The following is a 72,089-nucleotide window of genomic DNA, read 5'->3' as shown; positions in this document are numbered from 1 at the left end:
TTTTATATTATATTATATATTATGTTATATTATATATATAATACAGTTTATACACTATATAATTTATGTGTATGCTGCATATCTTATTGTCTGCGTAAAATATTTTGTGTATTTTAGCATTAAAAATGCCTTCAGGAATGGAACATTTCATTTAAACAGTGTTCCTATGGGAAAACGTGTTTCGCTATCCAACGCCATTTTGAGTAACGTATTGTGTCGGATAACCGAGGACTGCCTGTATTAAGCCTGGTAGCTTCTAAATTGTTGAAATGTCATTCTACAGTGCACCAAAGTGCATTCAGTTTTATAATCCCGTCTATAGCATTTTGTAATCTCATAGCACAAAATATATAACTTTTTAAGTGATTCCCCAAAACCTAACAATTAAAAGCACAATGACAGATTCTATGCACTGTACAAAACATACTGCTTTTGTTAGGCGCTTATCAAAGGACTGTACTTAAATAAGGAAATGATGTTGCAGTGATATGAGCAATTGCTTTGAAAATTAACAATGGCTGCCATATTTAATACACCCCCATAAAGAATATTATACATTAATATTTATATTCAATTGAAACTAAGAAAACGCTATATTTGATACCGTGTTGTGGGATGACAGAGTAAACCTAATAGGACAAAGATTCATAACACGAAATAAAACACAGAGGCAAAACTAAATTTGAAATGCCAACAATATGTGGATTTTTACATCATATTGACCTAATCTTTTCAAATTTGAGTTAAAAATGGTAAGGTCCGGCCAATTTAATTCTCCGCCTGTAGGGTATTATACGAGCCTATAAATAAGCCCATTTTCCACTGACAGTCAAGGCACCGGCAGAGAAGTTGTTCAGAAAGGCGGCTATTGTCTGTCACGATGATCCAGCAATGTCTTGAAGTCAAACAGAAATGTAAATACTGAATCTCACTTCAAATCTCACATTATTGCGACTTGAAAAGGAATATGTTTAATATAATATCTCAATCTGCAAAATGCTTCCCTGTTACAATGACGATCTCACTCGCAACAACCGGCCTGAAAGCTGAAAAACATAACACACACCAGCTCATTATTCTCAAGAAGGCTGTGTTGTAGAAACAGTTATTCCGACATCGTGGGTACCGTGGAAAACCCATCCAATGATCACTGCTACCTAGATGTCAAACTAAATCTCCAGATTATTGTTGTATGGCGTTTGTTACCATGGTTACCCATTTATTTTAATTTTGAATATATCATTTCTCGCAAACAGTTCAAGCAAATGATCTGAAAATGGAGTACAAGTTGCAAAATAACACGCTTCGTGTTTTGTATCAAGAATCTGATCGATGAAATGTACCGTTTATGGTTTTTTGAAGAGATAAAAAAACAATAAATTCATTACAGGAGGGGGGCTGCACTGATTTGGCTGCAACTTCAGGCAGAAGTAAGTTAGGATGACTGAAAGGTACCCTAAAAATAAACATGCGTGTCCCATGGGACTGGCTGTGCATGCTCAACCTACCCCTGATCTCAGCAGGTGCCCGAGATCGTACTCGTAATGCTGTGAGCAGGCCATGTAGGGAAGGCAGAACAATGAGGTACATATGGTAACCCACCTTACGTGTCACCCATTGCGCCCCCCACCCATCCCATATGTCACCCCTTGTCAGAGGGTGGGCTGGTAGTTTGTTTGTACTTAATCAGCAAGGCTAGAATAATGGCTGGTTTAGGTGTGACTTAAATTCCATAATGTTATTTCCCAGCGTTAACAAAACTGAGAATATTGCATGCTTTATATGTCTGACTCATTTGTAGGCTATTTTCACAAACCGCAATTATTTCTAGCGCTTTGCTTTTAATGGGAGTCAAACTGGGTTGATGTTACGTTAAATTTGGTGGTTACTGCATTACCGTTAACATCACGGTATAAAGTCTTATGGAGTTTATTAAATCTGGGTATAAGAAGTCGAATTTATGGGGACATGCACATTATTTTATTTGCCTCATAAATATATTGCAATCATTTTTTAACAAGGATATTTCAGACCAATAATGATTTGAGGGCATTTTGTTCCAACTATTAAAATAAAACCACACAGAATACTACTGTGATTAAATTTTCATCTAGCAAAGCGAGAAAGGAATATTCCGTTATAACCCGTAAACAAATAGACACGCAACATTTCGTTTGTTTAATAAAAAAAATCCTGCAGTTTATTACAACCAATATTAAACCAGAAACAAATTCTAGTTAAAACTCAGGTCAAAGTCAGGATTTTAATCTAAAACCAAAGACAACGTTCTCATAATTAAGCAAAAGAAGAAAAATCTTTTGCCAGAATACATCTGTAGCCTCAGTTTGAAAGGGTACATAGTTTATATATAAGTGTGCAAGTATTCAGTGGCTTTTGGAGCTATATAATAATAGATGCAAATAGAAGTGTTCTCCTTTACATGACGTAAGAGGCATTTTGAATATACCTCGAGGTATAGACCTTCCAAATCTTCCAATGTGGAATTAGCTGGTTAATTTGAAGGGGGAGGGGAGAGGGAGGGGAGGTTGGGGAAGAAGAGGGGAGGAGAGGTTGGGGAAGAGGGGGAGAGGAGAAGGGGAAGGCAGGGTGTTAGAGAAGTCAATGAGAGCAGCATTAGGATTATGGGGTTTGCTCATTAAACTGCTATACTGCTAAACAGGCTAAATCTCACGGAAACGACCAGTGACTTCAATAGACATTTGTGAGCGATAGCGCTCTGATCGCCATTATCACAGTTTAATATGGAACCCACTGTATGAAATTTAGCATTCATTTTTTTCTTCTTCAGTTTCACAAACTCTGACAATTCTGAGCCAGACTCTGTTAATTGTTAAAAATGTTGTTTTATTTTGGAAATAAATTCTTCCTTTATATTGCAAATTCATTAAAAAAAAAAAGCCATATTGACATCTACAAAATATACACTTTAATAGTCTAACTGTTCAATAATTCTCTTATTTAGACATTAAACTACTTGAGAACGTAAAGTGGCTGTACGTCTTGTTTTAGGTGGGAAGCAAGGGCTGAACCGTATTGATTTAATCTAATGGGACCCCTTGCTTCCTGAGGTCCAACAAAGTATCCGGCCGCACCTCCTTCTCTTACCGTGCACCCCACACCTGGAACATTCTACCTCAGAATCTCAGTTCTTTGAAAACTAAAGCTGTCTCACATTTTAATCTGGTCTGTAACTGTGTCATACGCCTAAAAGATAAAATATGTTAAACTGTGTATGCCATGTCTTTATACATATTGTATAATAACAGTGTTCACATAATGTAACCATGTCCTGTATTTGCCATCATAACTCTGTACCCAGGACATACTTGAAAATGAAAGGTAACTCCCAATGTTTTCTCCTAATTACTTCCTGGTAAAACATTTTATAAAGATATAAATCTGAAGGGGGTGTTGATATTCACTGTGCCCAACCGCAGCTGCTGTCTGTTTAAAGGTCCCCCGAGCCAATAGGAAGCTTCAATGTCATCTCTTGTGGCTTTCTATTGGCCAGCAGGACATTTTAAACAAGACAGATACCAGTATCGCCTGTATATGTAAGTATCTCTGGGAGAATGGGGGTCCCCAGAGCTGAAATTAACGTGGCTCAGCTCCAAAGACTCGGTGCTTCCTGGTCCAAAACACAGATTTATCAAAGATTTTCCCATACTTTTGCAGACAGAAGATAGCCCCCAATGTATTCAAATACTCTGGGAGCATGTTGTCTTTTAAGATTGCCTGTAACACATGTTCAAGAACATGAGGGAGAGGGAACCCTGTATTTTTGGCAGCTGTAAAAACAAATCTTTTAGAAGCCCTTCTAAAACTTGTTTGTCCTTCTATATACAGGGGCAGAGATGAAATCCGCTGTTCCAACTTTCGCTTGGCTTATTTCAAGGAGAACATAAACGCTGTGCCTACTCTGACTAAAAAGACTGACGAACTCCGCTCCTCTGGAATAAATGCAGTTACATTGACATGTAGCAAACTTCATTGTTCCTTCTGGTGCGTTAGCTTGCGATATTCTGCACCAGCATTGCCATTGAATCCCATGCAAACTGTGCTATTCTGAGCTACCCTAAAGATGTCTTGTTATCTGGGGGAACAATGTCATGCACTACATCTATAATTACAAATAGTAATGTGATGTTACAGAAATAGTATTTCACGGATCACCGACAAGCTGAATGCTGGTGAACAATTAAAGGTGCATTTAGGACAGGAGTGGGCAACTCCAATCCTCACAAGGACCCACCAACAGGTCAAGTTTTCAGGATATCCCTGCATCAGCACAGGTGGCTTTGATGAATCCACCTGTACTGAAGCAGGGATATCCGGAAAACTTGACCTTTTGGTGGCCCTTGATGACTGGATTTGGCCACCCCTGATTTAGGACCATTGTTGGAGATTCTTATCCAGCTTCTTGATCAGTCTCCACATGTGTATGGCTGGGGTAACACCTGTAAGAAAGAATTGGAGAGATTGAGATCATAGTGTCATGATCATAGTTATACATCTTAAAAAGTTACATCTTTGGTGAAATGTTGCCCTATACAGTATGTTGAAAAATACACATTCACATGAGCTATGTAGAATGACATTGAGATACCAGTGTTTAATTCTCAGGATTCAGAAACACCTTTGCTTATGATTTCACTTCTGATGCTGGATGTTTTGATGTGTACTGTACACCATCCTGGTTATTCCCTCCGGCTCCTGCTTCCTCAGGAACAGTCCACACTTGCCAGCTCATTCAAGATCAACAGTGTGAGAATGATCCAGTCCTGGTTTTGTATTCGCATTGGCTGTTGTGCTAGCAACTTTGTAGAAATTAGTTAACTCCTGCAGACTGGCCTAGATCATTATAACACTGCTTAATTGGCAAGTGCACACAGTACATTCCACCTGGCTCACTTTGTGTTTTATACCAGGGGTGTGCAAACTGGGGGGCGACGCAGCGGTTGCAGAGGCCCCGCGCTCCTCCCCAAGGCATTTAAATTAAATGCCGGGGACCGAGCGAGGCGTCCCTCTGCAACTCCACTTACCGAGATTCAGCTGGCTTCGGGACGCGTCTCCATGGCGGCACGTCACATGACCCTGGGGCGTCACACCGCACTAAGGTAAGGGGGGAGGAGGCACCCTTGTTTTAGACCACAGCAGTAAATAAAATTACTATATTTCTTAAAATAGTGCTATTCAAGAAGACAAATTCTGGAGCTGGAAAACACACACACACACACATATATATATATATATATATATATATATATATATATATATATATATATATAGCCCCCTTCCCCCCATGTTCAGGGTGACTACGTGCAATGCTTTACCTGATGGCTCACAGGAGGCCTGATCCTCTGCTGCAGGGAGCCTGGGGTGTACGTAACGTATATGCTAACAGCGCTTCCACTGGAGAAAGATCCTCACAAAGTGGGATAGCCCCTCCCAAGACAATATACCCAGTAATACACACCAGTATGATATAACAATATTTACTGGACACGTACTTATAACACCGAGAATGCAATACAACCACACCACACATATATGTACATAGACCCGCCGTATATCTCCACAGTACTTAGGTGCAGGGGCACCAGTGTCCCAGTGTCCAGCCCACAATTGTCACTCCCACCCTGTGTGTGTGACAGCGCTGCCCACAGTAAGTGTGTTATCGTTGGTGCACTTGTTGGAGTGTGATACCTGCCAGGTGCTCCAGCACCCAGTAGCACCAACTGACGAAAGGGGCCTGCCTGGTCCCATGCCGTCGGCGATGGTGTCCGCCTCTACGTGGGGTGGCCTCCCGCTGGAGTGTCCCACCATGAAGATAGTCTCTTTGTCTTGCGGTGGGGGTCTGGTCCCAGACCACAGGCCGCAATTACTGCGCGGCATCTTGCTGTTTCCCTGACACTATACAACTACAGGGGCAGTGTCTGATGGTTCGGTCCCTGTAGCACCCACAAACGTATGGGAGAGCCACAGGCTCCTGAGACACTACCTTACCTCTCTGTCTCCCAGCTCTGACAGTGCGCGGTCTCAGCCCACCAAATGTTCTTTGGGGGGTTGCTGCAGCCCTATTGGCTGTTTCGCGCCATGTGCCCATTCTTCCAGAGCATTCTGGGAGGTGTAGTTCCCTCACGGAGCATGGCATGAGATGAGATGGCCGCCGCTGCGCATGCGCGAAAAACAAGATAGCCGCGCCTGTATCCCTTGACTGTCCCGGAGCTCCGGCAGCACCCGACGGCCCTACAACCTCCCTGCATACCGGGCATTGGCACGTCTTGGCTGCGGCACCCGCTCGTCTCCGCTGTGAGGTAAAAGGACCAGGGACAGATATAGAGATGTATATCTTTATTACACATACATGTGCTCAAAAAAAACCTTAAATAAAAAAAAATGTGAATTAGAAAATAGCATAGAATCTCCCTGCACTGTTAGCCAGCTGAGGGTAAACCTCCATCTAGCCAATAGTGCAGAGAAGTGGCAGCAGAGTAGGTAAATGGCTCCAGGGCAATGGAACATTACAGCGTCCGTGTGGTGGAAGCACCTCTGTGTTGTGATATTATGAGGTACAGATGCAGCCACCAGAATTAGATAACTTGCCTTGAAAAATCTGGGGCAATCTCACAGTAAATGCCTAAACATTTCTGTGAGATTCCTAAAGGCCCATCAGATTAACACAGCGGGGGGTCCCTGCAGTCCCATTCAAACTGAATGGGACTGCAGGGACCCCTTCTGTGTTAATCTGATGGGCCATTAGGAATCTCACAGAAAAGTTGAAGCATGTTAAGGCATTTACTGTGAGATACCTTAGTTTTTACCCATGCAAGTGATCTAATACTGGTGGCTGCATTTGTATTATGTATTTTAATCAATCTGGGGCTTCAGGGGGTAATGTAGCTATAGTTTGGGTTTAAAAATACAATATATTGGGTTTATGACAGGACAAGAATTTTCCTGGGTCTGTGCTGGTCGTCAAAGAGGACTTAATTGGGGGGTCTATCACGATGGCCCACTAAAAGTGACGTGTTGTTTAGAAAGTCATAAAAGATAACCAGAGACTACTTGTCAGCCTCAAAGAAAACTAAACGCTGGTGCATTCCAGAGAGGTGACACACAGATTATGCCCTCATTCGAGGACTTTATTAAAAATGAGAATATCATGTGACATCTACTGCACATACTAAGAGTTACATATCTGTAATCATGACAAAGAGTGGCATGCAATGAGGCCAGACACGAGGTCTAGCAGGTAATAAGGGACAGATATCAATTTGTCAAAATTAGGGGCAAGACGATCATACTTAGTCTCCTTGCGTCCGTCATGACCGTCTGAATCTATTGATGTGACTCACGTGTATCTAGGTACTAGAGAAGGGAAGTTATTAGTGTGTTTATATATTGAGGCAAAAAGCTTAAACGTCGTTTGGTAGAAGTCTTTTTTAATCGAAACACTATATTTTTATATATATTAAAACATTTAATAAGTGATGCTTCCGAGCTCTGAATAAACTGTTGCACTCTCTGGAGAGAGTATTTACATTGTTGGACACATTTTGCTATGTACAACAGATATTTGTATATTAAGTGCATAGTTTTTTCTATAATAACAGGAACTGGAGACCCTGGCAGATAAATTACATATTTTTCATATTTCTTGGGTGGTGACAGTGGATAGATCTGATTACAATTGAGTAAGGGGTTAATATTAACTCATTGAAAGTACCTTGCGCAGGAGGAAGGTGAGCTGGCCAGAGTAGCCATGTATATTAACCCTGGTTGCATATCTAATTCACGTGCCCACATGTGTGCTGTTCATGACAGATGATATATGGGGACACAGAGAGAGGGGGATATTGTTCATTTGAGGGACCTTTGCGAATGTGAAAAGTGGGACAGCTTGCAAGCTGTGTATTAACCCTCGTCCTGTATGCATGTCACATGCTCACAGGTGTGCCATACGTGACACTCTGTATAAAAAGAGAGAACCCACAACGGGAAGACGCAGTGCACCACGCAGCCAAACATAGTTAAAAATGATTTATTTGATGGGTGACATAAGAGACATCAAAAATAGATGGGCTAGGGAAAAGAACTCGGACGCGTTTCGGGCTTGACTTGCCCTTTGTTAAACAGAATATAGAATACTCTTTGACAAAGGGCAAGCCAAGCCCGAAACGCATCAGAGTTCTTTTCCCTAGCCCATCTATTTTTGATGTCTCCCATGTCACCCATCCAATAAATCGTTTTTAACTATTTTTGGCTGTGCTGAACTCCATTTTCTTCCCCTGCATGCTGTGCACCGCGTCTTCCCACTGTGGATTATACTGCTATCATTTAAATACGTTAGATACATGCCCTGGAGCTGACAACTATAATCAGTGAGTACTATCCAATTTTGGAGGCATGCTTTCAAGTCACTTGTTTTGATCCTTTACTTCTGTTACACTCTAAGTAGTATCTCTAATAAGTGTGGTGAACAGGTTAAATTGGCTTTACTGGCTATGTTTCTCCTTATTAACCATAAATCCCACTTAGAGTCAAGCCAATTGTGTGGCATCTACAAAATTTTGAGTGATTATATAAGGCAGCGGTGCGCAAACTGGGGGGCGCGGTGATCACAGAGGGCCCGCGCCGTTCCCCAAGGCATTTAAATTAAATGCTTGGGGAAGCGTGAGGCCTTTGCAACGTCCCTTACCTGCTGCCAGCTCCTCTTCGGCAACGCATCGCCATGGCAACGCGGCATCAAATGACGCAGTGAGGTCATGTGCTGTGACACGTTGCCATAACAATGCGCATCAAATGATGCTGCGGGGTCATGTGACATGACGTCACGACCCGCGACGTCATTTGACGCCGGGTTCTAAGTGAGGGGGGGGGGGTGCGAACGCTGGGACTCCCAGGCAGGGGGGCGTACACAAAAAAACTTTGCGCACTCATGGTATAAGGGATCATTGACTCAAGAAGTTATGCATATTTACAAACTGATTTGAACTCCAATCAACATGTTATATTTCTTTGGCTCTATTTTGGGGGACTTATAGATATCTACTTATCTCCTGTTCAAATACACTGATCATAGGACTGTTCACAACTGGCTAGCACTGCAGAGAAATGGCAGCAGAGTGGGTGGTCCCAATGCGATGGAGAGTCAGCGTATTGGGGGAAAGGCGACAAGAACAGCTTGCACATCTTCACTGCATTTCCCCCCTCATATATTTGAGTGTACAACTCTCTCTCAAGTATAAATACGACCCAATGGCGTTTGTGCTCTCTTTATATTTAGATGAAAAGTACTTCACAGCCTATTAACTTCAATGGGCCATAAGGTGTCTTGTACGGTAGCAGCGAAAGGTGTCTTATGGAAAAGAACCACTTGGGCCACCATGTTTGTACTGGTGCAAAAGAAGCAGGAGCCAGAGTGATTCAACGTGCCTCGTTCCATTTGAAGTAGCTTTTATAGAAGGGAGAAAAAATGGCTAGAGATATCCATTTTAAATACGCAAATGTATTGTTCCACATGTTACCATTCTAATTTAAAAAGAGCAGTTTACCATTAACCCTATTACTTCCATATTGGCCATTGTAGAAGCAAATATGTCAAGAAATAATTTCATGTGGTTGACAAAGGAGTTAAAAGCACTGGTCGCCTATCAAATACTGTGATCCTCGGAGCTAGAAAGGAACTGAACAGTGAATCACAGTGATGATCTCAAACTCGTAACACAAGCAAAGGCGTTAACAAAACCAGTTCAAATGCTCCGCATTTAACATGTATCTAATGAATAATGCAATGGTATGAACGACTTGGGCTTTAATTATCCAACAGATATTTCCATAACCAGTGACATTTGTAGTTGCTATAAAGGGCAATAATACTTGCTCAACACTAATTAGACTGTTGAGACCATACATTGAAGCAGCTAAAATGAGCCTACATTTATTGGTTTTATACCTAGAATTTTCACTTTTACACAAAACTTCAATTGACAATTTTAAATTCAGAGGTGGTGGCATCAAATGGGTTATAAAGCACCTTAGTTTACAAATAAATCAGACACACACACACACACACACACACACACACACACACACACACACACACACACACACACACACACACACACACACACACACACACACACACACACACACACACACACACACACACACACACACACACACACACACACACACTTCCCCTCACCCTCCCAACCTGATTTAAACACATTTAATCCATAAATGAATACTGTGGGTCATTTCTACAACCTAAGGAAGATTAAAAAACATCTGTCCAGGTCACATCCAAGTAATGAAATGCCCTCCCCATGGAATATCCTCTCTCCCCTACCAAGGAAGTAGATTTAAAGTCCCCACCAGGCTTTAATACTAGTGGACAATTCTATAATTGAGTGGCATAGTGGTGCAGGAGGCCACACTGGATAGGTTTAAAATGCAAATCCATTGATTTAACCCATTCACTTCCATTGGGGCCTATAATGCATTGCACACTCCTTTGGACAGAGGAAATCTCATTTTAATCTACATACGCTATCACTTGTAAGACAAGTACAGAAACAGTTTAAATAATCATTCCTTAAAAGAAAATTGCTGCATAATATTTAGTTGCCGCATGGATTGTCAGCTATCCATGGTTTTAATCACAAAAACCCAATTACTCAGAGAATGTGCCTGGGAGAAAAGCACTGATAACCTGATCTAACAGAGCAAATGGAAAAAGGAATTATTATGATTATATTCCTGTTGCCAATTCTTTCCAAATGAATATTAAGGAGTGTCAGATAGATGTGCTTAACTGAATATAATTTCCCAGCATTTCACAAAATGACCATATGCATCTACTATCTGTTAAACAAAATGGAACATATTTGTGTGTAATTATATATATATATATATATATATATATATATATATATATATATATATATATAAAAGACAGAAATACAATGAGCGCAACCACACTGAAATTAGTAAATACAATAATTACCACATGTAATGGAGGGTATACACCCTTACAGTCTAACTTTCCCTGACTCAGTCTGCAGCCAAAAGGTCTACCGCTCCACGGGCTGGTAACGAAAATTTCCAAAGAGAATGACCTAGGCGCAAATGGAGACAAGAAAAAACAAACATAGGGTAGTATGTTCTAACAAATAAACCGCCAGAAGGTATGATATGCACTTACAGCGTATAGGATATTATCAAGCCTTGTATCCACTCTGGGATCTGGAACAATTAAATGATGAATCTGGAACAGCTGGTTATCCACAGCAATTGCAATCTCGAGCAAAGATACCCATGCAGGAAGAGAGATAGAACACAAATAGCGTAACACAGTTTATTAAAATTATTAATAAAAAGACTATAAGTAAAAGACTCACACTCTGTGAGATATCATAAAACTTTTGAGAATTCTGAGCATCTCACACTCATATGAAAAGGGTAGTAACACTATGCAGATTTCTTCAACAGTCCTTAGTCTGTAGATTTGTAACCAATAGGGAAATGAGTCCAGGTTATAAATAGCACACACACTAAGTGTCTCTACTGTTTCACACAGTCTCCTTGTGTGAGCTGCCTCTTTCTGTGGTTATCAACCTACATATGTCTCTTTCACTGCACCTGCTGTGCATATAGTACTCACGGTACTTAGAGGTAGGTGCTGTCCGGTTTCACAAATAGAGAGTTCTTTCTGTTTTCCCACGAAGAGTTCTCAATCTTCCTCCGGTCACCCACGTCTCCTGGGGACGCTCCGTGCCACGTGACGACGCGGTGACGTCACTCCCTCTCGCGAGAGTTCGTCCGGTGGGCTGTGGGAGCGGGGCCTCAATCCTCTGCGCTGCTAATCTTCCTGCAGGCAAATAATGGGACAAACGGCCACCAGGCACCTCTTGGCTGCTGTCTGCTGTTACTCCTGCTGAATACACTGTGTTCACTGTCTGTAAACCACGCCCTACGCGTTTCTCCGTTAGGCTTCGTCAGGGGCCAGGAGACGTCCCCAGGAGACGTGGGTGACCGGAGGAAGATTGAGAACTCTTCGTGGGAAAACAGAAAGAACTCTCTATTTGTGAAACCGGACAGCACCTACCTCTAAGTACCGTGAGTACTATATGCACAGCAGGTGCAGTGAAAGAGACATATGTAGGTTGATAACCACAGAAAGAGGCAGCTCACACAAGGAGACTGTGTGAAACAGTAGAGACACTTAGTGTGTGTGCTATTTATAACCTGGACTCATTTCCCTATTGGTTACAAATCTACAGACTAAGGACTGTTGAAGAAATCTGCATAGTGTTACTACCCTTTTCATATGAGTGTGAGATGCTCAGAATTCTCAAAAGTTTTATGATACTGTATCTCACAGAGTGTGAGTCTTTTACTTATAGTCTTTTTATTAATAATTTTAATAAACTGTGTTACGCTATTTGTGTTCTATCTCTCTTCCTGCATGGGTATCTTTGCTCGAGATTGCAATTGCTGTGGATAACCAGCTGTTCCAGATTCATCATTTAATTGTTCCAGATCCCAGAGTGGATACAAGGCTTGATAATATCCTATACGCTGTAAGTGCATATCATACCTTCTGGCGGTTTATTTGTTAGAACATACTACCCTATGTTTGTTTTTTCTTGTCTCCATTTGCGCCTAGGTCATTCTCTTTGGATATATATATATATATATATATATATATATATATATATATATATACAAAAAAGGAAAAGAAAGTAGCGCCAAAAGGTATACAAATATAAATGCAAATAACAATAAATGATACTAAACATTAAACATTAAAACACCCTAATATAAAATAATTAATTATCTATTAACAATAATATACTAAAATGAACATAACATAACAAAATCAAAGTCCAATGTCCAAACCCTAAAATGAGTCCTGACAGGTAGCACCAGGACGATGTACAGAATCCAGGGGCCCACGGCAGCTCTCACATGGAATAACCAGTTCCACAGCAAAATCTATAAGAAAAACAAAACAAAGAGCGCACGCCCCATAGTGTGACACTGTAACATTTAATGTAGGGAAGAATGGGTGGGGAGATTAAAAACACTCACAATGTGTAAGTTAAAATTAAGCAGTATGTGATTAATAATCACCACCAGGCAGGTCCAAACCACAGCAAATAAGGAGTCCAAGAACAGCTGGAATCAGTCTCCCAAACAGCACGTCTCTCCGGTTCAATCGAAATCCTCCAAATCAATCTGGTATCAGAGCTCGCCTTACTATAACTCCATGTGCTCCTCGGCCGTAAAGGATACACACAACGTGATGGCGTAATGTCGCAAGGTACGTCCCTGACGCGTTTCGTCGCAACAAATGCAACTTTATCAAAGGGAATGTCCCTACACAAGAATGGCAATGTATAAATACTGGAGGGTCTCAATCTTGATTGGTAGATGAACTAAGAGCAGTGGGATTTTTAATCTCTCAACCTTTCAATTATCAATATATCAATCACTGCTTCTGGAAAAGGGACTCTCCTTTGCACCAAATACGGGCCCTAATGCCTTCCAATTATTTGTGGATCTGAACAGCTTTATCTGTAAACTTACGCTTAAACGCCATTTTAACATACAGGATAATAATAAAAAGATAGCAAGATCCACTTTTGGTATTAGTACTCAGGAGGAGGTCTGTCTAGATGCTCTCACTGACCTGTTGATTGAGTCAGAGGGGACATAGGGTTCCTTCAGCAATGCTTTTGACAAATTTGACACTATTGTACATTCAACGCAACCATTAGATATTGAATTGGATGATGGGGCAACTATCATGCATTCCCCATTTAGGCCAAAGTCACTGTTCTTTCCCTACCAATCAAAGGGAAGGTACATTGATGCTTTTTACAACTTGGTACTTAAAGATTTTGAGACACTGTGCAGTAAACCATTTAGATTTAATAAAAACCTATCTAAAGGTGAACTAGAGGCACTATGTGATTTGAAGGAAAACAGGGACATTGTTATCAGACAGGCTGACAAGGGTGGGGGCATAGTCATCCAGGATAGATCGGCCTATTTATTGGAGGCCGGACGACTATTGGGTGACTCTGCCTCCTATATTCCCCTGCCAGATGATCCCACATCACAGTATCAGGTGTTGCTGAAACAACATTTGCTTTCAGCCTTGGAGGAGGGTATTCTCACTAAATTTGAATTCAAATTTCTATATTCTGATCACCCCCACACCCCCATATTTTATCATTTGCCCAAGGTCCACAAGTCTCTGGTGGACCCCCCTGGGAGACCTATCATCTCGGGGATCAAGTCGATGACGTCCGGCCTATCCCAGTATGTTGATCAGTATGGAGACTGATTCCAGCTGTTCTTGGACTCCTTATTTGCTGTGGTTTGGACCTGCCTTGGTGGTGATTATTAATCACATACTGCTTAATTTTAACTTACACATTGTGAGTGTTTTTAATCTCCCCACCCATTCTTCCCTACATTAAATGTTACAGTGTTACACTATGGGGCGTGCGCTCTCTGTTTTGTTTTTCTTATATATATAGTGACAGAAACCAGGGGATGGTAATAAATTCCATATATAGGGCTCCCAGGATACTGAACAGTTTCTATCCTGTTCAGTGTTGGTCACACCTGACTTCTCTAAAGAGTTTTTAGTCCAAACCGACGCATCTGAGGTAGGGCTGGGGGCTGTACTCTCCCAGGAGTCTCAAGGTGAGGAGCACCCCATCCTTTATTTAAGTAGGAAACTAAATCCCCAGGAGAAAAATTACTCCATAGTCGAGAAAGAGTGTCTCGCAATAAAGTGGTCTGTAGAGACGCTCAAATACTATCTGTTGGGGAGAAAATTCCGGTTGGTCACAGATCATGCACCCCTCACCTGCATGTGTCAAAACAGAGAGAAGAATGCTAGAGTGACCAGGTGGTTCCTAAACCTACAACCCTTTACATTTACTGTGGAACACAGGTCAGGGCACAAACATGGCAATGCTGATGGGTTGTCAAGGATGCACTCCCTAATATCCATGGTCGCTCATCCCTCGAGGTCTGAGCTGGGGGGGGGGGATATGTGACAGAAACCAGGGCATGGTAATAAATTCCATATATAGGGCTACCAGGATACTGAACAGTTTCTATCCTGTTTAGGCTGGAAGTGCAGCCTCATAATACATGCACTCCATCCCACAATTTGGCAAGTGCTGGAACTGAGGGATGAGGGATCCAAACCAGAGTTTGTCTGCTGCCTGATTTCTGTCACCTGTCCTGCTAATTAGAAATCAGTAATTTAAGACTGATTTCCTGGTTCCTCTTCACTCTCCCCCAAGAGCCTGGAGGCAGGAAGTCTGCTGGAAGCAGAGAGGGGAAAAGCCTCTCCCCAAACAGGTTAAATCATTCTGCTCTTTTTTGTCTAAAACTGCAAAGTACCTTATTTTGTTGTTGGAAGTGGAAAAGCCACTTCTACCCTGAGTCAGGGAAAACCTAAGTTAAGTTATTGCTCAGGTGAGCAGGTTTTTGTTTTGCTTGTGTTTCTGTTGTATGCACTGTGGCAGTCTCAGTGCCCGGGACTGAATAAACCAGGCATAGCCTGCTTAAAGGAACAGCACGTGACGCCTCGTCATTTAACCTACCCTAAAAGACCGTGTTCTAACAGTCCCGGACAGACAGCGCGGCTCCCATAGCATAATACTGTATTTTAATAATAAACATGTACGTGCAGATAGATCACGGACACTTACATTTAGCAAGATAAAAATAAGACAGTGTTATCAAGTCTTTACAATCACCGGATGGAGCGTCCGTACATGGATATCGTCGGCGAGATCTATCACACTCCTGCCGTGGAAACCAGGAAGATGCGCGCACACCCAGTTTCCTCCTGGCAGTGAGATCCCGCGAGACCGCTCCATTTTTCAATGTTAGATTTGTGGCATACTATAGTGTTGAATGAATATGTGGTTTTGGCATATGTATATATGCATACATGTATGTATACATTTTTTATGGATGCTTCTATATATATATATATATATGTGTGTGTTCTCTACAACTGCTAGGTCGCATCTCATATTTTAAGTTGTTATTATTTTATATCGCATATTTAATAGTATGTACCATATATTAGCATTAGCATCATTATTACTTTTGGTTGGCAGCATTACTATATAATGTAACACATATTATACATATATCTTTTATTCTCTATTTTGATATACATTTTCTGTTTTGGTTGTTTATGTTTCATGTTTCATGTATTCACTTTGCATTTCCCTCATGTTTTATTCCTCATCCCTCCCCTATCCAGCCCTTAAGAAGTTAACTATTGTAGCAATCAATTAACATTCAGGTGTTTTTAATGTTTTTCATCTAACACTGGCTTATATATGGCTCTTTGTCAGCAAAGCTCTATCCCCTGAGGAAGTCGCATATCGCGACGAAACACGTAGGGAAGGAGCTAGCATTGGACATTATTATTATCTCCATCTATTTCTGAACTTTATATTGATCTGCCCGGTTTGGAGCGAGTCCAGTTATACTTTGCATGTAGCATCGGTGCAGGGAGCTCGACTGCCCTGTCAGCATCCTGTGGTGCGGTGGTTACTTACTCTCGCGGGATCTCACTGCCAGGGGGAGACTGGCTGCGCGCGCATCTTCCTGGTTTCCACGGCAGGAGTGTGATCGATCTCACCGACAACATCCATCTACGGAGGCTCCATCGGGTGATTGTAAAGACTTGACAACAATGTCTTATTTTTATCTTGATAAATGTAAGTGTCTGTGATCTATCAGCACATATTATTATTATTAAAATACAGTATTATGCTATGGGAGCCGCGCTGTCTTCTTTTTGTTCTATAGATCCAGAGGAAGGTGGTTTTTCCTGAGGACCGGCAGCGACACCCAGCAGTTGACTACGGACACTTTCACAATTCATCATATTTTATCATTTTTATTCTCTTTTTTGGGGCTTGATTCAATTTTCTTTTCCCCTCCCTCTCCCTCCCCCCCTTTTCCATCCCTATTCCCTCTCCCCCTCCTCATTTCCCTTCCCTTTCCTTTCCCTCCCCATATTCCCTTCCCCTGTTTATGGTACTTGTATATTGTTGTTTTGTCTTTTATAGTAGGTTCTTTATTTAGGAATTAGGGTATCCCTCTGCTAAATTAACAGTGTTCATTTGTTGTTGTCTGGTATTCCAGCTAGCGCAGCAGTTTTTTCTATTTTTATATATATATATATATATACATATACACACACACATATTCCCCATTTCATTTGATGGTACCTTTTTTTGTTGTATTTTATTTAAAATTTTGCACATTTGCTAGGGAGTACAGGATAAGAAAAATGGGGTATATCTATACATTTAGGGCAGGTCAAAGGCAGGGGAGGGGGTAGAGCATTAGTACATAGATATTGCGAAATGTATCACATCCAACATATTAAAAATCATAGCATCCAAACTATCGTTTAGTCCAAGTATGGGGATATTCCAGCATGTAGGAACCAAGGCGCCCCGGTCTTTGAGAATCATGAAGTGGAATCATTGAGGTAGGCAGTGAGATTTTCCATACACTATATACAGTACCTCATTTTGTTATTTACCTGATGGAGGAAGGGGGAAAATGGTCTGCTTCCAGTTCTTGGCAATAGTCTATCTGGTGGCATTGAGATTTTGTGAGATGATTTTGAATTTGTTTGTATTCCAGTTGTTACCCTAGTAGTATATATATAATGGGTCATGAGGAATGTTGACCTGCAGGATACCATTTATTAGCGCGCCCACTGCTTTCCATATTCGATGAATTTTAGGACATAACCACAATATACAGTATGCAGTACAGTGCCCGTATTGCCACAGTGGAGAGACACCTGGGAGAAAGGAGTGCAACCGAGTGGGGGTCAGGTACCATCTATATATTAGTTTATAGAGGTTTTCTTTGATCACAACACAGGATGAGTTTTTGGAGAGAGTTCTAGATTGGTATTTAGGTCTTTCTCCCAAGCAGTCATATATTTATCAGTGCAAGATTAGTTTTAGTAGGGGCCAGGGTGTTAATGGTGCCTTTTATACAACATAATAAAAATTATGTACCTTTTTTTTAAAGAATCAGCAAATCCAAACTTTTTGGGAACTTCAAAAAGCTCAACAGGACGTTAGAGCTGAATGAAGAAACACATGTAAGAATACGAGCAAAATTTTAGCCAAAACCTGAGGGGATCATCCTCTGATTAGTTTTATTTTTGTCTTTTGTTTATAAACTGGGTAAGCTGGAGTTTGGGAATGAAAGACAAAAAGTTTAAAAAAAAGTTTGCCCAAATTAAGTTCCTGCTTAGCTTTCTCCATTGTCTTTTACAAATCTAAAACACATTCTTTTGGAACCAAAAACAACACTAGAGAAAGTGTCCACCCTTATCTTTACTATTGTATTAAAACAGCAATTCTCTCCTACTCATTTTATTACTCAGCTTTGGCTTCCCATTGGATGGCCATTTAAAGCACCTGATAACATTGGTCAGTAATACTGGCAACGCCACCGGTAAGTATCTCGAGAACTACTGCCTATAGTTGAATACTGCTTCAGAGAACCTTCTATTCACATATCCATCAAGCGTTGGCCTAATTTTTACAGGGTGTGCCGTTCTCTTGGGGGATTCCTTTGCTACTGCATTAAACTTGTGTGGAACATCTACAGTACAAATGTGTTATGTGACTCAGAACCCAGATATCAGTTTTACTAAAAGGGGATTATTCATTAAACTGCTAAAGTGCCGATAAGTGCACCATCCAATGGTTGTTGGTAGACCACATGCATATTGTCCCTGATCATACCTTAAGATCTCAGGGCGGTCATGAGCACAGAGAAAGATCTAAGGGCCATTATAGCTTGATCAGGCATTAACTGCCATACAAGACAATATCAGGACTGAGCTCTGATGCCCACTTAGTGAATGTGTTCATGTGTTATGACAGATGTTAACTCACCACACATTGGGAAAGATCTATTAACTGGTGGTCCAGACTGCACCATGTCTTGTGGCACCACAGCATGCCTTTCGCCTACTGCTGTATACACGGAGTGTCCAAAAGGGGTCTTACAGTTGCTGGTAAATGCAGTACAAATCTGGATGACACCATCAGACGACGTGGTGTGGAGAAGGCGCAAGGTATTTTAATAGAAGTCGTTATTATTCACCAATCTTGCCCAGAATGCTTCTACCGGACAGTCTGCCTTATGAAATATAAAAAGAGGTCAAGATATTTGATTGCAGGCTTTATGCAGAGTGTTCAATAGAAAATAGAGATAAGAAATGGGCAATTGTCTTTGAACTTCTTTATTTGAGCAGCATTGATTGTAAGAAAGCTAGAGATCCGGGGAGAGATGCATTGGCATCTCTTACTTTTGCCCTTGTAGTCCCATCCCAACTCCTATAGAAACTAGGTTTGATATTATGTATTGTGTGACTTCACCAAACTGGATGATTCAGAGTCTGATCATTTATGATATTTTAATCTGGAAAGGCTAAATTTAAAAAGTACCATACTTTTGTTGTACTGTACATGAAACACAAAATCAGGTACAACAATTTTTTACAATTATTTTTAAAATGTGATATTTGTTTAAATTACCATATTAAATATAATATAAAATCAACCCAGACACCTTAATAAATTATTCGACATACATTTCCCTTGTTTTTACATTAATCAAATGGTAATAATGCAACGTTAAAGCAACAGTTCCCCCTCAAATATAACCTGATAGGAACATGACAGATGAACTTGTAAATTTGAATTTTTTTCAAATATTTTTGGGCTAGGTATTCACCTGCAACGTCCTGTCATAGAGCAGGAGTCTCATTTACCCCATATTCCCCAGCTTAGGCACAGGTGTCTCAGAGTCTCAGTTAATGACTGAGCTATCTGTGCTGAAGCTGGGATATCCCAAAAAACCTGATCTGTTGGGGGGGCTTGAGGACCCCTGTTATAGAGAAGTACATTTTCAGCAATTGCCAACTCTAGAAGTCAACTGCAGAATTTAAAAAGTGGGATTACTAAAAACAGCATCATACAGTTTAAAGGTAAAAATAAATGAGAATTAAAAAAAAAAAAAAATTATATATATATAATATAGTGAGAAGAGGGAATTGCTGCTTAAGGCTGGTTCCATAAAGGTTTCGCCCTAGTGGAGGCGTGCGCCTGTGTGACGTCACCCATGTGAAGCAGGTGCGTTTTTTAGCCATGCTAGATGCGCCGTGGGGGGGGGGGGGCAGGGGTCACAGAGCTGGTTCGCTCACATGACCTACCCTTAGCGCCGATAAATCAGTTTCAACTGATTTCGCGTGCAACGCACGACCCCTCCTGCTGTCGCGCGTGGTCTATGGGCATGATGAATGTCTGCGGCAGCATGGACAGCCCAAGGCAGGGGTGTTCAACTCCAGTACTCAAGACCCCACCCCCTCCCGTTCGACTAAGCCTTTGATTAAGCCACGTGCTGACGCTGGAATATCCTGAAAACCTGACCTGTTGGGGGGGCTTGAAGACTGGAGTTGAGCCCTCCCTGCCATTGGATCCTACTTTAAATCAAATCTGGGATATTGTGCTTATGGATGACATGACCTTCATGTATGGAAAAAATAGTGATATTCAGACATCAAGACTTTTTTTCTGTTGTAATAAATTAAGGAATACAAAAACACCTTTATGGTTACAATTTTGCAAGGGTTAACATCTGAAGTCCTGCTTAAGGGTTGCTCATGTAATATGAGCTTGAGACAAATGGTGGCACTGTGTGCTCATTTGCATGTCATTTCCCAGAATCCCTTGCTGCAGTGGAAGTGCTGTGTGCTGGGCGATAATGGTGAAAGACAGGGTTGCAGACCTGTCTAAGACATGCAAATGAACATACAGTAATATTTCCATTTGCTATATGCTTTACTGTGGAGGGTTTTTGTCCCTTTTTTAACCACCATAACCTTAATAAGTGTGGTATTATTAATAACCACACTTATTAAGGTTATGGTGGTTAAAAAAGGGACAAAAACCCTCCACAGTAAAGCATATAGCAAATGGAAATATTACTGTATGTTCATTTGCATGTCTTAGACAGGTCTGCAACCCTGTCTTTCACCATTATCGCCCAGCACACATCACTTCCACTGCAGCAAGGGATTCTGGGAAATGACATATATATATATTCTTTATTCACAGCAACACAGAAAAGAACCAATACCTCTTTTAAATCTCACAACCTTCATGGATTTCAGCACGGGTTTGTAGTATAGGATTGAATGACCTTGGGTCTATTAAATTTGCCCCTTCAGTCTCACTGCCAAGTGTACCTAGGTTCATGGACATTGGTAGTCTAAACTTTTGACGCACTGAAAGCTTGGTCACTTTCTGCAAACAGACACATTCAGTGGGAGTTTCCCTATAACAGTGCCCCAATTTGCACTATCTGAGTTTAATAAATAACCCCCCCAACAAAAATTGAGAGAGAATGTTTGAATATGACCACATCAAAATGGTTGACAGGGGTAGATATTGCATTACATGGTAATTATACAGATTTTGTACTAATTTATTAGAAATATTTCTCTATCAGAAATAACCCTGTGATTTAGAGGTAGGAAGTAATGTAATTTTCCATATGACTTTAGAGACGCCACTAACTAGCATTAAAAATTGGTACAATGGTGTTCATTCTTTCTTTAAATGAACGCCACTCCTGGTCATCCTGGATCCAGAGACATAAAAAGTGCATGTTCTAGCGATTTTATACTCCGCTCGAAACATCATAGATCTATTAAGTCCAATACTCCACATCGCACCTTCATCGCACCAATATCTCCTTCATCGCACCTTTATATACCCAGTATATATTATTGTAAAGTAAAAAAGTCACAGTACTGCCCTGGAGATGTAGTAAAAATCATGCAGGAAGACATCACATCCTATTTGACAAGAGGTAGATAGTTATGTGCAAAGAACATTTACCTACTGGAAAACAGATGTGTGCTAAAACGATTTTCACCTATACATCCCATGTCCCTTATTGCTTTTCTCGGAGATGAAATATTTAACGGTATACACAAACATTTATAAGAAAGGCCTTGTATGCGAGACAAACATCCACTGCTTGTACGTACATTATGCATAATTCTTTCTTTTTTGCATGTAAAACAAAATTCACATTCAAATCAATGTTTGCTCTTCTATTCCATGTGCAATATTGTGAAGTAAAAAAAATAAAAAAAATAAAATAATATGCACATGGAGGTGTAGGTCCATAGAGGACAATCTCATGTTTGATTACCTCGGAGTTGCAACCTGTGGCAGAATAACAGGCGCACATGCTATTCCAGCAAATGACTCGGGAAAGTGCAAGTCTCTTTCCCACTCATCACTTTCGACATTGTACACTTGGACAAGACTAGTCACATTGTTTAAATGCCAGTTGTAGCCACCTACAATATAAATCTTCTTATCTAGTAGACAGCAGCCTGCTTCAGACTGCCCAGCTCTCATTGGGCTCACTGTTGTCCATACGTCAGTCTCTGGTACATAATACTCAACAGCCAACACATCAAAACAACGGTCGACATGGTCCATCCGCCCACCGAGTGCATACATTCTGTTATTTGCCCCAACCATTGCATGGAGGACTCTTGGTTCATTCATTGAAGTTTTGAACTCCCACTGGTCTAGAGAAGAATCATAACAATGTAGGGCTTTTTTATCTTCGACAGATACTCCGTAACCACCAGATATATAGAGTTTACCTCCAAATGTAGCACCAGCATGCCCCCATGTCCTGCGCTTAAGAGAACAAACATGGGTCCATTCATTTTTGTGGGGACAATATCTTTCCACAGATGCTAAACTGCCTGATCTATTTCGTCCTCCGGTAGCATACAACATGCCATACAAGACATTCAGCTGGAACTGAATTCTGCTCTCTTGCATGGCTTGGATACGAAGCCACTTATTTAAATGGGGATCATAGCGGAAACAGACATCTACAGCTCCTTCACCACTTCTGTACTGCAAATGCTGCCCTCCTACTATGTAAACAAAATTATCCAGCACTGCGACACAAGCGTGGCTGCAGCCAACCTCAATTGCATGGAGTTCCTTGAACTGACGAGCACTTATGTCTGGTAAGTAATATACTTTGCTGCTTACGGTTCTGTCGTTATCTGTGTAAGGTGTACCACCAAATGTTATAAGAGAGGAGACATCAGACCTAATTATAGTCCTAGGAGATTGCATTTCGTGCTGCCGGAATGGCAGAATTTGGTAATTAAAAGCCTCGAGAAGAAACTGTCGGCATAAAACATCCTCTACCATTATATCTACAGTCTGAACACTGTCCACCAATTCCGATGACTCCATCAGTGGAAAGCGAATATGGCAAAGAACTTGACTAGCAATGGCCCGACGTGAATGATCAAATTGTAGCCAACGAATTGCTGCATGAAATAAATTTATTTCACTACAGTTTTTCAGCCTGCTGCTTTGAAGGAAGAAAACAAGTCTCTCCAAAGGTAAATGAAGGAAGTCGTCTTCTTCAGAAATTTTAAGGAAGTGTTTGAATGTGAATAAATCCACCGACTCCTTCAAAGATGCCAGGTTAAAGGTTGTAGCCATTTGTCCAATATTCAAACAGGTTTCAACACTCATGGCAGATTTTAGGAACTCCTCACAGAGCTCCACAACGGGTACCATTTGAAGAAAAACTGCAGCTCCCAAGACATCATGAATGCAGTCCAGGTCAAGAGTGACTTCCGCACTATAAGCAAAGTCAATAATGTGTCCAAGTCCTTTTGAAGATAAACCCTTTAATTCAATAATATCTTGACTGGCTTCCCTCATCCCGCCTGTAAACATTGCCCTGAAGATGAAAAACAGAGTGAGTTTACAAATGTTACACATTCTGAGGAGAATTACAAAAAAGTGTACTTTGCATTTAACGGTAATGTTACAATGTACAAAATAATAAATATGGCATGTTTTAAAGCAGCAATCCTTGTATTTGTTTGTTTTAACAGAACCTAAGATGGGGGCACCCAGAGTTGGACTACCAAACCGCTATTCTTAGCTCTGTGGACCCAGTATTTCTGACATATTTGCCTGTGTGCGCCAGTAAAAAATGAAAAAGTCCATCAGGATCATTTAATAGTAATCTGCAGTGTCCTGCTTTGCTGACATGGCGGCTTCCTACTTGCCCGTGGAAGTGTGGCATAGATAGCAGCCTATCACACACGGCCCCTGTAAGCTCAGAACCCAAGGGCCTTTTGCGAGTGCTGTCGTGTTAGGACTTGCAAAAGAGGGGATACCGTGGTGCGGTTTGCAAGCTTAAAATGTTTTGGCCAAAGAATTGAACTAAATGCCCTCACTTATGAAAAGAAAAACAGATAAGTACAGTATTTAACTGTATTATTTATCATATTGGATGTAGCACCAAGGTTTTCTGTCTATCGTAGTACAGCTCAACCCCCTTATAACACTGCGCTTGGGGTCCAAAGAATCCCATCGCGCTATAAGCGGATTGTGTTAGAAATAATGTACAATTGTATGCATTGTACAATAAAGTATTTAAGATACTAATAATCGTGTAGTAAAGTATTCATAAATACGAAAATTGGGAGCCATGCTTGCATCACGTTATAAGCGGATTCGCGTTGTAATGGATCGCGTTATAACGGGGTTGAGCTGTACTAGATGGCAGCCATATTGAATTTTACCAAAAGTGACAAGAAGCATGGCACATCAAAAAGGTAAATATTTTGGGAACTGAGGTGTCCCTGGAGTTAAAAATAGTGAAATCCAACTCAGGGGGACCCATCCCCCTCCCCCAGTTCCAATTTTAGAAAAACTAAAATATTAGAGTATTAGGTATTGCTGCACATTTCTTTGTAAAGGTCTTTCATTCTTGGAGTTCTAGCACCATTCCTCCCCCCCCCCCCCCCCCCTTGAGATCAACAAACTACATACCACAATTATTACATTATTAGCATTCAGATTGTAATATTTTTATTAGGAGTGGATACATGCTTTTTGTTTTTCTTACCACATTTCTTTATTGAAAGCTACATTTATTGCAGTTTAGATCTTAAAAACATAATAATAAAAAATAAAAAGAAGGTCCTTGCTTTGGGATCTGGCTCCTTCTCCACTAAAAACGTGTGTGTGATGTGTGTGTGATGTGTGTATGTATCTATCGAGAAACACACACACACACACACACTTTTATTTGGAAGGAAGTTTTAGGCATTCATTTAGCTTGGGCAAATGGAAAATGAAAGGGTACAACATTTGTATTGGCATCGAATAGAGTATATTGCACGCCCAACATACACAGTACTACATGATGATGTCAACCCTTCTTTTAGGCCAGCTGTAGTGGTTAACTTAATTACCCATTAAATGATTGTTCTACCTCCCAGTGAATCTTATTTTACTGGTACTTTACTTTGCCACAGTGTTTTTGGCTCCATAGTCATGTGATACTTTTACTGCAATTTAACCTCTTCAGTGCCACTTGACCTGGTGGCACTTCCGTGTCATGTGATCGCACAGGAAAGCGATCATACTCCAGGTACAAGAAACTGAAGTGCAGAGAGCTTCACTGTTATGGAGTAATTAGTCCTTTAAAAAAAAAATCCCCAAAAAACAGGTGTATTTGGTACATCATAGGGCATTGAAAATGTTAATTGAACGTCAAGCAGTGTTAAGTAGATTTGCAAATGTGGGGCCTTAAGCCGATCTGTGAAAAACCCAACAAAAATATCCCAGAATACACACATGTACAGTAGTATCTATTGCTTTAATTAGAGGCAAGCGAGGAACTCATAACTATCTGAGAAATGAATGCACAGCAACTTTCAAAGCTGCACGGATGAGTTTTAAGTTCTAAAGCAGTTTTTAGGAAACCATATTTTTTTTAACCATGTGACTGCTGGAATATCTGCAACACTAGAGTGTCAAAAGTTTATACAAATTACTTCTGCACACGTGACCAAATAAATGTGCTATTGGGTGCTGTGTTTCCCCTTAAGCTCCCCATCCAGCTTTAGAGGGGTACACACCACAGGTAACGCACCACACACACAGTAGCCACCATATCTCCCATGAGGTGGGGGAAACTATGCTACATTATACACATACACAGCTGTACCCCGTTATAACGCGGTGCTCGGGGTCCACATAATGAGACCGCGATATAACCAGGATCGCAGGGGAAAATGGCCACCGCGAGCTGTTCCAGATCACCCACACTGCCCCCATTAGGCCCTGCTCTCTCCTGCCCCTATACTGCCCTCGCCAACCCCATGTCTCCCTGCTAGAGCCTGCGGGCCGAGACCTCACCCGAGCCGGCGTCCCAGCCTTGTCTCACATAGCGGCCCAACCTGGGCTATCCGGGGGGAGGGAGGGGGAGTTAGCAGGATGAGGCACCGGTGGGAGAGAGAGACAGGAAGTGCTGAGACAGAAAGTGACGGGTAGGGTGTATGCTGTTTTCCCCCTGCTATTCTTCTCTCTTCAGCTTACAGACTTTGGTAATTCTGTCAAGGTACATCCTGTAATTAGCAAACTGCATTCCCCACTGAGAAAAGACCCTTGAAAACAGCTATGCTAAATGACCTGTTGTCAAGTATATGAAATTGCCATTAGGCATTGGGACCACTGTTTGCCACATATGTTACTGGCTAAATACAGCATTAACCACCGGCTCTAGGTGACACTCCGTTATAATAGGCCACTTCCTTAGGAATTGGTACTATGGCTTTGGAAGGACATTGCTGTTGTGCCACGCTTGGGAGAATTACCCTTCAGATGTTCAGCTGTAGCTTGGTTTTCATCATCATCCTGTAATCATCCGCTTGCCAACCGTTTGATCCTTGAGAGATTATTTACTAAATAAACCCATTTGCCCAATGCTTTTATTAGTGTCTCTCCGTGTGTGTCTCTCCCAGTGTGTGTCTGTTAGCAATAAAGCATTGAATATTTGTATTTAAAAAAAAAAATGCAGCGTAGCTTTTTAAAAACGGGAGCCACGCTCAGACTGCGTTATAAGCGGTTCGGTGTTGTAACGGATCATATTATAACGAGGTTGAGCTGTATATATAAAATAAAAACAAATAGACGATACCGTTCTGTGGCTAACTAAATGCTTTTATTTGTGCGAGCTTTTGATATCCACTGATCTCTTCTTCCGGCGGTGTTACTATGGATAAAGCAAGAGAGGTTTTTACTTAAAAATGGTGCTTCTTGGAATGTGCAAGAATGTGCAAGAAGGGTAAACAAAGCAGAGCACTGCCAAAAAAGCAAAGGAGGCTCACGTATGAAAAATAAAGATATTTATTTGAATAACTGGATCATAACTGACCCCTCAGTAGGCAACAACGCAAACGCACCTACGCGTTTCGGGCGACACGCCCTTTATCAAGGTGGAATGTACCCGACTTAAGCTATCCCTCCCCATCTGCAGTATGCAATTTATGACTTAAGGTGTTAAATGGCCCCTGAATGTTAGTGATGTAAGAGTATGTATGCATGCATGAGAAAAAAGGGTGATGTAGAGTAGCGCTAATGATGTGGTAATGAACAGTAAACTCTATATAAGAGTAGCCCCCTATGGGGTCTGAGGCAGCCTGGTGGAACACTGATAGTACAATCAGAGATGAAACAGAGACAAAAAGAGAGATACCGGCGCCTAATAAGTCCAATTAGGTATTAGTCCTGGATATCCAGATGGAATAGTTCAAGTCCCAATGATGACAGCTTAAGCAATCTTGTAATCAAGGGGTGACCAGATGTAACTTCATCCGTGTAGTATGGAACATGGAATGAAAAGAACACAGAATTTAGTGCAACACAGCTAACAAAAAATCACAGACATAACCTCACAAACCAGCACAAACAAGACACACAAACGCAAAGCTGAAAATAAAAAGTTAGTTTAATACAACTATAAAATAATAAAATGTGGGACAATGAGAAACTGAATAAGCCGGTCCGGGAAGAGTAAAACTGAAACGCTACTCACAGGACGGCTCTAGAACACTAGCAATGAGCGCCGAATAGGCAGATGTAATCTGTCCTCCCTGGGCTGAGAAGTTGAAATGACCGCAACTTTCCTCCATACACCGGGCTCCTCGAGACCGGAAGTGACGTCACCGGATACCGGAAACTCCGTCACAGGTAGGCGGGACTCTCGGCGGAATTTTCGAGCGGAGATTCTTCTTAATTCTGCTCCAGGGGATCAGCACTCAGCTCTCTTCACATCAAATCGTCCAACAGAGCGAAAGAAGCCCTACGCGTTTCGTGCGCTTGCGCACACTTCCTCAGGGAATATGAGTCATGTCAGTGGTGCCCTGGTATATATCCGTATAAAACTGGTCTGATTGGCCAGTCAATAAAGACATTTCTTAAAGCAATACCTACTTGACACTTGGTGTAAAGAACACTGACATTTTAACAGCTTCGCATAAACAAGGAACAATAAACAATACACAACGAATATCTACACATGACTAAACATAAAACAACCATAGAAGATATAATACATACATAATGGTATCAGAACAAATGCTTGCATGCACCTTGACGCAATGACGTCATAAATTTATAAAAAAGCCCCTAAATCAAAGTCAATATTAAGACCTCTCGGAGAGAGTGTCTGTAATTCATAGATCCAGTATGCCTCACGCATACTGCATCTCTGCAGCCTATTCCCACCTCTTGTACTAGCTTGAATGGTCTCAATGGCCTGACAGATTAACCCTTTAGGGTTTTGGTTATGATGTGTGAGGAAGTGATGGGACACACTGTGGGTAACTAATCCCTTTTTAATGTTGTATATATGCTCATATATTCTCCGTTGGAACGTTCTACTCGTTCGCCCAACATATTGTAAGCCACAAGGGCATTGGAGTAAATATATGACATATATTGTGTGGCACTTAATAAATGACCTGATAGGGTAAATATTATGAGTTACATTAGATCTAAACATCTTTGTGGTGCAACTATGTGAACATGCCAAACATTTTGTACATTTAAAAAAACCTTTTTCTAACTTAGCAGTTTGTTTAGAATAATTAAGTGGGCAGCTTGGAGCCCATTTAGATTTTAAATTTGTGGCCTTTGTAAATATGATAGTAGGTTTTGGAGGGAGAATTTCGGCTAGGGTATTATCCCTCAGAAGAATTGACCAATACTTATTAATAATCTGCTTGATCTTTGGTGCCATCTCATTATATTGTGTAATGAATGACACCATCTGATGGAATTTATTTTTTGGATCTGTTTTCTTATATTTAAGCAGATGGTCCCTTTCTAGATTGGTTGCCTTCTCTATTGCTTCATCTAGAAGACTCTCTGGATAATTTCTATCAACGAATTTCTGCTTAAGTACCTCAGTGTGAGACGCAAAACTTTTGCGTCTCAAACTGCTAAGTTAGAAAAAGGCTTTTTTTAAATGTACAAAATGTTTGGCATGTTCACATAGTTGCACCACAAAGACGTTTAGATCTAATATAACTCATAATATTTACCCTATCAGGTCATTTATTAACTGCCACACAATATATGTCATATATTTACTCCAATGCCCTTGTGGCTTACAATATGTTGGGTGAACGAGTAGAACGTTCCAACGGAGAATATATGAGCATATATACAACATTAAAAAGGGATTAGTTACCCACATATTCCCTGAGGAAGCGTGCGTAAGCGCACAAAACGCGTTTGGTTTCTTTCACTTTGTTGGACAATTTGATGTGAAGAGAGCTGAGTGCTGATCCCCTGGAGCAGAATTAAGAAGAATCTCTGCTCGAAAATCCAGCTGAGAGTCCCGCCTACCTGTGACGGAGTATCCGGTATCCGGTGACGTCACTTCCGGTCTCGAGGAGCACGGTGTATGGAGGAAAGTTGCGGTCATTTCAACTTCTCAGCCCAGGGAGGACAGATTACATCCGCCTATTCGGCGCTCATTGCTAGTGTTCTAGAGCCGTCCTGTGAGTAGTGTTTCAGTTTTACTCTACCGGACCGGCTTATTCAGTTTCTCATCGTCCCACATTTTATTATTTTATAGTTGTATTAAACTAACTTTTTATTTTCAGCTTTGCGTTTGTGTGTCTTGTTTGTGCTGGTTTGTGAGGTTATGTCTGTGATTTTTTGTTAGCTGTGTTGCACTAAATTCTGTGTTCTTTTCATTCCATGTTCCATACTACACGGATGAAGTTACATCTGGTCACCCCTTGATTACAAGATTGCTTAAGCTGTCATCATTGGGACTTGAACTATTCCATCTGGATATCCAGGACTAATACCTAATTGGACTTATTAGGCGCCGGTATCTCTCTTTTTGTCTATGTATGCATGCATGCATGTATGTGTATGCATGCATGTGTATGTGTGTATATGTGTGTGTGGCAGTGGGCCGGACATATCGCAAGAAACGATTACTTGACAAAGATGGTACTCTATTCCAAGGGAAATAAAAACCAAAGACTACAACTAAAAATAAGATTTGTTGGAGCAACGTGGAGAAGAAAGGCTTGCAACCACAGTAAAGTAGTACAAAATTAGAACAAAGCAACAGCCGCTCCAAAGAAAAAATAAATAGGGAACTCACCAGCAGGGAGAATTAAAAAAGATTTATTAAGCTACATAAAAAAACACAAAAACAAACAGTGAGTGGACTCTCCCACGCCCCCTGATCTTTGGGGAGGCCTTCATCCAGCAGTGGGTTGGCAAGGGCTGAAAACGACGATCTTGATATATAAATATATAATTACACATACAGTGTGCGTGTGTAAAGCTACTTTGAAAAACTAAATGCAAAAAAACTGACTAAATATTAGATGAATTACAACCATATAAATCTATTTTTAATTTAGATTTTCATGCTGGTATTTATTCTGTGTGTGTGTATAGTGGCCTTGCGAGCCAATGAACCCCCCATCCCCCCCCGCCGCCTGACCTCACACCCCCCTCTATTTCTTGCTTGCTTCTCACACTCTCCCATCTATTTCTCTCCCCACACTCACTATCCCCCTCTAGCTCAACCCTCCCCCACCCATCTCTCACACAATCCCCCTTCCCACCTCACACTCAATTCCTTCGGACTCAATCCGGCTGCTACTCAATGAATTTCACCTGGGGGGGGTGGATAGACCTGCTCTGGTCCTGAATGCGTCGGTGTGGGACAGTGGGAGGTGGGAGCTAGATGCAGAGAGTGTTGCTCGGCGATGACTTGCCTGCCTAACTACTGGGCAGTGAAACAGGCAGGGAGGAGGAATTGACGACGGAGGAGTGGGGGCCCGGCCTCCGCAGCAAGCAGAGGTCCCAGCTGCCAAAATCAGAAGTTGGGCCCGACCTCTGGTCGCCGCCGGGCCCAACTTCCAGCACCAGCCGGCTTGGTCCCCCCGCATTGCAGGGTTTATTGGGACGCTAGTTATGCTACTGTTAGTAGCCATTTTAATTCTGCTGCTTTCCGCTTTCTTTCTTTTTTACGATCTAACATAATTGATTTAAGAATCAAGGAACAAATGACGAAAGTAGAACAGCACATTTTGCAGCTTGGTAAAGAACTCTGGAGCAAACGGCTGTTTTAATAAAATTACACTTTCTTTTGTTCTGGAGACAATGGTCCAAATCCATGGCCGCATAAACTAACAAAAAAAACAGCTATTTACAGAAAAAACAAAAGCATTCAAGGCAGTTACACTTGACAGCAAAAGTGCACTAAAATTATTTGCAATAACAAATCATTCAGGATTCCAAATGGTCCTATTATAATGTTCTGTAATATTATCCACACCTACGTATCAGAACTAAAGTGAAAAGCTTCAAAGTGTCTGTCATGTAGAACAATGAAATGCCATTTTCTTCAGTAAAATAAGCGAGGCACTTTATGTGCTATGCTACAGCAAGTATAAACCTGTGGCATGTGAGTTTACTGCTTCGATTACTACATATCCGTCTTTGTATGGCCACCATGGATTCATCTTTGTGCAGCAATTTGGATCATGTGACGAGGGGGCCCTCCATCCTTTACCATAAATATAATGCAGTTACATAAATGAGACTACTTCATACCTATATCTATCCGAATTTTAGCACCATTGTAGTCAGTCAAGCCGACATGTCCATCTATATGTGAAGGAATTTTTGGATATAGATAATCTGCTCATTTTGGGATTGAAACCATCTGTTATTCATTTGTAGTCTGATGTCCGACACAATATCTGTACATATAATAGCACGAAGAGTGCGGAGGGTACCCCACATAATACCACGGTATGTCAGCTTATGGGAACTTTTATGATACAATAGGGGATATTTTAGTCCTGGTCTCTAATATTCTGTCTATTTCAACCTGTTATGACTGTGGGTTGTATATGCTTTGGCCTATGTCACATTACATATTTGATCAAATTTGATGCCAGAAGTTATGACTAGTTATGATAGGAGACCCTAGCCAGCCTTTAATCAGTTTATTTCTTTGTACATTTTACGTCTTGGCTAAGGCCAACATATGTATGTATGTATGTATGTATGTATGTCTTTATTTATATAGCGCCATTAATGTACATCAGCGGCACCTGCTGCCTCCTGAGTGAAAGATGGCCGCTATTGCCCTCTGCAGGCCTGCCCCACTGTCAGGCTCTCTCGGGTACCCTTTGGCAGTGGGCTCGTACCACCCACCAAGTACAGGGGAATCTGCAGCTCCCTCAGTGCCTCCCGATCATCGAGCCCTCTCCTCAGCTACCCGATCGCCTCCCTACTCACCGGAGCAGCAGACCTCCGGTGACCCGATATTTCAGCCGCTCAGGTCTCTCCCACGGCTCTGTGCCCTCCGCTCCGACAGGGCCTCTCTCCTGCTAATCTCCACCGGCACCCAGATCACCCACCAGGACCAGCCCGGTGTGTAGCTTTCTTGTTAGGCCCAGTGCATGATCCAGGCGGCCATCTTGGGGGAGTGGAGCGGGAACCTCTAGATCTGGTGTGCGCAAACAAGGAGGAGGGCAGGATTTTCTTGGGGGGCGCAGGCGGTTGCAGAGGCCCTGCGCTCTTCCCCAAGGCATTTAAATACTGGGGGAATGCGTGAGGCCTCTGCAACCGAACTTACCGAAGGTTCAGCCGACTTCAGATAACGTGTTGACATGGCATTTGACGCCACGGTGTCATGTGACATCACATGACCCCGCGTTGATGCCAGTTGCCCTGGCAATGCATCACGTCACATGACCCAGCCGACACCCACAGGCAGGTAAGGGGGGCGCAAGCACCGAGGGGGTGAATGCTGGGCGGCGCAGCATCAGAAGTTTGCGCAATCCTGCTCTAGATCACTTTTTATTAAACCTTTTTCAAGTACAATGAAGTGCTGCTGTCTCTTTTCCTGTGCTACAGAAAGACAGTATGTGTGAGACCCACTTCCCTCACCACAATACATTGCACACTTTGAAGAAGTGTAGGAGGAGGCTTCTGTTGGTTGTTGCTGTGATTTAAATGGCTAGGTAGCTAAGCAAATAACAGAACCAACATTTCAGGCATGGCAACGTTCTGCAGTTTCTAATTTCATTTTGTTCAACAAGAGTTTGCACAAGCAAAGTGGCTCCCTCCTTTCTCCTTACTGACCCTTTGATGGGGCTCATGCAGGCCAATGAAGACAAAGACACTAGACTGACATGCATCCCCCCCAAACAGTCCACGCTGAGAAAGATACGCTATTAGGCCATATTTGCAATCCAGTGCTAGTCAAGTAAATGGGTTATAAGGGGTCTTGTGGCGCTGGGAGGCATCTTGTGCAATAGGAACGCTTAATAAAAATGGGAGTTCACCATCGCCCCCATGCCAAATGTTTTCTGTAGAAGGTTTAAGAAATCCAATTAAATTGTTCTAAAATGTTGCCATTTTCTTTGGGTCAAATAGGGTATGTGGGTTTGAAAATATATAGAAATACTGCACATAGGGAGGTTAAATCTCCCCACCCATTTCCATCAATGCTCATTTGCGGTCTCATTCCAATGATGTTGCCAAGGAAGTTGTAAGTCAGCCATTTTTTGACAATCCAAATATGTATGTATGTATATTTGTAGAGCCCCAACCAGGTACGCAGAACTTCACAATACAATGCTTGGAATATAACAATGCAGATGGGATAAGTGCATCAAGACAAATGTAACATTGGGAGAAGTTCCTGCCCCGGAGAGCTTACAATCTCTAGGTGGGTAAAAACTAAAAGTAATGATATCTGGAGAGGAGGGGGGAGGGAAGGGGCGTGGGGGGGGGGGGAGTTGAGTCCTTATTGTTAAGGTCAAACAGATCTCCAATTTCAGTTGTAAAAGGTATTACATCCTGCAACAGAATCTATACAGCAGAAGCTTTCTTATTGGTCAGAGAGTAGCAGTAAAGATGTCTCTCAGGATTTCCCATCTCACCTGAAGTAGTCACTGCAGGCAGCCAAGACCACTTTGTGCACTTGAAAGACTTCACTGTTTATAGTGAGAACCACATCAAGGAGCTGCCCCTGAGCCCGCAGTGCAGTTAGTCCCTGCAGGAGGATTGTGCTATGGCCAGGAGCCGAAAAGGAACACTTCAGGATGCTGTTCTTGGCAGCCATGCTATAAAGCAAAACAAAAAACATTACTCATTGACTAGATCAGTGTTATATGCCATTGAATACTTAAATATTATAAAGGGCTGCAGAGATTAAACCATTATGTTGCAGAGATGCTTAATAAAACCAGGGACAATTGAAGTAATAGTTCAGTGGTAACGTCACAGCTATTTAGGTAGGAAAACTCAGCTTGAATCCCAGTGTAAGCTCTTCTTGTGAACGTAGGCCTCGTCCATAGTGCAAGATATGGAGCGAGCGACATAGCTCACGCTACAAACAAACGTGTGTATTCCAAAGCACATGGCCATATTGAGCACGAGTTTGCACGTGAGATACAAGGATACTAAAAGCAGAGGAGACAAACTTGTTTGCTATTGCAGTGAGGCAGGCTGGTCATGTGAGCGGCTAACAGACAATGAGAATTTTGTAAGCTATTCTGCCTGGATACTGTTCAAATTACTTTTTGTCAGTGGAGTTGTGCTTGCTGTGAGGATATGGACAACTCAACTATTGAAAATTTGATTTCTGAGGTTTACAAACAGGAATCTTTCATTCATACCATGACAGAAATATCAATGATAATTTATGGAGAGAAATTTCTGATGTATTGTCCATTACTTGTATATAATTGTAAAAAAAAAATTTGGTAGTGTACAGTGCTTATTTCAATGCATCACATTTTCTAAAAATTTTTTTTTAACAAGGCATGTTTTCATGCATGACATATTGTAGTATTGTATGTCTTTCTTTATATAGCGCCACAAGTGTACTCAGTGCTTCACAAAGAATACAGTACAGGGATTATGATAATACAATAAGCGCAGCAAAATCAGACAATAGGAAAGGAAATCTCTTTCCCCCGAAGAGTTTACAATCTAAGTGTTTTGATGGGAGACTTACAGAGACAGCAGGTGAGGGAATAAGTGCTGTAGATGGCAGTGCTTGGTCACAATGGTTGGTAGGAGTTACTGTGGGTGTGGGACAATAGCCATCAGTGCCGGCTATTGGGATGCTTGATTTGTGAGGCGAGTTTTACGGTTAGTCAGTATTAAACCAGAAGGTTAACACCATTTACAGGGGAAGAGATGGCAGGGAGGCGTGGGTGAGATCAGGTAGGTGTGTATGTCTGAGTTCAGGCTTAGGGGAGATCCCCAGCAGCAGGAAGAAGTAGTTAGAGGGTGTGAATAGAGGATTTGTGTGGGTGTTTTTTATTGAGGGGCAAAGAAGTTGTTGGGAGAGAGGTGTATAAATAATGGTGCAGTGGGGAAGTTGGAGAGAACAGAGACGTTCAAAAAGGAGTTAGGAAACAGTCAACAGAAAAGGCAGTAGGGAGGGCATAGCGAGATGCAGGAGGAGAGACATCCCAGTTATTGGAAGATAGGAAGAGTACACATTATCATAGTATTTAGAAAATCAAGTTCTCACAGTTGCAAAGTTGCAAAGTTGCAAAGTTATTTTGCAGAGTCCAGATCTTCCTCTAATCTTCACCTCCAATTTCAACTCCCAAATTAATTCTACAGACACTTTAAATGTGACACTTAAGATGTTTCACAGCCAAGATAGACTGTCTTAAATACTCTGATCACATGCATTTGACTAACTATTAAGGGAGGAGTTTGCCTAATCAACTCACAGAGTTAATTAGATTTTAAGTTCTCTTTCAATTGATAGAAGAAATCAGCTCACAGAAACATACCAAAAAATTGTTAATTAGATGCATAGTGTGTGTGTGTGTGTGTGTGTGTGTGTGTGTGTGTGTGTGTGTGTGTGTGTGTGTGTGTGTGTATATATATATATATATATGTTTGCAGAATACTTCTGTAAATTGCATGGCATTATGCATTTTATTATTTGCTAAAGGCGTGTTCTCATGCATGACACTTCCTTTGCACGCCCCCCACGTCATGACCGCACCCACCCCCTCGCTCACTTTCCAAAAACCTACAGTCCACATCGCCGGAGAGGAAAGCTCGTGCGAGGCATGTAGCATTGTAGCGCTCGCGTTCGCTTTCACTATGGACAAAGCCATAGGCAAGTCGCTATCTCCATGATTGGATGATCATGGCAGGGACTCACTGTGCCTGAAACATTCTGCATATATTTTGATCACCATCTAAGAGATAAAATATTGCTACTCTTTAACTAGATCAATATTATAAGCAAACACAATACTCAAATAGGATAAAACACTGAAGAAGACTGCAAAGATGTTGCCATCAGGGTACAGAGATCGTGCTACCAAGCTGCAGATGTGATTATGGATATCGAAGATGCCTTTAACATATGTGCAAACCACATATTAACAGGTGCAAGGTTAACTCAGCCTTTCAAACTTCCAAAATAAATAAAATATGAACCAACTGTAACTGGTAAATGTGTAATCTTGTATTTGTACAGGACTTTGGATAAAAGCACTAGATAAGAATGCATTATCATAGCCTCAAGGTAAAATGTTGCATATCCTTTAACTCCTGATTTCAAGATCTTATAGACTCAACATATTTATATTTCTAAGATAACTTAAGTGATTTTTTTTTTTATTTATTTGTTATTTATTTTTAACTTGAGAGCCAGCTAGAATTTTTAGGTGCCAAAGTTTTGTTGAGCGGAAGGGGGGGGGGGGGGGTGCAGCTGTTCCGGTTGAGTACAATCTGCTCTAAAAATGAAGTTATATACCTCTTATAAGCTATATTGAGGCTGTATCTTGGCTTCTGAAGACTTAATAAAAAAGGTCACATTGACTACTGAACACTGATATAGATATAGATATAGATACACATACACACTATTCACTTAACCCCATGCCATCCGTTTGACATTCAAGTAACAGCACTAGAGCTTGTCACAGGGGCAAGGAAGTACAATCTCAGAATGTCCCCTGGTGATCTGTTGTGCACACTTTTGTATTTTAAGAGACTACTTCTATCCACGCTCAGGGAACCAGAAGATGGAGAGGACCTCTTATGTCATAGTAGTCTGACTCAAATCCATGAAATGTTGATCCAGTCCTTGTTTTGTTGCTCGAATATTATACATTTTGTTTTTCATTAGTCCTGCATTTCTATAGGAAATGGATACTTGCAGGTCCAGTAGTTGTCCAGGAGCTCATGGAGTTAAGTCGGTAATACTCTGATAGTGATCACAAGATTGTCGCACAGAGGAGGGTTATGTACAGTATCAGGTTCCTGCAAAGTGTTTAGACTAAACTGTTCTGTAAGAAATTGATAATCAAGTATAAATAAATACATCTTGGAAAAGTTTCCAGTTTGGGAACTGAAATACTACTGTAGTTGCCTCTCCTGTCTTATCTTTAAGTAACGCTGTTGTCCATGTTTTTCAGACCGTCATTAACAAGGATATATTTTACAGTTGCATATCTTACACGTCAAACATTTTTGTCCTCTCTCTGATCTTTTTCTGGGGACAACTGTAATGTTGGTAACAAACGCTTTGCATTTCTAACGCCCAGATTCATCAAGCTCTGTTATAGGTCAACACACCCAAACAGGCGTTAATTCCCCTTCAATTCCATGGAAGAGAACACCCATTCAGATACATTAAACCATAACAAAGTTTAATGAATATTCATTAGTGTGTGATCGTGTCAATCAGGCCCTACCTTATGGAAACTCCCATTCAAGTTAATCGGAGTTTATGCAACTGCACGTCAAAGAAAAACAAAGATACTAAGGAGATTTTCAGATTGTGTATTGTGGCTAGGCAGGCTCACATGTACAGATTGCTGACCCTGTTATTCATTTGTACTTGAGTTTAGGGTGTACAGTATATAGGTTTTGTTTTGAAACAATGGCTAGAAGCCTGGCCATGCTGTCTTTTTGTGCACTCTGGTAATACTACAGCAGTTTTACAAAAGTGCGCACATTATACGCGGTCTCTATACATATGCTGCAATAAACAAATCAGTCTCAATAAATGGATTAAGAAGTATAGAGGAAAATTACAAAGCTCGACTAACGGGCATCTGAGCTTGATCTTGTTAACGGCGATTGATGCCAAAATCGACCTCTGGTACCCTTTATCTGAGCTTTGTGAATACCTCCTACAATGTCAGTTTTAACTCACTGCCTTGGACCAGTTCAGAATCCAATAAAATGAAGCTTTAAACAGGGGTGTAGCTGGACATGCGCAGGACCCCGGGCAAAATTTTGCCGGCTGCTCGTGTGCATGCGTGATCGGAGTTTGCCAGTCGTGCATGAGCAACCGGCAAGCGCTGATCGCGCACGAGCACCCGGCAAGTCCCAATCTCGCATGCTGCGAGCAGATCGGCAGATGATTCGCGCATGCGCAGTTGGCGACAAATATTGTCACCTTATAGAGCAGGCCCCCCAAAGAACGCGGGCTATAGGTACGCCCCTGGTTTTAAATAACCTTGCTAGGTCGAATAATTAAAATATTTACTGCTCGCAACAAAGCTTTGTAAAAAGTAATAAGGAGTATGTAAGTGAGACTTTTAATGCACATTTAGCTAGGTGGCAATCAGGCTGTTATACATATTTTGGGAATCTTATCTAGGTAATTTCTAAGAGTTGACAAAACGATCAAATAAAAAAAATGTAACACCAATGTTTACTAGTATTCATAAGGGAGGGAACACATTTGAAGAGGAAATACTCAATCTCCCCCACTGAAAGACTCATTAATGGTATAATGTTGACCAGCAAAGTCCCATTTAAAATACGTGCTGCAGCTATGGAGCATAATCGTTGTGTTCCATAGGGACCCTTTATCGATATAGATATAGGATACACCCTCACTCTACAGCAAGTGTTTTTTTATTTTGCCACAAAAAGGTTTACTTTAGACGATATCCAACTTTAAAGAATGTAATGGATTATTTCCATGAATCATTGTTGCATGTTTTCACAGCCATGCATGCTTTCTACATGTCAGGGGAGATCTCCTGTTAAAGTTCCTCCAAATACGAAAGTTAAACTATTACAATGGCAGGTCTAACAGGATAAAAGGGGCAGTTCCAAATAGCAGGCAAAACAAGTTTTACACTTTCTTAGCATTATTTAAATCACAACACAACAAGTTAACTAAGGGTTAACAGACAGGACCCAGTAAATTGCACTCAAAGTATTATTGAACAGCTAAATTAGCCTGGGATACCAATTGTCCCACTAGGTGGGGTATAATACCCCTGTCCAACGACACACTAAAGTGAGTATAATCTCACAAAACAAAAATAAATACATTTTATTAATTAAATCAGCGACGACATTAAAAATCTATACATAACACAAAACAAAAATGTTAAAATTTCCCCATGGGGTGATGCGTAACTGAACTAGACTGAAAACTTAGTTAGTATACAGACATATGTTGGAATGGTACACACTATCAGGTTTGAACGTGGTACATTACCAATGCTATTCCAACCTATTTGTAGATGGAACTGGTGTACTCCCTTCTATGTCTAGTAACAGTCTAGGTCAATAAATGCAGTGGGTAGTATACAGTGATTGTTGGTCAGAGTCCATTCTAGGCACTAGAGTCAAACAGTTACCAGTGTATTAAATAGCCCATTCAGTGTAAGTTCCCCCTTAGGACCATAGTAAGTATTGTTGATAACCACAATTGATAATAAGTCTAGTGATATAGTGAAAACATACTGAAATAAATGATGCTGCTATACATGGTGTAATAAAGACATTGCGGCATAAATCTTCATGACTCAGAATGTTGTTTTCAATATTTAAATCACCATTAAAAAGGAGCAATCCGTGCAACATCGTACTTGTGTGTTTTTAAATACATCACTTCTGTAGTTTTAGATAATACTACCATTTATTTAATTCAAGGTTTAATGCATTGCAATATCGGAGGATGCTCTGTATTTCTATAGCAGGCTTTAGCCCACCTCCCCTGATCTTTGCAACACTTTCCTGTTTGCGGTAATTTGTTGCCAAAATTCCCAGCAGTTTGAGCTGCAAACTGTAACAATAGCTAATATTATCTTAGTAATATAAGAATACATTGTAGCTACTAAGTTACACTCACTGAAGGATTGAAACTGAAAGGCAGCCATTTAGTGAACCCTGGGAATCAGGATCTTTGCTGATCGATCACAGGTGAAGGAATCAAAATTTGGTAGCTTAGGTAGTTTTCAATAAAGGAAATCAAAGGCTTCATATATCAAAAACAAAAATGTGTTTTATTTTTTTTAAAGCGCCATTTAGTTTGCCTCTTTAAACAAAATGTACATATAAATAAAGGAAGCAAAAAAAAAAAGGTTGCTATGCAGTGATTCCTTTCTATTATTATTTACTTACTAGGCCATATGTTTTAAAGGCTAAACACATCTGTGCAATTTAACGTGACACAAGGAGGCTTGTAAAATTTGTATGTCATTATTTGCAATCAATCACAGTTAATTAACATGTATTGCAAATGAATGCTTGCCGATAATTGGAATGAATTTATTCAAAGTTGCAAGGTGAAATGCAATTGGGAGCTTGGCATACCGTACATATAATGAAAACATTACTTGTTTATTATGCCATGTTAATTCATTTATTTATTTTACACCGGAATGTAGGTGGATAGGAGCAGACAATTGTGATCCTTGAGGTTTCCTACAGGGTCACATTTTATTTTTGTTCCTGAAACTGCCTCAACAACTCTGCAGTCAATTCCCTCTTTGGTTATATATTTTAATAACACATGGGATGTAAAATAATATTTGAGGGGCTTCAAGAAACCCTTGGGTTCAATCCAACCCAAAAGCCAACTTAGGCAAAACAAATCATAGCAAATAAAATATATATATATATTTTTTTCAACTTTGTATTTTATTCATTTTTTCAAAGATACAGCAGTTGTAATACATATTATAACATGGTTCATCCTTTCTGCAATATGTGCTACCAAAGAAACTCACATATAAACACACTGAACATAGACTCGGGGGGGGGGGGGGGGGGACGACACATTAGGAGAGAGGGGGGGCGGGGGAAGAGGAACCCTGATTTCACAACAACTGGTTCTTCTGTGGACCGCTGCCTCTCCTGGTTTGCCATCCCCTTGTAGGTGTTTCCACTCACTTTACAAGTTCTGCGCGTGACCTTTCTGACCACTTCATCTGGGACTTTGGTAAACACTCTATCTGTCTCGTCTGTCGTCGTTCTATGGTTACTGCTATTCGTCAAAGGAGAACTCACCTTTCACTATCACAGCCAAATTGTGGCATTGTTCACCCCCGTGATGTCAGTTTGCGCCAGCCACGGAAACCAGACTTTTTGAAAATTTGAGCCAGTGTCATTGACCAAGCTTGTCAATTTCTCCATCTGGCAGACAAACCAAATTCTGTTGCGAATCTTCTCTATTGATGGGATTGCGTTTTGTTTTCACAATGCCGCTGTCTCACACCTCATTGCCGTCGCAAAATGGGTGACTAATTTATTCCCTGCTCTCGACAAGCCCTCCAGTGGTTTATTTAATAAGAATAACCAAGGATCCAGAGGAATTTCGAGGCCCAAAATCCTCTTTAACCAAATCTGAATTTGTTCCCAGATCGGGCTCAAGCGAGGGCAAGACCTCAACATGTGCAACAGGTCCCCAGGCTCTCCACATTGTCTAGGACATAAGGGGGAGTAACCTGGTACAAATTTAGATAACCTAACTGGGGTGAGGTACCACCTCATTAATACTTTATATGAGTTCTCCTTTAATGTCGTGCAGATCGAGGTTTTTGCTACTGCCTCAAGTATGTCCTTCCAGTCTTCGTCCTCTAATGTTTCCCCTAGATCTCTTTCCCATTGAGTCATGTAGTCAAGTCTTTGTCTGCCTCCTTTTCCAGGATCGATCACTTCTCTATATAATCTAGATGTGAGTCCCTGTGTGTCGTGCCCACGCACACAGAGCATTTCAAAATTTGTCACTTTAGGATGGTTCGTGTGTTTGGTGTAAAATGCCCGGATCTGGAGGAATCTAAAGAATTCTGTGTTCGGAATGCCTTTATCTGACTGAATCTGTGTGAATGTCTTAATAGTAATTCTGCCCTCCAGATCCTTCAACCTCCCATATCCACTCTGTTTCCAGAGTAAAAAGTGTCCCTCGTCCATCCCCGGAGCAAAATCAGGATTTCTAAACAGTGGGGTCATCAGCGAGCTCCTAGTGGTCAGGGCACATCTAAATTTGGTTGCCTCCCAGACTGCAAATGAGTTGAGCATTGAGGACAGCGGTCCCGAGTTCTTCTTAAGTCTAGATTTTGGGTACCAAATTAAATTATGAATTTGTAATGGGGCACAAAGTTCACTCTCCAGTTCCACCCATCTACATAATTTCGAATCTGAATGCCATTGAATAATTTGACTCAATTGGGACGCTTTATAGTGTGAGAACAAGCAAGGTACCGCCAATCCGCCTGCTGTTTTGGGCCTCACCAGTGTTTTCGCTTTTATTCTTGCTTTTTTGTTTTTCCAAATAAATTGGAAGATCTGAGCTTGCATGTCTCTAATGTCTGCCCGTACTATGGGTATGGGAAGTTTCTGGAAAAGATATAGTAGACGGGGAAGAAGGTTCATCTTAACACTGTAAACTCTTCCAATCCAGGAGATACCATACAATGCCCATTCCTTCAGCTCCTTTCTCAAAGACTGTAAGAGTTTTGGATAATTTGCCTTATATAACGACTTCCCCTCCCTAGTCAGATTAACTCCTAAATACTTCATTGCTATGGGTTGCCAATTCAGATTGAAGTTAATCTCTATTAATTTTTCGGTGTCTTTTGGGAGATTCAAATTCAGAGCCTCCGATTTTGCTTGGTTTATTTTAAACCCTGAGATCGCGTTAAACGTTTCCAGCAGGTCAAAGAAGTTGGGTAGAGAGACCAGGGGCCTAGACAATGTCAGAATAACATCATCCGCGTATAGTGCAGTTTTATATTCCTGAGAGCGAATTTGGATTCCCGTGATATCCTTATTACCTCGAATGTGGCTGCTAGTGGCTCCATGCAGAGGGCAAACAACAAGGGCGAGAGCGGCAGCCCTGTCTTGTGCCACTTTTAATTTGCAATGATTCTGACAGGAACCCCTGATGGATTACCAGAGCGGTTGGGTTTGTGTATAATGCTTTAATTGCCCAAGATACTGTGTCCCCCATTCCAAACGCTGCAAGCGTGGCATCCAGGTAGGGCCAGTCAATTCTATCGAAGGCTTTTTCAGCGTCTAAGCTTAATGTGATTCCCAGGATCCTGTTGGTGTTAATATATTCTATGGTATCGACTAGTCTCCTAGTATTATCGGCTGCTTGCCTACTTTAGATAAAAACCAACCTGATCCGGATGAATAGTACTCAATCTATTGGCCATCAATTTGGAATACATTTTGATATCCGAAATAATCAATAAGATCTGCCTATAACTTGGACAATTTATGGGGTCCTTGCCCTGTTTATAAATCACCGAGATGGACGCCTGCAGCATCTGGTCTGAAAAGGACCCCCCTGCTAGGATATTATTATACATCCGTAATAAGTGCGGGGTCAGAATCCCTATAAATATTTTATAATAGAGATTTGAAAACCCGTCTGGGTCCGGAGCCTTTGCAGGTTTGAGATTTGCAACTACATCTTGTAGTAGTTCTGCTGTAAACTCTTTTTCTAGGAACTCTCGCTCCAACCTCGTTATCCTTGGCAAATCCGAGTCAGCTAGAAATTTCTCTAATGCTTTGCTCGTTTTATCGTTATGTCTCACCTTCTTGCCATCATACACTCTTTCGTAATATGCTCTAAACTCCTCAACTATGTGTTTGGGATTTGCAGTCTTTCCCATTTGCTCTCCCATTCTAGTTTTGTCCTGGAACTAGATTCCATATTCCTCTGTCTCTCTTTACAGCCTATGGGATTCATTTTTCCCTAGTTCAGTTGCCTGTTATTTCCCCTGTTCCAGCAGCTTGCTGCATGTGAAAGGGCAACATTTTGCTACACATGTTGTTTACTTAGACATATTCAGTGAGTTGCTATAGCAACCTCAGCCTTTCCCTCAGAATGGGCTAGTCTGCTTTCTCCCCCTCTGCCTTGCCTACAGATGGTCTGTCCCCAGGCTATCTTGTTACCCAGAATACACTCACACTTCCTTTTCCACCTTCAACAGTGGCTGAGTGAGTACCTTCTGTAATTTGCTCTACTGGCAGGGACTCATCCTTTTCACCTGCCCTTACTACAAAGCACCCACAGAGAGACATTATTCCAACACAAACATCTCATCCACAAGTGCCTGTCTTTATTGCCGCTTTCCCTAAATAAAGTGAAGAAAATATACAGGACTTGTTGTGTTTTGGAAAGAGGGCTGAGTTGAAGCTAGCTGGGTTCATTCATACCGCCAGACATGACCCTAGATCCAGAATAAGTTTTAAATCGAGTGAATTGTGTAGTTTTGTTGTTTGTTGCGAATTTTCCTCGCTATCATGGTATCTGGCTTGTTCACTTTTTCAAAAAATTTCCTCTTTGTCCAACTCAGTGTCTTCTCAGCCTGGGAAGTAAGGAGTAGATTAAGTTCTATTCTTACATCCTTCAACTCCTTTAATTAATCCTCTCTACCAGTTCGGTTATGCAGTATAGAGAGCTCATGGAGCTTGTCCCTTAGCTGGGTCATTTTAGCCTCTCTCGCTCTTTTTCTGCCTGCTGCTATATTTATCAGGACACCTCTCATTGTGGCCTTGTGAGCCTCCCATAAAGTGACATGGGACTCCATATTGCCTATATTTATCCTAAAAAATTGTGAGATCTCTTCTTTTATATTTTGTGCTAACTCAGGTATCTTAATTAAGGATTTGTTTAGTTTCCAATTTGCTCCTGGGCTGGCCAGTCTAATTTGAGAGCACCTCGGCTCAATTGGTGCATGATCCGACCATGAAATATCTTGTATTCCTGAATAGGAGATCTGTGAAACCAATCTATTTGATATGAAGAAGTAATCAATTCTACTGTAGCTGTCGTGTGGGTGCGAATAGAATGTGAAGCCTCTTTCTCCATGGTGCTGTTCTCTCCAAATGTCAACTAATTGTTTGTCTCTGATACCCTGGCAAAGTGCTGTCACCCCTACGGTCTTGTCTCATTTCCTCTGTTGTGATCTATCCACTGTCGGGTCTAACCGTTTGTTGAAGTCTCCTGCGATCACTATGCTTCCTTCCGCCACCCTATCCAGTTGTTCAAAAAACGAACAAAAGAACTGTGGGTCATTTTCACATGGGGCATAAACCGACGCCAACGTTATATAACTGTTATGTACTTTCCCCGTCAAGATAAGGTATCTTCCCTGTGTCTCTTTTAATCTTATCTACTTGAAATGGGAAGCTGTTGTGGAACAGTATCGCCACACCTCTTTTTTTCTCCAACGCGGACGCTAGATAGAACTGGCGGAAGTGAGTATCTAAAAACCAAGGGGTATGTCTAGCACTAAAGTGAGTCTCCTGTAGAAATAAAACGTCTGTTTTTTTCTTTTTATATTCTGTAAATGCAATTCTCTTCTTTTGAGGGCTATTAAAGCCTTTAACATTATGTGATACCCAAGTTACAGCCATTGTATTACGTGTACAAGGTTGCTTACCAAAATCTGATGTCTTTTCAGGAGCCTGCCAAGGGACTGCGGCCGACATTCTGCTACCTTGCCTTCGCCGAACCGATCCAGAGTATGATATGTGTGGGGGTTCAGGGTGAGGGGGAAGGGAACACTCACAGGAACAAAGAGGGAAAACAAAACAACATACAACATAACTGACAAATTAAACAATATCAGCATTGAGCTATAACTGGTTTTACTGGACCCAAGCTTTTGTGCCCAGGGGCAATGTGCCTTCTCCCTATTCCCTCCTTCTAGGGACCGAAGGGCCGACTCTGTTGGAGTCTCACTTCCCCTGGGTCTTCCTCCACTGGCCCTGATGTAATATCCCCAGTGGGGCCAAGGCACATGCCTACTGCCAGGGTGCCGGGGCCTCCGCCCTTCTCCCGGCACTCTCTTCCGTTGATTTAACCTTATCCTAAGTAATGTACTTTGTAAAAATCTCTATTACAAAATCTCTATCCAAACGTATTAACTATATAACTCTGTTATTCACCTTTATTCCGCTCCCTATACCTCTGTTCTGGTTGTTCTGCCATGTGCATGCAGAGGGTTGCTGTTGTCCTCCAGTATCTGGAAATTCTCATGTAATTATTTCCACCCGTATCCAGAGCTCCAGATATAAGTATACACCTCTCCTCATCCTCCGCTCCAATCCTATGCTCTTCTTTCTACTCTCCTTCTTTACATCGTCTTATCTTATCAGACACTTCCTTTAGCTAACCTGCCCTACTTCCCACTCTCGGCCCCGCCACCTTTTATCTGGAAGCAGGGACTCCATCCATCTGCCCACGAACTCCTCCACATCCAGGACTTCCTCAGGTATGCCCCTTATTCGCAGGTTATTTCTCCGATCCCTGTTTTCCCCATCCTCCTGCTTATCCTCCAAATCAACCAAACGTTTTGTAATTTGTGTGATCTCCTGCGCTGTGTGTTTGTGACACTCCACGGAGGTCTCCATTCTTTGTTCCAAATCCTGTGTATGTTCCCCAATGCTTTGTAGGTCTTTTCTCAGCCCTTCCACCCCACTGCGGAAAAAGTATTTTATATCCGTGAGGAATTTTGCCATATCCTGTCTCAATACCGGCTGCATTTCTGCCTCCTCCGCTTGTTCCCCCCGGTCATGTGTGGAGTCCGTGTCGAAACTCCCGCCCAGCGACATTGCAGCCTCCTCTCTGTTTCTAGCCTGGTCTGAGTTCCAGAAGTAAGAGCGCAAATCGATAGATTTCCTCTTTGTCTTCTGAATAACTGCACGCGTTGTTGGCATCGCCGCCGCTTCGTCTGTCTGTGCGTGTATTTTTAAGGTGATACTTTGGGTATTTTAGTGCTTATAGTGTACTATTGCGCCGGGAGTTAGCGGAGCTGTCAAATTAAGCCGCCAATCCTGTACCCGTCGCGCATGCGCTCAATATATTGTGACATAGTCCAAAGATGTTAGGCAGCTTTCTGCCCCATTTTAGAGCAGAAAGTGCAGGAATAGTTACAAATGATCCGTTCCACAGCTTCCCATTACCTCAGGCAGCTGGATGGAAAATCCAGACCACAGATTACAATGGCTCTAGTTCTCCCTCACCTGCTCTTCTAATCACATGCACAGGTATTTAGAGCAGAGAGGTTTTGCATTTCACTCTCTCTCCTTGGAGCCTGGGGGCTGGGGGTGTCGCTACTCTCCTGCATCCAGTATCGAGGTTGACGGCCTCTCCACGTATGACAGTACCAGAGGATTTGCCTGGACACCACGAACAGATAAGACAAAACAAATGATTACTGCTGTTGCTAAAAGACTGTGCTGTATCTTGTGTCCGTAAATGAGAGAGCATTGTTTTAAGCTGGGGAACCAGTTTAGTTGGCCAGCAGCTGTTAGAGAGACTGATTCTGATGTGTAGTTAGATCCCTGAAAGGGATAGGATTTGCTTATATGATTTTGGTTTTATTTCTTGAAATAACAGTGTGGGAAATATTGTAACACTGAAATGTGTGAACTGCTGAATGAAAGTATCTGAGTACCTCTAACCTACACATGTTAAAGCTGCAGTACCTTACTTGGATGAAAATAAAGCAGGCAGAAGCCTGAGTTAAGCAGCATAATACTTTGCATGATCCTGTTTGTTGTATAATTAACCCTAGAAGACTGTGTCGGGAAGAACCCAGACAGACGTCAGCACTACAAAAGAGGGGCGTTTGTCACATATGGTGGAGAATGCGGGTCGACACTAAAAAGTCTGTGGGTTTGCAAATAAATGCGGGGGTTTAAAATGGCCGCCGAGCTGAACTAAAGTACAGATGCTATGAGTGAAGTCTGTTCCAATGTGTATATCAGTTGTGCTTCTAGCATACACAGAGAATGTGCGAAGTGTGGATGCAATAGCACCCTGAACCCAAACAGAAAATCAAAATGTTTTGCTGAAGAAGAAAAAAAAAAATTGCATCTAGCAAGTGCTGTTTGTAAAGCTAATGCATTTTGCTGAAGTGAGTGAATTTGCAGCTAGCAAGTGCTGTATGCAAGTTGCTGAAGGGAGTGAAATTGCAGCTAGCAAATTGTTCCTGCCGGGTTTCTAAAATGGCCGACGTGAAATGTTTATTTTGTAATGTACATAATCATGAAAAACAGTGTCCCTTCAGGCCATACGATGATGATGATGATGATGATGACTCGTATGTGGCCCCTGGAGGAGAGCCGTACCCACAGATGAATTTAGTATGCTGGGCCTGTCATAAAGTAGGTCACATGGAAGATGTGTGCCCCAAAATTTTCAAAGACAAACAGCTGCAAAAGCAAGCAACGCCCTATGTGTGCAAGCAAGATGTGGAAGCTGATACCAGTGAGTGTGTGCCCAGTACCACTGATATCTCTGGAGCTAATAAAGCAAAAAGAAAGAAGAAGAAAAAGAAAACTGTCCCTCAAGTCACAGGGGAAGTGACCGAGCCACTTGAACCTGCGCTGTCAGGACATGCGTCAGAAAGGCGCCGAGATGTGCTGCAGACCGGAGTGATCGGCAGAATTGTCACGGGAACAGTGGCAAAGGAAAAGGAGGAGCAAAGGGAAGCTGAATCCTTGAACCAGGATAAAGAGGCTTTGGTTTCTGCACTCCAAGCTGCCCGCCATAATTATGAAGTCCTGTGGCAGGATTTGGTGAAGGAGCGAGAATGTTGGAAGAAGGAGCAAGAATCTAACAATAAGGTGCGAGAAGCGAACGCCGAGTTACAGAGGTGTATACTTCCAGCTTTACAAGAGCACGAGGCTTTGAAGAAAACAGAGTCTCTCTTACGGAGTGAGCTGGAAGAGGTGACGACTAGTCTGGAAAAGGCCAACACCGTAATTGTCACCATGGATGAAAAACAGATTAAGTCTGACAAATTGATTGCTATCCTAAAACAGAAATACGGGAAGGCTCTACAAGAGGTTCATGCGCTCAGCACAGAGGTGCAACACTTGCGCCTGGAGGGCCACGGTCTGAACACAGAGCTGGGAATGTTGAAGCAAACCCATGAGATTGCCCTAAGTGAGTTAGAGACTGTAAAGCAAGAAAATGAGACTCTGAAATTGGAAAATTCAGATTTGACTGACCAAGCAGAAAAAATAAAGAAACAGTTCACTCAGGAAAAATTAGAAGTGCAGGAAGCACTGATGCACACTCAGAGCCAGCACCAGGAAGAAATGGACGCTCTGAGAACAGAATTGCGAGATGTATGCACAAAACAGAATTCTCTCGTGGAGGAACTTAACATTTTGAAAAAGGAGAAAAGCATTAGAATAATTCAGAAGCACTGCAAAGCTCTTATCCAAGGAAGAAGGGAAAGAGAAAATTATCAGCGTAAACGCGCCGCAACTATCATCCTACAGGCTGCCTACAGAGGGATGAAAATTCGTGTGTTCAATCACCGGAATAAAGCAGCCTGTGTTCTTCAATCATTCTACCGTGCCCGCATGGTACGAAACAGGTTCCTCATTATGAAAGGAGCAACTATAAAAATCCAGTCTCTGACTAGGATGACACAGAACAGGATTCGCTATCAAACCCTGAGAAATGCGTCACTGGTTATCCAGTGGTACTTCCGCCTGAATAAATGTAGACCTCAGGAAAGAGAGGTCCAAGACTACATGCCTGCCGGCTGCAAAGGTAAAATGCCACAGGGTACAGCCGGAGTTAGTGAGAGCCCCATCAAGGTGAAGGTGCTCCAGGTAGTCAGTGCTTCATCTTCTAAGTACCATATAATTGCCCCAAAGGAAAAATCCCAAATCTCTGAGAGTGATGGTCGTGAGAAAATACATGGCAGTAAGAAGTACCTTAAAGGTTCAAAGGTCGCAAATCAAAAGCGACGAAGGTCAACGCTGGCCTTGAATTTTTCCGGATCTCGCCACTCTGGGCCACAATATAAAGACAAAGACTATCCGGGCCCAGAGTTCCGTCAGAAGCTAAAGAAACAGTCCAGTCATTTGCAGTTTGCAGCGGCCTATGAAATAAAGTCAGGAAATGTAATGGACTGGAAGTCAAAGAAAAAAAAAAAAAAAATGTGTTTGGGGAATTGACCGATATTTTTTTGTTATTACACGTGTGGACTATGTCACGGACACTTAACTATGCAAATAAGCTATTGTAGTTAAGGTATATTAGGCCTCTAGAATAAGCATTTTGTCAAGGGTACAGTGTTATATTGGTTCTCTGTGTTGAAAATGTAGCTAAACTACAAATTAATATACAGGGTTGATGGCCCTTTCAGTTGGTAAATTATATAATGAAGTTCATATTCGTGTCATGTGAATACTTAATGTTGTACTGAGGAGTTAGCTCAAGTATTTCAGGTAGGACGCTCACCCCAGTGAGGTCCATGGCCGCTCACCCCAGTAGGTGTGAGCTGGGGAGGGGGATATGTGACATAGTCCAAAGATGTTAGGCAGCTTTCTGCCCCATTTTAGAGCAGAAAGTGCAGGAATAGTTACAAATGATCCGTTCCACAGCTTCCCATTACCTCAGGCAGCTGGATGGAAAATCCAGACCACAGATTACAATGGCTCTAGTTCTCCCTCACCTGCTCTTCTAATCACATGCACAGGTATTTAGAGCAGAGAGGTTTTGCATTTCACTCTCTCTCCTTGGAGCCTGGGGGCTGGGGGTGTCGCTACTCTCCTGCATCCAGTATCGAGGTTGACGGCCTCTCCACGTATGACAGTACCAGAGGATTTGCCTGGACACCACGAACAGATAAGACAAAACAAATGATTACTGCTGTTGCTAAAAGACTGTGCTGTATCTTGTGTCCGTAAATGAGAGAGCATTGTTTTAAGCTGGGGAACCAGTTTAGTTGGCCAGCAGCTGTTAGAGAGACTGATTCTGATGTGTAGTTAGATCCCTGAAAGGGATAGGATTTGCTTATATGATTTTGGTTTTATTTCTTGAAATAACAGTGTGGGAAATATTGTAACACTGAAATGTGTGAACTGCTGAATGAAAGTATCTGAGTACCTCTAACCTACACATGTTAAAGCTGCAGTACCTTACTTGGATGAAAATAAAGCAGGCAGAAGCCTGAGTTAAGCAGCATAATACTTTGCATGATCCTGTTTGTTGTATAATTAACCCTAGAAGACTGTGTCGGGAAGAACCCAGACAGACGTCAGCACTACAAAAGAGGGGCGTTTGTCACAATATATATATATTTTTTTATGCAAATTCATACGAGACAGGAAAAATAATTAATGGTCTTGAAAGCAAAATAAAAATCTGTGATGTCTTGACAAGGGTGAAGAAATGTAAATGGCAGTGGGCCGGCCACATCATAAGAAGAAATGACCATCGTAGGACAGAGATGGTAGTCAACTGGATTCCAAGAGAGATTAAAAGACAACAACAAAAGTAAGATGGGAGGAAGAAATCAGAAAATCTGTTTGTGCAACAACACCAAGAGAAAGGAGGCTTGTAAGCACGCCGTACAGAGAAAATCATTTGGGAGGCCTTCATCCAGCAGTCTCAACAAGGGCTGAAGATGATGATGATGAAAATATAAATTACTTAGGAGCCAGCCATCATTTTTAGAAGCGAGAGATAAGTGACAGGTCGGTGGGAGGAGCATTTCATCCCTCCTTCCCACCCAGTGGTGACTCAGTGTCAGTGTGTGAGTGCGCGCACGCGCATATCTGACACACGCACAAACAGACGCACATGTGCTTCCTCCCTCTGCCAGTGTATGATATAAGAGCAGGTGCGGGCAGAGTACAGGATCGCACGTCTCAGCCACCCGCTTTTCACTATGCTCCAGTTCCATGGCCCCCCCCAATAAGCAGCATGGCGGCAGTGACTGACCTGTCAATCACCGCTGCTGCCGGTCAGCACGTCCATACAGCAGCCTCGGGCATGGAAGCTAGAGAGCACGGTTGCCGTTCGCGTTGGTGACTGACAGGTCAGTCAGTGTGGCGCTCAACAGAGGCGCCAGGGTCTAAACTTTAGGCATGGTGGCCCGGGATTGTTGCACTGGAGACAGATATCTCCATCTCAAAATCTATTGCTATAAACAATTACAGTTAAGTATTGTGACTGTATCTGGGAGACTCTGATTTATGTTTGTTCTCCCAGAATCCCCTGCTTCATCCCCAATGTTTTCCCAAGTGCCCGCTCAAGTACGTGCATTATAGACTGAAACTGATGCTTCATCTGATACTGCCATGATGTTCTATCCCAGGCACTTCAGACTATCATTAACATATATTCTAGAATATTACTTTCAGGGCTGTTTTCTGATAATCAATAGTCAAATCCATAATTCAACTCCAACAAAAAAAGTACCATAATCCTTTTAGACACCAGGGCGGCAATTAGTGCAAAAATATTGACATTACAAACCTCTATATAAAATGTAACAATGTTTATACAGACTGATTTTTTTTATTCTTAACAACAACACTGTAATTCACCCAGTAGCACAACTATAATTAGAGCCTATTAAAGGCCACAGAGCGTAAATGTGATAACAAGCTATAGCTGTAACAAGCCAGAAAATGTCCATTCCAGATTATATCCTAAGAACTACACACAATTAGAACATAAAAGGAAATATCTGAAGTGCTGCATGAAACCACATTTTGTGATCCAGAGCAACCTGAACCTTGAAGTGTTTCGTTTTTATCTCCATTGCTGAACTCCAGTCATGCTCACACAGACTCAACCACAAATGAACCTTTTCAGTGCCCAAATGTCGTTCTGGCAATGACACAGGGTGCACATGGCCCTTGTGCTGTACCCACAATTCCCTTACATTGTGGGAGCGGCAGATTGAGTCCATGGTTCTAACAGGAATCTCATCAGAAGGGACGTTAAAAGATAAAGCCACGCACAATGGGCCGCCATATTTAATCAACAGTGCTGTTCTATATTACAACATCCAGGGTCGGAAGACAATTTACGGCACGTTGAAGTGAATTGGCTGTGAGGCATCTTCCGGCACCTGGTGGTGTGCAGTGGAGTAGCATTGCTTAGTAAACATGGCCCATTCACTTGAATGATCCATCAGGGGTCTTCCGGTGACAGAAGGTGTCTTCTACAATAGCGCCACTTCGTAAATATTACCCAATGTCAGCAACACCCACAAAATAATCAATAATAATTAACCCTTGATGTGCTTGGAGAACCATGGACCCCGAGTTCCACGGGAATAGTGTACACATTCTTGCAACTGGAAGTCCTCATGTTCCATTCATATCACGTTCGCTGCTCCCAGACAGCGGTGAAAGCAAACTCCCCTAGGGAAAGGCAAAAACCTGATGATGTCCACCAGATGCCATACTGTGATTATTATTATTACCATCATCATCGTTTATTTGTGAAGCGCCAACATATTCTGCAGAACGGTACAGTGGAGTAACGAGTTATATATATTGCAAAAAACATGCACAGTTACATACAGGTGAGGACAAACATGCACAGACAGAAGTACCATGTACAGAGAAGAAAGAAATCCCTTAGTTGGTGCACCACAAATATAAGAGTAATGAAGAGTTGTTTATTGGAGCAGCAAGGTACTGCTTAGCAGGATCTATGTGACGGTCTTGCCCTTACTGTTTGGGTTTCTTACGTTGCTTAGTTAAAATGTACAACTTTTAATACGTTTGTTAAAATAGGCATACAGGTGATATAAATAATAATACACATAATTCAGTGGCTAGATTCACTGTAAAAGGGTTCATTCTAGGTATGGTAAATAATGTACCCGTTTAACCACAGTGTGACTTTTACAGTGTAACTAGTGTCAGGTCTTCTTTTTAAATTGATACATACACAAAAATTAAAGCGTGCTGAATGTCTACAGATGCAGCGGCCGTTATTCGAACACTTCACGCGTTGTGTACCTCGGAATACCGATGTCATGGCACGTGATTTCTTCCAACCTTACCGCCTTAAGACGTGAGTGCAGGCGAGTGCAGAAAATGGCTTTTTAGTGTTCTGGTTTCTAAACACCTGAAATCGATAAACACGGGTGTCTGGTGTGACCGGCCGCGTTAATGCCGCGTGGAATACAACATCGCACACGAAAATGGCTCCGTGTTTTGTTCGAATAACGGCCCCTGCATCTTGATGTGTCATACACTAGTTGTATCTTTTGAAGTCCTGGTGAACACTAGTTACTTTTATATACACTATCTGCAGAGGTTGTGTGTGAGCCCTATGGAATACAACCCACACTATTGGTAGGGATATCTGCCAAAAGGAGACTGGCGCTTAGTGTAGCAGAGGGTTCTTAGAAATCTCTGAGCTGCCTAGGGTAATAGACATGGACAGTGTTCGACAAACCTATACATTTGCTCACCCCGGGCGAGTGGATTTAACCCCCGGGCGAGTAAATATTGGCCCAAGCAGCACACGTTTGGTACTAGGTGGCGAGTAGATTTTTTTGTGTGGCGAGTAGATTTTTTGGTGATTTGTCAACCACTGGACATGGATATTGTCATATTAGAAGTTCAGAGCACAAGCGGAAGGCCCAGCTCACACAGCGCGCTACACGATGTGCGCGCTCGTCACAGGTTCCTGGCGGACATTGGTAGTGTTCAGTATTGAAACTACCATTGGCTGCAGCAGCGTGACGTCAATTTCAGCAGCCAAACAATGTTGTCAACATTTATATATTTACCCAGACGTGGGTTGGGTCTTTCATTTTTCTACTTCTTCGCTAATAAAATGATAGCAATAAAGAAAATAAGAAAATAATCATTAAGGTGCTGCTATGTAATAACGTAAGCACAAATGAGTTTACATTTTGAACGAAACTTGTGCATGTGTGATTAGGCAACATTACCATGGCACTAGGAATTTTGGATACAAGGCACATAAAGTTCATTCAAGTCGACTCTGGACGTACAAATGGGTTTTTCTTTTAGAATGTTATCGGCTGTATTGGATCGGGAGGTCGCCCTGTGTCGGATCATTCCATCTGCTGGGGATGCTCACACATCGCCCAGCAGACGGAGGCATGCACACAGTGTCGCGAAGCCCCCTGTGTGAACGCGGGGTTCGTGTGCACAGGTGGTATAGTTGGACCCACTTGCGATCCTGATTGCAGTGTTGACACATATGATTACTCCATACCCCATGCAAGCTTGCAGTAGTGAATACACAGGATTAGAGGGAAAAATAAATAAAGCCCCATAGTCTCTAATTAAGGCGGCGTTGTTCACTCACAGTTTAATGTTAATTTCAGAAATACTGTTCATGATTGGTTTATATTTACTGAATTGATATATACCATATGTGATAAAATATATAGTGTATAGAAGAATTGCTATTAGGACAGCAGCTGTAGATTTGCCCTGGAGATAGATCGTCTCTGGCAGCTTTCTTGTGGACCATAGAAAGTTTCCCGTGAGGGATGATGGCCAATTAGGGTTAGCACTGACTGAAGCAGGATTCCTAGTGATCCGTTTCAGACTGCTAGGAGCTTAACTAAGCTACGGTGCATGCAGCATGTGTGATTGAAGCTGGCGCTGAGTGAAACAGAGTTCATAGAGGTCTGCTTCAGACACAGCAATTAAGCTGTTGTGCAGGCTGCGTCTGTAGTTTAAAACCCAAAAGGTAGGTGTCTATACAATTTGTGAGATACGCACAGGCTTAAGCAGATAGAGAGAGCAAGATTTCCCTGCCTAGGTACCACGTTTAAGGTACAACAATCAATAAGATTGAGTAAGAGCTGATCCCATGTGTGTGAACCGTATTCAGACTACACTGTTCTGCACGAGTTCCCTTCTCCCAAACGGATTAATGTTGTGCAGTTCAGGGAGTTGCGCTGTGCATAGTAGCCATGCTTAGAGCAATGGGAACCATGACAGTAGAAAACACGTGAAAGTCGGCAAAAAGGACTTCACCCGACGTACGTTTCGCCGAATACTAATCTCGCCTTCTTCCGGTGGGGGCATGTAAGGCGTCCAGGACTGTCCCCTTTAAAGTATTTTGTTGCCTAGGCAATGCATCAGGACGCCCATGTGAACAAGGCTGCAAGGAGATGTGCTTATACCCTAGCATGTATGCTATGCTGAAGCAGGCTTACCACATCACAATAAAAGATCTTAATTTCTCTTGTGGTCAATTTGTTACTTTTGACACAGTTAATTATGCATATCTATCAATGTATATTGATTTGTAAGTCCATATGGGTTAGGTGCCAGTACTGGTCTCAGAAAAAGAATTGATATGTGTTGGTTTGTGATCCCCTTCAGGAACGGGGTGTACACAAAACCTTCATTGATGCCACTAGGAGGCTGGGTATGCAGAGTGTAAATCCATCTAGCTTCCCTTTGTAGGAGAAGCTTGACTCAGTTTCACTTTCTTATACTTTGGGGTATGTGATCTATCCCCTGAAATTGAATACATTTTGGGGCCCCTCCATGTTTCTCTCTTACATGTCGGGAGAGTGGGGTATCTATACTGTTGCGTATCGAGCCAATATGTTCTAAAATCCTTCTTCTAAATTTTCTGCAAGTTTTCCCCACATACAGGTAACAAGATAGATGACCCATATGGTTTTACAGTTTACGAAGTGTTTTACCGTGTGCGTTATTGAGCTGTCACAGTTTGAGAAGGTTTTGCTTGGCAGTACAAAGTCATATGCCTTGCATGAGTGGCATTTGTGGCATCCCGATGTTTGTTGCCCAACCATGTGCTAGATGTCTTCTTCCTACAAAAATGACTCCTCACAAGAAGGTACTTGAGATTCTTGGATCTCCTCCAGATTATACTAGGACATGTCTTCAAAATTGTATGTAAGTCGTCGTCGTTCGTCAGGATGTGCCAATGTCTATTTACAATTGTATTGATGTCCCGCCATCTGTTGTTATATTTGGCTATGCATCTTATCTCATTGTTGTTCATGTTCGGCCGTTTGTCTTCGAGTAACTTAACTCTAGGGGTTTTTAGAGCTCTATGATAAGTTTTCTTAATGTTGGTATTAGCGTATCCTCTCTGAAAAATTATTTTTCATTTAGGAAGCTTGAATTTCCCTTTGTATTGGAACAGTTTCTCCGTATGTGCAAGGACTGTCAGGTGGGGATACCTCTTTTTAGAGAGTCAGGATGGTGGCTGCTAGCCTCCAGATAGCTGTCGGTTTTTTATAAGTAGTTGTGATTAGGTGTCCGTCTGGCGACTTACGGTAAGGTCTAGGAAACGTATGCTGCGTCACTGCATTCTGATGTGAACCGTAAGTTATGGTCGTTTGCATTTAGAAGTACCAGGAACATGGTAAGCTCATCCTTGCTCCCTTTCCAGAGGAGGAGGATGTCATCTATGTAGTGAAGCCATACATCGATATACAGGTGAGGACAAACATGCACAAAGAGGTAGTGAGGGCCCTGCTCGTGAGAGCTTACAGTCTAGAGGGAATGAGGGACAGTGTTGAAACAAGAAGGTAAAGTGGCTGCTTATTGTAGGATAAGGTATGGCTCCGGGTAGAATATGGCCCAGCCTGACAGAAGAAGCCATTAAGATTTTATTTTTTGGGGGGGGGGGTAAGAATGTTACATAGGGTGGAGACTGGTCCAGCCATACAGCTGATGCTAATGGAGTTGGAGATGAATGTTAGAGGTATGCAGAGTAGGCTTCCTTGAGAAGGTGAGTTTTCAGCGAGTTTTTAAACATCTGAAGGCTGGGGGAGAGTTTGAGGGTTTTTGTGGTAGGGAATTCCAGAGAGAGTGGGCAGCACGGGAGAAGTCTTGCAGGAGGGAGTGAGGAGGAGGTAATAAGGTGAGAGGACAGGCGGATGTCATGGGTGGAATGTAGGGGGCGTGTAGTTATGCCTTTGTGGGTGAGGGCTGAGATGCAAAGGGGGGAGCAGTGTCGTTGACCTTCACAAGTCTTTACTAAAAGGTTTTACATTTTATTCTAGAGGCTATGGGAAGCCAGTGTAGGGATATGCATAGAGGAGCAGTAGTAGTGGGGCAGCAAGTGTGGTTGATAAGTCTAGCAGCAGCATTTTGGATGCACTGGACTTGGTAGACAAAGGGAATGCCAACTGAGATAAGGTTGCAGTAATTGAGGTGGGACATGAGTGAGTGGATTAGGATTTTAGTTGCATCACGAGTGAGAAAAGGGTGTATCTTGACGATATTTTTAGGTGGAAACGGCATGACTTCGTGAGGGTCTGAATGTGAGGAATGAAAGAGATCAGAGTCAAGAATGACCCCTAGACAGCATGCTTAAGGTGGTGAGGAGATCGTGGTGTTATTTACAGTGAGGGGGAGTGTTGGTGTGGCAGTGGAAGGGGGAAAGAATATTAATTCTGTTTTGGCCATGTTTAGCTTCAGGTAGCGGTGAGACGTCCTGGACGAGATTGCAGAGAAATGAGAGACATGGGACAGGAGAGGAAAGATAGATTTGTGTGTCACTAGCATAAAGAATATACTGAAAGCCAAAAGATTGTATTAGTTTTCCAAGAGCAGGAGATGTAGAGGTGAGAAGAGCAGAGGGCCAAGAACAGAGTCTTGTGGGACTCCAACAGAAAGAGGGAGTGAGGAGAAGACACCAGAGAAGGAAACACCGAAGGAGCAATTGGATAGGTAGGACGTGAGCCAAGAGAAGGCTGCAGTGCGGAGGCCAACGGAGTGGAGAATATTTAGGAGAAGGTGGTGATCGACAGTATCGAAGGCCACAGAGAGATCCTGGAGAATTAGTATGGAGAAATGGCCCTTGTATTTAGCTGTGAGTAGGTCATTGGTCACTTTTGTTAGTGCTGTCTTGGTGGAGTGTAGAGGACGGAAACCAGCTTGTAAAGAGTCAAGCAAGGAGTTGGAAAGAAAGTGAGTCAGGCGGTTGTATACCCGTCACTCAAGTAGCTTAGAGTAAAAGAGAAGAGAGATAGGGCGTTAAAGGAGGAGTCAAGTGAGAGTTTCTAGAGTATGGGCGTGATGAATGCATGTTTGGAAGAAGATGGGAATGTGCCAGAGGCGAGAGAGAGGTTAAAAAGGTGAGTTAGGATGGGACTTAGTGTGCCAGAGAGGGTGCAGAGGATATGTGAGGGGAGAGAAAAAAGGGGGCAGGATGTAGCACAAGATGATGAGGAGCATGAAGACTTCATCCTCGGTCACAGGGGAAGATGAGCAGAGAATGGATTTAGGTGTGCGAGGGGAGATAGGTGTGTGAAGCATTACATGAAGAGATGTCATGTCTGATAGATTTAATCTTGTCTGTGAAGTAGGTGGCGAGGTCTCTGGCCGTGAGGGTAGTGTGGGGTGTATGTGTAGTTCGGCGGAGAAGGGAGTTAAAAGGTGACAAATAGGCATTGACGGTGCATGAGCACTTTTGGAAGTAGCGCGTGAAAGGTGTGTGCCACGGTTGTGGTTTGAATTATCAGGGGTGACGGGAGCAGCCTTGTCTAAGGTTGATGAGAGTATGCTGTGTATAGTGATGTCTAGTCGTCACTAGGGTCAGGGTGCCCTAAAAAGGTTAAGAAGATCTGATCTTGTAGCCTAACCTGAATGAGCCTGTGTCATATGTTTCTCATACATTGTTACATATGGATGTATACCTTAAGGCAGTAACAACCCCCACAAACATATATGCATTTAACTCCAAATGTTACGGTCTTGCCCCCTGATCATGTCCTGCTTTTTTTTGTGTTAAAATGGCAATGCGTGAAATATCCTGTGTGTGTGTATTAATAATAATAAAAAAAACACAGTTCTGTAGTATTCGATAATACATACTACATTCTTTTTTTATTCAACACAATGTCATTTTTTCCATTACAGTTTTTGTATTTTTCAAGAGATGTCATACATTAAAATTTTACATAAAAATAAATAAAATTATAATACCATTTTAATATACTAAGTATCTTTTGATTTCTATAGCAGGCTTTATCACACCTCCCCAGCAGTGCAAGATCTTTGCAACACTTTCCTGTTTGGGATAATGTGTTGCCAATATTCCCAGCAGTTTGAGCTGCAAACTAACAATAGATAATGTTACCGTAGTAATATAAGAATACATTGTAGCTGCTGAGTTACACTGACTGTAGGATTGATTGGAACTGAAAAGGCGGCCATTTAGTGAACCCTGGAAGAAGGATCTTTGCTGATCGATCACAGGAGAACTAAAATCAATCAACAGCTTAGGTAATTTGTTTTATATAAAAAGCTCCATATGTTAAAAAAAAAGTGTATATATTTTTTGTTTTAAGTGCTACTTGGACTGCCTCTTTAAAAATAAAAATAAATATATAAAACCCCACATTTTTAATGCATCAGATTTTAAAAATAAAAACGGCACTGGAAAGGGGCGAAGGGTGTCCGCAGCTGGACCGCATTCATTTCAGCTCCTGGGACCCCCTCCTTCCTGAGATACTTTCCTCCGTAGGTGCTGGTTGTGTTCCATTGACATTTAAATCCCTTGCATCACGCAGGCCAAGAAGCCGGGACAGATGACGTCGCAGCTTAGCTACCGTGTTGCGGGAGATTTAAGCCTCCATATTGTTCACCCAGCCGGGGAATGTTACCGACAGCACCTTCCTTACAGAGCTAAATATCACTGGAAGCAGGTAGTCCCCAGAGCTGGAAATGACTGCTGTTTAGATCCGGAGACGGCCCCGCTTCCCACCTAAAAAAAAAAATATAGAAAAATAAATAAATAATAGGGACTACAAATGCGCATGTAAATAAGCACAAGAGCACCCATGAATCAGTAACTGCCTGTCTGCAGATTGAGGAGTAATATCAGTTTATTCCATTCACTGCCAGCAGCTCAATGCTTTGCTGGCCCCTCTCGCAGCGAAAGGGTAAAGACGCCAGAATTCTTCTACCTGGTTACCAGGTGACTAAACACAAGAAGAACCACAGTCTAGCTTGCCAAAAAACACAGCACGGTAAATAAACCTACCTCCTTGTTCAAATAAATTAATCTTTGTAACCAACACAAATCCAGGTGCAAGAGGATTCACGAAGGAAGACAACCAATAATGCCAGTGACAATGAACTATAGCAGTGCTGGTGGCCCATGGGCCAAAACCGACCCCCAAAGAGCCTGACCTTGGACCAGGGGTAGCCAAACTACAGTCCTCAAGGGATACCTCAAGGGTCAGGCTTTCAGGATATCCCTGCCTCAGCACAGGTGGCTAAGTTAAAGACTGAGCCACCTGTGCTGAAGCAGGGATATCCTGAAAACCTGACCTGTTGGTAGCCCTTGAGGACTGGAGAAGGCTACCCCTGCCTTGGACTTCCTGCCCCTGCCAATGTCGTTGCATTTGCTCAAGCAAAGTAGCTTTATAGCGAGTTCCAGTGTGGAAAAAAAAATGCAAAGTTATAAAATGATGACAAATGCTTACAAAGTGTGGTCATTTTTAAGTCTCTGGTACAGTCTTGGCTTTTTTTGCACAGTAAAAACGGAAAAGTAGCTGCTAGACCCCCTACATGTAAAATGGTGGGCAAAGCATATATAGTAAAACACCTTTTCCTCTTTGAAGTGAACTTCTTATTTTGGAAGATTTTCAGCTCCGTTAGTTTCAACGAGGCTGAAATATTCCAGAGCGACAGAAATGTTGCTTCAGAGCATATTGAATGGTGTCTTAATCTGCCTTACCTGCGTTCCATGTTCTGACCCCACATTTTATCTCGGAGTCTCAGTCTCACAGGGCTTATCCTTTAGGTTTGTGACAAACAAGGAAGGGGGAGGGGGAAATAGTACAATAACCCTATAAAGTGTATGGTGACAGGTTACACGTTCTTGTCGTTGGATAAAAGCTGTTCACAGATGCTGTTATATGGAGCATTAAGACTTTCAATATAAGGAAACAGAATTAAAAAAGAAATGATATGGAAAGGTCCCTTTTTAATCCCGTTTAACATAGACCTCTACCTCCAATTATAGAGCAAGGTTGGTTTGCCATAATGATTATCGGAATATAAATAATCTGTGCAATAGGATAAAATATTCAACCCTTTGAATGCCCCATGACGCAGCCCACACGTCTGGCACTCCAGGGGCCTCCTCCGTTCCAGTCATCAGCGATGCCACAATCCCCTCTTCGGAGTGGTCACAGCATAGCGATGTGATGGAGGGCCCCCCCCACCCCCACACACTTCAGAGATCTCTGGACAACAACATGATAAACAAAAAAACAAAACTGGACTTGGTAGAATAATGTGTACCTGTAGTTCATGAGCATGCGCTCTCCTGCTTTAGGCTGCGTCCATACAGCCTTTGCCCACGCGGAGGCGTGCGTGACGTCACCCGTGTGAAGTGGGTGCGTTTTCAGGACATGGTAGACGTGCCATGGGGGGGGCGTGTGACATCATGGAGCTGGTTCACCCTCATTGGGCTAACCACTCACGTGACCTGCCCGTCACACAGAGAAATCAGGTTCAACCGATCCCTCACGCACCGCGTGCCCCCTCCTGCTGTCGCCCTACCAGTCTATGGGCGCGATCAATGCCTTAAGGCAATGTGATATGCGCCACGTGGTCTTCGGCAGCATGGACGCCGCCTTATAGGTGCAGGTGGTCTTCTTCCAGAAAGCAATCAGGGGACAATTTGGCCGCCTGAGAATTAGAGTTCCCCCTCCCCCCCGCCCCCCAACAGGTCAGGTTTTCAGGATATCCCTGATTCAACACAGGTGGCTCAATCAGTCCCTGCTTCAGCACAGGTAGCGGAGAAGCACAGTTGAAGCGAGGGCTTGAGGACTGGAGTTGAGAAACCCTGTTTTAACCTCACATCATCAGTGCCGCTACATACATCTTCTTGAACACAGATTCAAGAGAAAATACTTGCAGGGTACTTTACATAGCAGCAGTGGATCGACAAGGCTGAAGATTATATATAGCTATAGCTCTCAAGACATACAAGCACATCTGCTGTCACTGCCAAATCAGGGAGACTCAAAGTCTCAGAGTTTTAGCATCAGGATCTCAGACTTCTACGGCGCCTGAAATAAATATATACAGAGGCTGCGCTAGATGACAAATACTCATCTAAAACCAAATAAAACACATAACAGATACGCAGAACGCCAGAGGGTGCACCACAGCACAGACTGTGCGTTTGCAGGGACCGGTCGTCCCATTTAATATTTGCCTTGATTTAACCATTTAGTTCCTCCCAAGTTTGCTTTATGATTTTTTACCCTTTGCATATATATATATATATATATATATATATATATATATATATATATATATATATATATATATATATATATATATATATATATATATTATATATATATATATATATATATTATATATATATATATATATAAAAAAGTAATTGAGCCCATTACATGCGTCATGACTATGTTTTTGGCAAGATTATATTTTGACCATATGCTACAGGCATTTACACATTTACAGTACCTGTCCTGGTAGCATTTTTAGTGTAGACTACCATTCTATGCTTAATAAGTTTGTGCAGTTCTGAGCGCAATTTTAGTGAGGTGACGTTATCTCCGATGAACAGATGTAGCAGCTGTCATTGCACCCACTACCAAGTGCTAACTAGCAGAGATACCATTAGTTTTCAAAACAAGACATTACTGCTCCATTTATTTGCAGTACAAATCGCACCGTAATATTAACAAATCATACACGAACCTCGCTCAAACGGTAATGTGTTATCATGCGATAACTTCTGCAATATCTGTAGTTTTTAAACTGTTTGAGATTTCCCTGGGGAGAGGGGTTATTATGATGTCCTTTGGTCACATTCTCCTCAATGTAAAAAAGGTTCCCAGTGTGGAGCAAAACTTCCATCTTTCTTTTTTCATTGTTTGGCTTCGGCTCATCAAATCATCCTTGGGGGATTAGTTCCTGGGGATCCTGTCCCCTGAAGATCACGGGAAACGTCTCAGTGGATAGGGCAACTGGTTATAAATTATTAAATTTGCCTCTTGGGTGCTTCTGTCCAAAGGAGAGGTATAAAACCAAAAAACAGGATAGGCACTTCAAAACTGGTGAAAAAATAATACTCAAGGTTTTGGCTCTCGTGGGAGTAGAAACGTTAAGCATTAAACTTCATCTTTTTTGCAGTTTTAGAGTGCCGGTACCCTGTCGTGTGTGTGTGATAGAGATACTGTAGATATATATTTTTTAGCGTAAGTGTATTCTTTATTTGCATTTATTACGTGACCTACAGCCCTATTAGCCATTCTTGTAGATATGGAAAAGGGGGGGGGTGGGGGGGTCAGTGTAGGTGAACCAGAGTTGACGGTTAAGCCTGCTGGGGTACGGGAGGTGGGGGTTAACCGTTTTCCAAATCTGTTATGAATGCATTTACAAGCAATGCTTGACGAGCCACTTTGGTATGGAATGCGGGGCAGGAAATATGAACTATGTAGCCAACTAGCCATTGGTTGCCCATAACTAGCTGACCACCTAAGCGGTTAATATATTAAATACAGAAGAAGAGCATACAAGTTCATTTTATGAACTTATGTACTGTTCATTGTCATATGTCCTACGCAACACCAGGTTTAGATATGACTTAAATGACGTAACATTATTTCCCCACGTTAATCTTGACTAAACTTAGTGAATAAGGTATGCTTATAAGAACGGCTCATTTGCATAGACACGGCTGCTATACTTCACACTTACGGGAGTAAAAATGGGTTAACGTTACGTTATTAACGTGAGTGAATACAGCGTTACTACCCAGGTACTGAAACCCCAAGCAAAGAAACTCATTTATATCCAAACTACAATAAATAATTCAGCTTTAAAAAAAAAAGGTGAAATCCACGCAGCATCCTACATGTGTTTTTAAATCAATCCGTTCTGTAGTATTAGATAATACTTACTTTTTTTTATATTTAAAAATTCAACTCTTAATGCCATTTTTAATGAGTTTTAATATACTGAGCATCCTTTGATTTCTATAGCAGGCTTTATCCCACCTTCCCAGCAGTGCAAGATCTTTGTAAGACTTTCCTGTTTGGGATAATTTGTTGCCAATGTTCCCAGCAGTTTGAGCTGCAAACTGTAACAATAGATAATGTTCCTTTAGTAATATAAGAATATATTGTAGCCGCTGAGTTACTCTGACTGAAGGATTGATTTGACACTAAAAGGCACTGGGCAGCAGGATTTTGCTGATCAATCATGGGAGAACAAATCGATCGGCAGCTTAGGTAATTAGTTTTCAATAAAAAAAAATGCAAGAAAATGCTGCATATAGTAAAAAAATATATATGAAAATTTTTTTTAAGCTGCTTGGATTGTCTCTTTAAATAAAAAAAATATGGTAGAATAAATAAGCATTTTTCCACTCCCACGTAATCCTCCAGTCCATTCCTAACTAATAATAATAAAGTATATAATAACTACATGAAGATTCTTGCTGATCTCCCTGCAAAAATACCCCATATACAGTACAGGACTGTTATAATCCACTAACTGGGACTTTACTTTGAACTTTAGTCACTAATCACCAACAGTTTTAATGCTTATAATAATAATAATAATAATAATAATAATAATAATAATAATAATAATAATATATATATATATATATATATATATATATATATATATATATATACACACACACACACACACACACACACACACACACACACACACACACACACACACACACACACACACACACACACACACACAACCCCCCCAGCATGTTTAACTTGACACAAAGTTAATTGGTAAACACACTCAAAAAGGGACAGGGTGCATGAACATTGCCCTTGAGAGAGAAAAGCACAGGATTTACCACAGGAAAATAATAATATTGATTTGTTTAGTGTATGGAGGTAACATTGTTTGCACCAGTAATACTTATTCTCATACACACTGGGGCATGCTCGGCTTCTTACAGTCACCTTTTATCTTGTAACATCACATTGGGCAGTTCTTGGTCATTATTAGGGTTTGTAACATAGAATAATGCTCACATTAGGAAAACTGAAACGAAAACCGCCCGGTATGATGCAGTTGGAGTTATGTGAAGTTTAGAGAACTACCATATGGTTCATGTCAAAAAATACAACACACCCCTTTCTCCGGCCTACTGCACTGCAAGATCCCCGGTGTTTCCTGCACACCGTCCCCGCCGGCCCCCCTCCGCCCCCGCCGTGCACAGCTCCCGAGGCAGCCATGCAGCGGGAACTCCCGGGAGTGAGAAAGCGAGGGCCCGGCATCCCATGGCTGCAGAAATGTGTTAAACGGCGGAGTTTTCACAACGGCCGCCGGTGTGTCTCACCTGCTCTGCCGGACCGAGGCGAACTCTCCTCCGCCGGACTCCGCCATGTTCCCCGGGACAGGCTCAGGTAACCGGGACAGGCTCAGGTAACCGGCTTTAAAGAGACAGCAGCAGCGTGCAGCATTAATACTAATAAATAATAATTATTATTATTGTCATTGCCAGGTCTTTCAAATCTCCATAATTAACATATTCACTGCCACAAGGAGCAGCAAAGGTTTTATATATATATATATATATATATATATATATATATATATATATATATATATATATATATATATATATATATATATATATATATATCCCACATACAACAAAATTAAAAAAATCCACTTAGATTGTAAGCTCTTTGGGGAGTGTCTCCCTTTGCCTTATGTTGCCTGTTACCTGTTGCACTTATCCCCATTGTCTGTCCATTACTTACCCTGTATTGTTATGTTGTAATCTTTGCGTGCAACGCTGACGCCATATAAATACAATTATACATACTTTATTGGGGGTCTTAGGATATTACCAAGTAAGAATGGGAGGTTTTGGGATAAAATATTAAAATATATTCCTATTTGTACCCCAGTCTAAATGCATCAGTGTCCTCTCTGGCAGTGAAAGGGTTATGGCCGCATTAAGAATAATGGTAAAAATACAAATAAAATGCCAATTCAGATTGGTCAATGCTACATCAAAAAAACTCTTTGAAAAAGCCCTCAGGGTGAAACGCGTAAGAGTTGCGGGGGATGCTTTCCCCTCTCTCTTTTTTTAACTTCCATGATGCAATAAAGAATTTTCTATGCCCAGCCTCTGCTATTTGTTGTGCGGCCGTGCCCGCTGTTTTTTCCTCCCCGGTGAGGATTCTCTGTCGCTACATCAAAACAGAACCCATTTTCTTTGGTAGCCGGCTTTAAAAAAAAAACAAGCTAAAAGGGAGCAGCCAGTAGCAGGAGAGGGTCACACTTGGCCAATTGGTAGAAATGTGATGGTACCAGTGGGGGTACTACTACTTACATTTGTACAACCTCATTGTACCAGGCTACTTTGTTACTGACCAACTTCCACATTCTGTGGAAAGACAATGACTATATTCTAGCAAGTCTCTACTTTCATCATCGCAGGTCCTATTTAATACACAGTGACAACACACCCAAGAGAAATCAAACCCCTCCGATTTACCACCTCCCTAAGGTTAAGTAGACCACGTTTACAAAGTATGGGCATTCTGTAACTATTCCCCCGGCTGCAAGACCAGTGCCAAAGAACCCAGCACCAGATTTACCAAAGAAAAGGCTTTCCATTGGTAACACCCTAGAATCAAAAATTATATATATATATATATTTAATTTTATTTTTAAAAGCCAGTGTTTAACCCTTGCAGGGCCCCAGGACATAGCTATTACGTCACAGGGTTCTTGCACCCTGGGTGCGCCATCACGTAGTAGCTACGTGTTTAAAAAATAACCCCCCAAAACGCCCTGCTTTTTCTCTCAGGGGGAGATTGTACCCGGACGCGATCTGCAATAATGGCTGACGGAAGGGGGATGACACTTCCCCTTCCGTCATCAGTGGTGGAGCAATCATGTGACTGCTTCAGGGAGCACGCTGGCCCTCCGGCACTCGAAGGGTTAAAGCAGCATTCCAGGTTTTTTTTTTTAATGGTTACGAAGCAGGGGGTCACCCGAGCTGAACCGTTTTAATTTTAGCTCCTGGACCCCCCTGCTTCCCGACATACTTACTTCATAGGTAGGGTGACTAGACGTCCCAGTTTAGCCAGGACAGTCCAGTTTTTTCGGGCTATGTCCCGGTTTTCTGTCCCACTGGCGAGCACCGACTGCGCATGCTCGATCATCACTTTCCGGCTGCTCTTGCGCATGCGTGACCGGCAACTGCTGTTCGCACTTGCCAACTGCGCATGCATGACATTTGTCCCGTTTTTTGCCGGGACAAATCTGGTCACCCTATCATAGGTGCTGCCGGTATTTCCTAATTCTTACATTTCCAGAGGCACTCGGGCCAATAGGAAGCAGCGGGAGATGAACCTGCGGCTTACGGTTGGCCCACATGCCGTGGGAGATTTAAAACTCCATTTTGTTTCCCCAGCAGGGAATGTTACCAGGGTCACCTTCGGAAGTAAGTATCGCGGGAAGCAGGGGTCCTCGGAGCGGTAATTAACTTAGGTCCCGCCTATTAAAAAAAAAAAACAATAGGTGGAACCATGCCTTGCTAAGTAATTAAACATGTTCTGCCATTTATTTACTTTTGTTGAAAGCCAGAAGGGCCTGCAGTGCAATAAAGGGGTTAACACAGCCTGGGATTGCTAGGCATTCAGGAAGGAGAATAAGGTGCCAATAAAATACAACAGATGAAGGTTATACAGCTCTTTCATGAATTAATTATACAGTTCTCTTCACTCTGGAAGAACAGTGAGAGATACAAGAAAACAGCTTATGTCATTTTCAGCACTTCCGATGTCCCTGGCTATGTATGCGGTAATGCATTTCACAAACGGAGTGGGTTATAATGATGAGCTCTGCGGTGCCTCTGTTATTGGCAGTTCAAGGGCTGAAAGTATCATTTGTTGTACCAGAGGTTCTCAACTCCAGTCCTCAAGACCCCCCAACAGGTCAGGTTTTAAAGATATCCCAGCTTCAATCAGTGCTGAATTAGGGAGCCCCTGATTGAGCCACCTGTGCTGAAGCAGGGATATCCTGAAAACCTGACCTGTTGGGGGGGTCTTGAGTACTAGAGTTAAGAACACTTGTTTTTATGCAAAAAAGAGCATCCCAGCTGCCAGCTTTCCGCAAGCGTCTTTAATCCTTTGACTGGCGAAACACAGGACCGCTCCTAGCAGCGATCATGTGATCACGACATCACTGATGCCGGTAACAGAAGAGGAAACCTTTTCCAGCCAGGTCATGTTCAGCACTCTACACAAGAGCAAAACGTGATCTACCCATGAAAATTAGCAGGCCCGTGACTTAGCCAGTCCTCTATACCCCCCCTTCTATATTTTCTCCTCCAAACTGTAGATGTTGAGGTCCTTTAGTCTCTCCTGATTAGTTTTATGATGTAGACCATGAGTGGCCAACTCCAGTCCTCAAGGTCCACCAGCAGGTCTGGTTTTCAGGATATCCCTGCTTCAGCACAGGTGGCTCAGCAGCAGCTGAAGCAGGGATATCCTGAAAAGCTTATCTGTTGGTGGACCTTGAGGACTGGAGTTGGCCACCCCTGATGAAGACCACCTGCATCTGTGGTATATATTTCTGCACTGTTACCGCTGTACAGTTTGACCTTTCGCCTTTCCTCTGCTGAAACTGCGCCTGCGCCTAACGAAGACTTTAATAAACAGATCCCAAAGACACAATCCAATCTGCACTAGGGTGTCATGAAAAAATACAATCGAAGAAACGGATTCAGTTAACCTTCTATTCTCATCAATGCCCCTGTACATTGTGCTGTGAAGTCGTCTTCCCCGTTCTGGAGAAGATTGTAGTCCCTTTCATTTTATGGCTGCTGAATGATGTTCATCCAGCACAAGGTGCACCAAAAAGTATAACATCTAATCAATAAAGTATATTATAAATCAGGATACAACTGTTGTATGATAAAATAAGGTCCTTCAAAGTTTGTTTCAACCACAGTAATGCTGGAGAAATGTCGATTACTTGTAATGAATCAAACAGGAGGATTCTTCATAGATGAAATTATAGTGGACGGAGTTCAAACGTCATAGGTTTCTTCTCAATTCTTGAAGAAGAAACCTATGAGATTTGGAAAGCCAAACGATATCATCTATGAGGAACTATAATGCTGGTTCCCCAAACAGTATCACAATCTACAACGAATCTATCCAGAGTTATTTGACATAATGCAACTACTTGTATTGGCCAGCGTAATCCATTCGGGTGAGGTGCGGAGAATGGAATACCATTTTGGAATGTGTTTTATATTTAAATGTCATTATTTAAGTTTAGTTTGGACTTTATTTGCTTACACTTTTATGTCCCCAGCCTTTGCTTCAGTCTTCTTTAAAGTCTTATTGTGCTGCATGCTACATACCATAAACACTTCTGCCATGGTCCCAGTGGGTTATTAAATGTCTCCATCATCTCTGTTAAAGATTAAAACACATTGTTTAAGGCATAAGAACAGGCTGTAATCCCTCTGGTGGCCAGGTGCTCTACATTTTTCTTACTCAGCTGGGAATTGAGACAGAATAGGGTCATCAGAGGCAACCAATAACCCTGCCATTTTCACCAGTGAGACAAGAGAGAGCTTTAATTAGAATGTAAGTATGTACACATATGGTAATGTACGAGAGATTTAAGGATATTGAACAGAGTCTGTGCAAATGCCTGTTTGACGTGTTAGGTTGCTTGCTGCCTGCATACGATGTGTATGATGTTTCTGTTAAAGGTGCAGTCCCACCAAGGACCAACATGAACTAATGGCCAATGTTCATAGTGACTTAACTCCTTGGCTGCTAGAGTGGCCTGCAACACATTGCTCCTGCAGCAAAGGAGTTACAAAAGTGGTGGTTGGTGCCTGTTTTAGAACATGACATTTATTCAACATGGGGGCACAGCTCTTTGGACGGTCTTATTCTTTCTTTAAGAATGTGGAATTGTATGTTTGTATATAAAATTAGTGGTGGTACTCAGGAACCCCTAGGACCATCAAATGTTGCCCACAACTGGCAGCAGTGATGTTTCTTGGGTTAAATATAAATGAATGACACTTAGAAAGTTCAGATACATGTATGTCACCAGGTCCCTTTATGATGCAGTCACCTTTACAGGACCAAATTGAATTACTTGCAGCAGTATGTTTAATGTGTTACTACAGCAATCATCCCTGTGATACTTTTAGCTCTGGGGCTTATTAGTTCCAGGGTTCCTTACAATGTTCCATCAAAACGGTGACATCATGTCCCAGTGACATTGTGTTGTCAGTCAGAAACATAGTAGGACACTTATTTTTTTTAGTTGCAAAACATGTCTGTGATGAAACAGGTAGCAGGGCTGCTAAAAATAAAGGTCAAACTCGTCCTGCTGTCTATTCTCATCAGGGCTACTGTGGGTGGGTAAGTGTTCTGGAACAGGATTGTGTTTTTTTTAATCTGTCTTCAGGCTGCCAGCACTCCTCAGTTTAGCTGTTGCAACATTGTTGCGATCCCTTGT

The 72,089-nt window shown here is 42.0% G+C and overlaps 1 protein-coding gene across 2 annotated transcripts; it reads right to left on the bottom strand.

The window, feature by feature from the left end:
* Positions 1–21,169: 21,169 nt before the first annotated feature.
* On the bottom strand, positions 21,170–67,015 carry KLHL26 (kelch like family member 26). 2 transcript variants are annotated; one of them, XM_075610858.1, is made up of 3 exons: positions 66,916–67,015; positions 34,481–34,663; positions 21,170–23,922 (listed from the first exon to the last, which is right to left on the bottom strand). In XM_075610858.1, exons 1-3 carry the CDS (start codon positions 66,960–66,962, stop codon positions 22,341–22,343), a joined length of 1,812 nt encoding a protein of 603 aa, XP_075466973.1. In that variant the 5' UTR covers positions 66,963–67,015; the 3' UTR covers positions 21,170–22,340. The 2 variants fall into 2 exon arrangements, with proteins under 2 accessions (XP_075466973.1, XP_075466974.1); XM_075610859.1 differs by lacking the exon at positions 34,481–34,663 and having other exon boundaries at positions 66,916–67,000.
* Positions 67,016–72,089: the final 5,074 nt, after the last annotated feature.

The sequence above is a fragment of the Ascaphus truei genome, chromosome 8 (assembly GCF_040206685.1).
Source record: "Ascaphus truei isolate aAscTru1 chromosome 8, aAscTru1.hap1, whole genome shotgun sequence".
NCBI lineage: Eukaryota > Metazoa > Chordata > Amphibia > Anura > Ascaphidae > Ascaphus > Ascaphus truei.
The sequence above is the reverse complement of the archived record's forward strand: the minus strand, read 5'-3'. Positions and strand labels throughout refer to the sequence as shown.

Bases quoted from the DNA above. Each gene is read 5' to 3' on its own strand.
- KLHL26 (XM_075610858.1), bottom strand. From the start codon at position 66,962: ATGGCGGAGTCCGGCGGAGGAGAGTTCGCCTCGGTCCGGCAGAGCAG. The intron at 34,664-66,915 runs GTGAGACACACC...TTTGCTTTATAG, and splicing joins GCCTCGGTCCGGCAGAGCAG to CATGGCTGCCAAGAACAGCA. The intron at 23,923-34,480 runs GTGAGATGGGAA...TTTCATCTTCAG, and splicing joins GCCTGCAGTGACTACTTCAG to GGCAATGTTTACAGGCGGGA.